Source organism: Hemiscyllium ocellatum, chromosome 9 (assembly GCF_020745735.1).
Source record: "Hemiscyllium ocellatum isolate sHemOce1 chromosome 9, sHemOce1.pat.X.cur, whole genome shotgun sequence".
Taxonomy (NCBI): domain Eukaryota; kingdom Metazoa; phylum Chordata; class Chondrichthyes; order Orectolobiformes; family Hemiscylliidae; genus Hemiscyllium; species Hemiscyllium ocellatum.
The window spans coordinates 13617165-13689253 of NC_083409.1; the positions used below are offsets into that span (position 1 = coordinate 13617165).

At 45.7% G+C, this 72089-nt stretch overlaps 1 gene segment (V, D, J or C); it reads left to right on the forward strand.

Moving 5' to 3' along the window:
• Positions 1–20556: 20556 nt before the first annotated feature.
• LOC132818592 (Ig kappa chain V region Mem5-like) lies at positions 20557–33614 on the forward strand (the record flags this gene model as incomplete). The annotated part of the segment is given in 5 exon segments: positions 20557–20605; positions 20792–21086; positions 21594–21628; positions 26937–26939; positions 33298–33614. Coding segments are annotated over 5 exon segments (699 nt in total), but the record flags the coding sequence as incomplete, so codon positions are not given.
• Positions 33615–72089: the final 38475 nt, after the last annotated feature.

The following is a 72089-nucleotide window of genomic DNA, read 5'->3' on the forward strand; positions in this document are numbered from 1 at the left end:
CAGAAAGATCCAGAATATGTTTATCTGTCATCTCTTTGTTCCAACTATAACATTATAACACTTGTGTGGAACTTCCTTGAATGTCATCTGGACGTCCATATAAACAACACATTCCCTTATGTCACACATTAGTGACCTCGTTAAAACATGTAACCAGGTTAATTAAAGATATCTGACCCTTTTTAAATCCATGCTGACTTACTCTGATCTGCTCATATTTGTCAGACATTCTGTCTCTAAAACCAGATTCAACTACTTCCCAACAATAGACATTCAATAGAGATGTTCATTGTGAGTGAGGTGAGTAAACAGTGAGCACTGACATGATGGGCTGAACAGCCTCCTCCTAGAGTCACAGAGTCAAAGAGATGTACAGCATGGAAACAGACCCTTCGGTCCAACTTGTCCATGCTGACCAGACATCCCAACCCAATCTAGTCCCACCTGCCAACTCCTGGCCCAGATTCCTCCAAACCCTTTCTATTCATATACCCATCCAGATGCCTTTTAAATGTTGCAATTGTACCAGCCTCCACCACTTCCTCTGGCAGCCCATTTCACACTCGCACCACCCTGTGTGTGAAAAAGTTGCTCTTCAAGTCCCTTTTATATCTTTCCCCTCTTACCCTAAACCCATGCCCTCTATTACTGGACTCCACCAGCCCAGGGAAAAGACTTGGTCTCTTTGCCCTATCCATGCCCCTCATAATTTTATAAACCTCTGTAAGGTCACTCCTCAGCCTCTGACACTCCAGGGAAAACATCCCCAGCCTATTTACCCTCTCCTTATAGCTTAAATCCTTCAACCCTGGTAACATCCTTGTCAATCTTTTCTGAACCTTTTCAAGTTTCACAATATCTTTCTGATAGGAAGGAGACCAGAATTGAATGCAATACTCCAAAAGTGTCCTCGGTGACCTCCCAATTCCTGTACACAATACTCTGACCATTAAAGGAAAGCATACCGAATGTCTTCTTCATTATCCTATCTACCTACAACTCTACTTTCAAGGAGCTATGAACCTGCACTCCAAAGTCTCTTTGTTCAGCAACACTCCCGAAAACCTTACCATTAAGTGTATAAGTCCTGCTAAGATTTGCTTTCCCAAATGCAGCACCTTGCACTTATCTAAATTAAACTCCATCTGCCATTCCTCAGCCCAATGGCCCATCGGATCAAGATCCTGTTGTAATCTGAGGCAACCTTCTTCGCTGTCCATTACACCTCCAATTTTGGTGTCATTTGCAAACTTACTAACTCTACTGCCTATGTTCATATCCAAATCATTTATGTAAATGACAAAAAGTAGTTGACCCAGGACCAATCCTTATGACACTCCACTGGTTACAGGCCTCCAGTCTAAAAAACATCCCTCCACCACCACCCTCTGTCTTCTACCTTTGAGCCAGTTCTGTATCCAAATGGCTAGTTCTCCTGTATTCCATGAGATCTAACCTTGCTAACCTGCCTCCCATGGGGAACCTTGTCGAATGCCTTACTGAAGTCCATTCAGATCCTGTCTAACGTTCTGCCTTCATCAATTCTTTCTGTTACTTCAAAAAACTCAATCAAGTTTGTGAGACATGATTTCCCATGCACAAAACCATGCTGACTATCCCTAATCAGTCTTTGCCTTTCCAAATATATGGACATTCTGTCCCTCAGGATTCCTTCCAACAACTTCCTCACAACCAACGTCTGGCTCACTGGTCTACAGTTCCCTGGCTTGTCCTCACCAACTTTCTTAAATAGTGGCACCAATTAGTGAACCTCCAGTCTTCTGGCACATCATCTGTGACTATTGAGGATACAAGTATCACAGTAAGAGGCCCAGCAATCACTTCCCTAGCTTCCCACAGAGTTCTAGGGTACACCTAATTAGGTCCTGGGATTTATCCACTTTTATGCATTTCAAGACATCGAGCACCTCCTCGTCTGTAATATGAACGTTTTTCAAGATATCACCATCTATTTCCCTGCATTCTATATCTTCAATATCCTTCTCCACAATTAAACTGAAGCAAAATACTCATTTGGTATCTGCCCCATCTCCTGCGGCTCCACACAAAGGTCGCCTTGCTGATTTTTGAGGGCCCTATTCTCTCCTTAGTTACCCTCTTGTCCTTAATGTATTCATAAAACCCCTCTGTATTCTCCTTAGCCCTATTTGCCAAAGCTATCTCATGTTGTTGCCCTCCTGATTTCCCTCTTAAGTATACTCCTACTGCCTTTGTATCCATCTAAGGATTCACTAAATCTATCCTGTCTATACCTGACATATGCTTCATTCTTTTTCTCAACCAAACCCTCAACTTCTCTCATCATCCAATAGTCCCTACACCTACCAGCCTTTCCTTTCACTGTAACTAGAATATACTATCTCTGGACTCAAATTATCTCATTTCTGAAGGCTTCCCATTTTCCAGATGTCCCTTTACCTGCGAGCAACTGCCCCCAATCAGCTTTTCAGAGTTCTTGCCTCATATTGGCAAAATTAGCCTTCCTCCAATTTAGAACTTCAACTTCTGGATCTGGTCTATACAGAAACCCACACAGACACAGGGAGAATGTGCAAACCCCACACAGACAGTTGCCTGAGGTGGGAATTGAACCCGGGTCTCTGGCACTGTGAGGCAGCAGTGCTAAACACTGTGCCACCGTGCCTGATACTGGCAAAATTAGCCTTCCTCCAATTTAGAACTTCAACTTCAGGATCTGGTCTATCCTTTTCCTTCACTATTTTAAAATGAATAGAATTATGGTCGCTGACCAAAAGTACTCCTCCACTGACACCTCAGTCACCTGCCCTGCCTTATTTCCAAGAGTAGGTCGAGCTTTGCACCTTCTCTAGTAGGTACAACCACATACTGAATCAGAAAATTGTCTTGTACACACTTAACAAATTCCTCTCCATCTAAACCCTAAACACTATGGCAGTCCCAGTCTATGTTCGGAAAGTTAAAATCCCCTACTATAACCACCCCATTATTCTTACTGATAACTGAAATCTCCTTACAAATTTGATTCTCAATTTCCCGCTGACTACTGGAGGGGGGCTATAATACAATCCCAACAAGGTGATCATCCCCTTCTTTTTTCTCAGTTCCATACAAATAACTTCCCTGGATGTATTTCTGGGAATATCCTCCCGAAGCACAGCTGTAATGCTATCCCTCATCAAAAATGCCACTCTCCCTCCTCTTGTGCCTCCCTTTCTGTCCTTCCTGTAGCATTTGTATCCTAGAACATTAAACAGCCAGTCCTGTCCATCCCTGAGCCATGTTTCTGTAATTGCTATGATATCCCAGTCCCATGTTCCTAACCACGGCCTATGTTCATCTTCCTTCCTTGTTAGGCCTCTTGCACTGAAATAAATGCAGTTTAATTTATCAGTCCTACCTTGTTCTCTGCTTTGTCCCCGCCTGCCCTGACTGTTTGACCTGCCTTTGTTCTCAACTTTACCAATCTCAGGTTGAAATCTTTCCTCACTATCTCCCTGGGTCCCACCCGCCCACCTTACTAGTTTAAATCCTCCCAAGCAGCTCTAGCAAATCTCCCTGCCAGTATATTAGTCCCCTTCCAATTCAGGTGCAATCTGTCCTTCTTGTACAGGTCACTTCTACCTCAAAACAGCTTCCAAAGATCCAAAAATGTGAATCCTTCTCCCATACACCAGCTCCTCAGCCATGCATTCATCTGCTCTATCCTCCTATTCCTGCCCTCACTAGCTCATAGCACCAGGAGTAATTCAGATATTACTACTCATGAGGACCTCCTTTTTAAATTCCTGCCTAACTCTCTGCAATCTCCCTTCAGAATCTCAACATTTTCCCTTCTATGTCGTTGGTTCCAAAGTGTACAATGAGCTCCTGCTGGTCCCTCTCCACCTTAAGAACATTCTGCACCCTCCCTGAGACATACTTGATCCTGGCACCAGGGAAGCAACACACCATTCTGGTTTTTCACTACTGGCCACAGAAACGTCTGTCTGAACCTCGGGCTAGAGAGTCCCTGAACACAGTCGATCATTTGGAACCCGACGTACCTCCCATTACATTAGAGCCAGTGCCAATACCAGAAACTTGGCTGCTCATGCTAATGCTAAGTACCCCTGAGTTTCCATCATCCCCTACATTTTCCAAAACAGCATACTTGTTTGAAATGGGAATAGCCACAGAAGACTCCTGCACTACTTGCCTACCTCTCTTGCCTTTCCTGGAGTAATGGTCAGAGCCCATGGGATCCAAGGCATTTTGGCAAATTGGATCCAAATATGAGGCAAAGAGTGATGGTGGAGGGTTGTCTTTGTGATTGGAAGCCTGTGACCAGTGGTGTAAGACAGGGACTGGGGCTGGGATCCTTGCTGTTTGTAATGTACATTAACAAATTGACTGTGATTGTATAATTAGAAAGTTTTCAGAGGCCACATAAATTGGTGGTGTTATTGATATTGATTTGATTTTTATTTTAGTTTATTGTCACATGTACTCGAGTGCAAAAGTATTGGAGTACAGTGAAAAGTATGTAACGTCACCTCACAAGGTGCCATCTTAGGTACAAGGACCTCAGTACAGAATCGTTAAGAACAAGGTAGAAAGAAAGAATAAAGTTCAAAGTTACATGTTGCAGATCTTTTTAGTTTTAAGTAGAAAATGAAGAAATAAAGCTGAAAGTTCAAGTATTAGAGCCTTTCTTAAGAACTCAGCAACCATGGGATCATACTTTAAGTAATCACCTCGAGACCAGAAGTCCACGCTGAGGCCTTCCCGGGTGGAGAGACAACCATATACAGAAAGGACCACTATGTGGGATGAGAGACACCCACTCTGGGCCACTCAGAGATCGCTACACTAAGCCGAGTGACCATCACGCTGGGCTGACAGTCTAGCATGCTGGGCTGAGAGGCCTCCACATCGAACTGAGAGGCCATCATGTTGGACCAAGAGTCTGCCTCATCGGGCTGGAAGGTCTCCCTGCCAGGCCAGGACACTGCCACACCAAGCCAAGAAGCCACATCATGAGGTCTGAACTAGGTCAGAGGCCTGGCGACTGAGGCTGGGAGTCCGTGCCCGCGAGAAGAAATAAGGGAGAAGGACAAAAGAAAAACACAAAAGAAAAGGATAAGAGAAGTGGAATAGAAAGAAGAAAAGGATACAGACAGAGCAGATGAACTCGGTCTGAAGTGTCCTACTCTGCTGCCATCTTGGATTACTGGGTCTCAGGCTACAGTCTGATATTGGTCAGTTGGTAAATTGGGCAGAGCAATGGCAGATGTAATTTAATCCTGATCTCTCTGAGGTGATCCTACTTGGGAGATCTAATAAGGGAAGGATATACACAATGAAAGGCATGTGCCTTGAGTGTCCTTATGCATGAATCACAGAGGGTTGGTCTACAGGTACAACAAGCAATTAGGAAGGCAAATGGAATTTTGTCCTTCATTGCTAAAGGGATTGAGTTTAAAAAGCGGGAAGGTTATGTTGCAGCTGTACAGGGTGTTGGTGAGACCACACCTTGGGTACTGCGTGCAGTAATGGTCTCCTCACTTGGAAAAGGCAATACTGGCACTAGAGGGGTGCAGAGAAAGTTCACTAGGCTGATACTGGGGTGGAGGGGGTTGGCTTATGAAGGGAGACTGCGTAGACTGGGATATATTCATTGGAACTTAGGAGAATGAGGGGAACCTTATAGAAACAAATAAAATTATAAAGAGAATAGACAAGACAGAAGTAGGGAGGATGTTCCCACTGGCAAGTGAAACTAAAACAAGGGGGTTCAGCCTCAAAATTAGGGGGAGCAGATTTAGGACTGAATTGAGAAGGAACTTCTTCACCCAGAGGGTCATAAAACTATGAAATTCCTTGCTCAATGAAGAAAATGATGCTACTTCAGTAAATGTTTTAAAGCTAAGACAGACCATCCCTGGAATGGTAAGCCTAATATATGATGAACGGCTGAGGATCGTGGGATTGTATTCATTCGACTTTCGAAGGGGAGATTTAATAGAAACTTACAAGATAATGCATGGCTTAGAACTGGTGGATGCTGGGAAATTGTTTCCATTAGGTGGGGGTACTAGGACCCGTGGGCACAGCCTTAGAGTTAGAGGGGGTCAGTTTAAAACAGAACTGAGGAGACATTTCTTCAGCTAGAGAGTGATGGGCCTTTGGAATTCATTGCCACAGAGCGCAGTGGCGGCTGAAATATTAAATGTCTTCAAGGCAGAGATTGATAAATTCTTAATCTTGCAATGAATCAAGGGCTACAGGGAGAGTGTGGGTAACTGTCGTTAAATGCCCATCACCCATGATTGAATGGCGGAGTGGACTCGATGGACCAAATGGCCTTACTTCCACTCCTTTGTCTTATGGTCTTATGTGGAGCTGAGTCCATGAAAAGATCAGCCATGATCTTATTGAATGGCAGAGCAGGGTTGAAGGGACAGATGGCCTACTCCTGCTCCTAGTTCTTATGTTCTTATGTTCCTTGGGAGTACTGAGGAACAAAGGGACCTTAGTGTACAAGTCCATCAATCCCGGAAGGTATCAGCACAGCTAGACAGGGTGGTGAAGAAGGCATATGGGATGCTTGCCATCATTAGAAAAAATAATACAGGCATGGACAATTTTCTAAACGGTGAGAAAATTCATAAAGTCAAAGTACAAAGTGATCAAGGAATGCTAGTTCCCGGATTCTCTAAAGGTTAACTTGCAGGTTGAATCCATGGTTAAGAAAGCAAATGTAGTGTTGTCATTTATCTCAAGATCTGAAAAAGAGCCATTCCTGAAGAAGGGCTTATGCCCGAAATGTCGAATTTCCTGTTCCTTGGATGCTGCCTGACCTGCTGCGCTTTTCCAGCAACACATTTTCAACTGCTTGCCATCATTAGCCAGGGTGTAGAATATAGGAAGTAGAAATTCTTGTTGTTACCTGACAGAGCACTGGTTAGGTCATGTCTGGAATATTGTGCACAGTTCTGGTCGTGACACTGTTGGAAGAACGTGATTGAACTGGAGAGGATGCAGAGGAGATTAACCAGAATATTCCCTGGGATGGAAAGTATTCGTTATGAGGAGAGACTGTGTTTCTCTCAGATAGACTGTATATGTTTTCTCTGGGGGAAATCTGATTGAGGTATACAAAAATATGAAAGGCATAGACAAAGTCAATTGTGAGAATCTTTTCCCCATGTCAGACATGTCTATGACCAGAGGGAATAAGCTTACCATGTGAAAAAATGGTTTAGAGGGGTTTTGAGGACTTTTTTCCCCAGAGGGTGGTAGAAATATGGAATGTGCAGCTTGAGAAGGTAGTGGAGGCAGCTCCTCTCACAACATTTAAGAAACATCCAGACGAGCACATAAAATGCCAGGGCTTGGAAGGCAATGGACCAAGTGCAGGTCAATGGAGTTTGGTGATGACTGGTTGGCATCGACATGTCGACAAACAGAAGGGCCTGTTTGTTTGCTGTATGACTCTATGACAATGAAGAGAAGGATGTGGAAGCATTTTTCATGTTGTTAGTGAAGATAGCAACACAAGCGAGATGGGAAAAACAAATTGGACCTTGTCCATGCAAAAATGAACTTGGGAAGCACAAGAGGTTTCTACATCCCTGTCAGAGGAATGTTCTCGGGATCATGAGGAGGTGAAAACGGCTATTCTAAGCACATATGAGTTGGCCCCAGAAACATACAGACAGATGTTTCAGAACTTACACAAACAGCCTGGACAAACCTGTACTGAGTTTAAGAGAGTTTAACAAAATAACGCTGACAGGTGGATAAGAACATTAACAGCTGAGAATACTTACAATGCTCTCAGAGAAGTTATCCTTTGAGAAGAATTTAAAACTTCCTTCACTTCTAGAATCAGAATTCATGTAGATGACCAAAGGGGAACGACAGTAAGACGAGAAGCAAGAATGGCTAATAATTATAGATCTTGTTAAAACCAAAACCCTGCAGATGCTGGAATCCAAAGTAGACAAACAGGAGGCGGGAAGAGCACAACAAGCCAAGCAGCATCAGGAGGTGGAGAAGTCACCTGATGGGAGACTGATCCAGAAACCTTTTTCCCATCAGGCCCAGAAATGGGAGAAAAATAAAAATTGGGAGAGTCTAAGGAAGGTAGATAGCCAGGGGAGAGAATGGGCAGGAGGGAACAGCCCGAAAACTCCTCCTCAGATTAAGAAGGAAATTGCTGAGAGTGGAAGTGATGATCAGAAGCTGAAATGTTTCTCTTGGAATAAGGTGGGCTATGTATGTTTGGAATGTTGGAAGTTGAGGCAAACCCATGGGATTTATGTGAGTTAGTAAAATGAGTCAGAGAAGGGAACACAGACAGATAATCCCACGGAGCAGGTTGTAGCTGTAACAATAACAAAAAGGCCGGAGGTGAATTCTGTCATTAGTAAAGGAAGTTGTCAGGTAGATGAGAGGTGGACAGGACTTTTATCAAAAGGAATGGTGACTCCTTTTTCTTCAGCTAAACCCAGAACCAAACTGAGAGATACAGGAGCAACACAGTCACTTTTACTGGAGAAATAATTGATTTTCCCTCCAGAGAGCTCGATGGGAGCTAAGGTATTAATCAGTGGGATTAGTGGAGAATATGTTCCACTTCCATTGTATACAGTACAACTGGAATGTGATTTGTTATCAGGAGAAGTAATTGTCGGAATGGGAAAACATTCCCTGTTGAGGGAGTCGATTTCCTTCTGGGGAATGGTTTGTCAGAACTAAAGGCAGTAGCTTCCCCGATAATTACAGAATGTCCAAAGGAGGGCCAAGAAACAGAACAATGACAGGAACAGGTTCCTGGTCTCTCTCCTTCGTGTGAGGTAACCAGGGCAATGGTTAAACAAAATCCATCAATAAGGGTTGATGTGACACCACAGCAAGTGAAAGGATCGCTGAAACGTTCTGAAAGGGTGAAGATAATCCAGGTGGAGTGGTTGGTATGATGTCACTAATTACAGCAGATCCAAAAAGCAGATCCTGAATGAAATAAATGAGCACAGTCAGCTCATACTGAGGTCGAGGCTGAAGGAGTTTCAGAGTGTTATTGTGTTCAGAATGGAGCGCTGATGAGGAAGTGGAGACCCCCTCATAGACCCCCAGAAGAATGGTCGGTTAGACATTGCCTAGTGGTCCCACCCAGCTATCATAGGGAGATAGTACAAGGGGCACATGAGACTCCCATGGCAGGTCACATGGGGATTTAGGAAACACAGGCATCCAGAAACAGGTACTTTACTGAGCAACAATTGGATAAAGATGTGGTGCAGTTTTATAAAACATGTCTTACTTGTCAAGTTATAGGTAAACCTCAATACAAAACCAGCATCCTTAATTCCTCTCCCAGTTTTTGAGGAACCATCCCGTCATGTACAGGTTCGTCAAGTAGTGAGTATAATGGATGACGGGATCAGAAAAAGCTTGAGATCAAAAAAGACCTGGGCACTTCCCAAAGGAAACTTCCTGTTATTAGATGAACAAATTCAGAGATATTTGAGACTTCAGACGCTGTATTTTTGAATCTGGAGAAAGATCAACAGGTAGATTTAGTGAGGCTGCTCAGACAATACAAAGATGCTTAAATGAGGAGTCGTTGAGGACTTTGGTTCTGTACTTGATGGAGTTTAGAAAGATGAGAGGGAATGTCATTGAAACTTACAGAATACAGGGTGGCCTGGATAGAGTGGACATGGAGGAGATGTTTCTAATAATAGGAGAGTTGGAGACCCGAGGGCACAGCCTCAGAGTGAAGAGACGATCTTTCGAACTGAGTTGAGAAGGAATTTCTTCAGCCAGAGTGTCATTAATCTGTGGAACTGCAGAGGGCCTTGGAGGCCAATTCATTGAGTGTATTTAAGAAAGAGATAGATTGGCTCTTGATTGGTCAAGGGATCAAGATTTACAGGGAAAAGGGAAGAGATTGGGGCTGAGAAACATTATCAACTGTAAATGACCAGACATGATGGGCCAAATGGCCCAATTCTGCTCCTTTATCTTGTGAACTTGTATTGATACACTTAGATCTATCACATGAATCAAATATAACATGAATTTGGTAATTCAGACAAAATAAAACAAAAACCAACCGAAACCGGCAATGGAACAGAGGGCTTCCATGTTGGAGAATCAGCTGATTGAACCATATCAGAGTAATTGGAGTTCTCCTGTAGTATTGGCTCCTGAACCAAACTGTTCAATTTAATTCTGTGTAGACTCGAGGAATGTGAGTCTCGTCACAAAACCAGATTCATTCCCTATTCCCAGCTGAGAAGGTTGAATAGAGAGGGTTTGTTGTATATCATTCTTGTATAAAATTGATTTGTTAAAAGGATGTTGACAAGAACTCACTGATAACTAGAACTAAGCGAGTTTCTGTATTTATCACACCTAATGGATTATACCCAATGGCAAGTTTTGCCATGTGGACTTAACAACTCTCCAGTCACATTTGAATGATTATTGTGAATGTGAACAAGGTCACACTCCCCCACATTACACTCCATCTGCCCAATATTTCTTCAAAGCCCAGCTGTATCTAATATTCAGCAGGATGGAGAAATAGCCATTTGTAACTAGAATAAAGATATCTCTGAGAATCACTTTAATAATTGTTTTTATTGAAGCTTTCATTAGTTCTGTGTTGATTGACACAATGCTCTGGTTTGGGCTTTGCTGTCTGTACAAACCATCTGTAATGTCTTTGCTGCAATGGTTCACATTTACATCATCAAACTCACACTCCAAATATCCCGTCATTATTCTCCATGGGATTCACTGGCATTGGCTCAGATCGAACTCCCAGCAGCTGAAATGGAGGGTGGGATACGGCTTAGAGAGCAAGAGATGGAGCACAGGGAGAGAGATAGAGAGAGAGAGAGAGAGAGAGAGAGAGAGAGAGAGAGAGAGAGATGGAACACTAAAAGAGAGGGGGATAGAGCTTGGACAGAGAAAGAGGGATGGAACTCAGAGTGAGATCTATGCAGCTGAGTTAGAGAGGGGTGGGGAGAGTGAGTGAGTGAGAGAGATGGAGTCAAGGAGTTCTATGTCAAAGATAAATTATACTCTGTTAAAGATTGCACTGGATGAATGCTGACTCTCTTACTCTGTGAACACTACCCACAAAGCTGTCTAACTTTGTGTCATTAGCAAACTAGAGTATCTGACTTTCTATGTCATTATCCAATGCATTAATAAATAATGTAAATAATTGAGGTGTGCGCACACATTCCTATTGGACACCACTGGTCACATCCTGCCAATTTCAGCGCTTATACATGATCCCTATTTTCTGTCACCTGTCACTCAACCAATTTCGGTATGGCAGTATTTTAGCCTCAATTCTGTGGATTTCTAACTGAGTTGACAGTTTCTTACATGGGATTTTATCAAATGCCTTCTGGAAGTCCCTATAAACAACATCCATTGACATTACTGTGTCCAGTAATTTTGTTTCCTCTTCAAAAATGTTCAATGAGATTTTTCACCATGACCAACTTGTCATGAATCCATGCTGATTCTCTCTGATTAACTGACCATTTTCAAGGTCTTCAGTTACCCCCATCCTTGATTATAGAGGACAACAATTTCCACACCACAAACGTTGGCTTAGTGACCTGTAATTCCCTGGCTTTTCTCTAACATCCTTGTTAAATGTGAAATGAAATTTGCAATTTTCCAGTTCAGAGGTACGACTCCTGAATCCAGGTAACTCTGAAAGATTATAGTCAGGGTGTCTGCAATGTGGTCTATTACTACTTTATCACCCTCAGGTCCTGAGGATTTGTCACTCTTTAGTTCCATTATTCTCCTTATTACACATGTTATATTGACATTAACTTTATTCAGGTGACACAGTAGTTAGCACTGCTGCCTCACAGCACCAGAGTCCCAGGTTCAATTCCAGCCTTGGGCAATTGCCTGTGTGGAGTTTGCACATTGTCTGCATGGGTTTCCTCCTACTATCCAAAGATGTGCAGGTCAGGTGAATTGGCCATACTAAATTGCCCATAGTGTTAATTGCATTAGTCAGAGGGAAAATGGGTCTGGGTGGGTTACTCTTCGGAGGGTCGGTGTGGACTGGTTGGGCCAAAAGGCATGTTTGCACACTGCAGGGAATCTAATCAGTCCCTGACACAGATCCTCTGTTAATTCCTTTGGGACTTCAGGCAAGTCCTCTTCCTTTTCTACTGCAAATCTTGAGGTAAAGTATTTATTTAACATGGCTGTCATTTCCCCATTGTCACTGACAATATCCCTCACTTTCAGTCTTTAATGGCCAACATTGCTCCTGACCTCCCAGCTTCCCTTTTATGGAACTGTAACATTTCTCCTTATTGATTTGGTTATCCCTTACATGTTTCCTTTCAGAATCCCTCTTAGAAGCTGATATGGGGCCCTTTTGTATCCTTCCCATTCAGCGGAATCTGTCCTTATTTTTTGCTATTCTGTGAGTCTTTTTTTAACATTTTATTCTTTCCCTTATCTCTTTAATTGACCATTGTTGTTTGTTCGCTTTTCCCTCTCAGGTATAAAGTAGCTTTGTTTTGTGTTGAATGTTCCTTTAAATATTCCCCACTGTTCTTCAGTTGTTTTACCCATGAGCAGATTTTCCCAGTTTATTGTGGACAGTTTCTGTCACATCTCGTTAAAGTCGACCCTTACCTTAATCTCAAATTCTAGCAGCTGATTCATGCTTTTTACTTTCAAATGCGACACTGAACTAGATCATGTTATGATCACTATTTGATAAATGTTCATGCACAAATAGTTACGAACTAAATCTGGCTCATTATTCATTACTAATTCCAATATTGCTTGTCCCCTTGTTGTATCCAGGACCTATTGCTGTTGGAAACTATTCTGGACACACAGCAGCAATTCACTACCTTTCTGACAGAGGGCTTGTCTGTCTCCCAATCTAAGTTAAAGTTAAACTTAAACTTCACCATTAAAATACACTGGCTTTGCTCCACACTTGTCTAATTTCTGTATATATACAATCCAGCACCTCAGAGCTGCTGTCAGGGGGGTCTGTATCCAACATCTATTACAGTTTTCGATCCTTTCCTGCTCCTCAGTCCCACTGAATGTTTTCTCCTCATTATGACCTCCCTCACCATTGAAGCCATTTTTTCCCTCATCAATGAAGCTGCTCCACCTCTTCTGCCATTTCCCCATATCCACCCTGTGAACCTTCTAACCCGATAGATATCGTTCCCAATCTGAATGATTCTGCAACTATGGCTCAGTAATTGATCCGATACCACAATCTTAAATTTGAATTTGTGCCTGCAGATTTGTTGTATTTATTCCTTACACTCCGTGCATTCATATATAGAACTCTTATTTGGTCCATTCACCTAAATCTGTTCCTCAGCACTGATGCTGTATTCACCTCTTTCTTATTTCTCTCCATCTGTTTAATCAATATCCTTCTGATAGCTTTCCTGATATTGCCCAAATAGGACCTTTTGCCGATTTTTGCTGATGTTGTTGGTCCCAACACATACAACAACAACTGGATCCTCAACCCCCACCCCTCCACCCCCCAAGTCTGTTATAATTAAAAGCCGGCTCAAGATGCCCTTACCTTGAAACCAGGCAGGCAACACACCATGTGGGGCTCTCAATCCTGCTCACAAAGGATGCTATCAGTTTCCCTCATTATCAAGACCCCTCTTTTCTTTGTGCTCCCCCAGTCTGAGTGGCCTCCTGGACCATGGTGCAGTGGTTTCCTTCGTTCATTCATAGGAAATGGACATCTCTGGCCAAGCCAGCAATGACTGCCCGTAGGAGTCATCGAATTATAGAATCCATACAGCGTGAAACAGGCCATTCAGACCAATGAGTCCACACCAACATTCTGAAGAGCATCCCACCCAGACTTGTCTCCCTACCTTATCCCTGTAAATCTGCATCTCCCATGGCTAATGCACCTAACCTACACATCCCTACATTTTCCCCAGTTTAGACATTATAATTTCTGCCCTATCTTTATCTTTTTATATAATGACTTTGAAACTTACAGAGTTATGGTCACTATCACCAAAATCCTCAAACGACATTTGCCCATTCTCCCGACAATCCTTTTCCTCATTGACACAGGGAGCATGTACCTCATTCCTGTTGGACAAGGAGCTGAGGCACCTGTAAGGCTAAATCCAGGCTGCATCGGCCTGTTCACTTTTGGTCACACCCTCCTGTCCCTGACCACTGGCCATAATTTGAAGTATTTAACCTACAAGGTGTGACTGTCTCCCCAAACACAGTGCCCAGGTAACTCCCCTCCCCCCCCCCCGCCTCCCGGTGTGTTGCAGTGTTTGAAGCTCAGATTCCAGCTCATCAACTCTGAGCTGGAGTGCCTTGAGCAACCAACACTTGCTGTAGATGTGGTCACTCTGAGCTACAATGGGCTCCACCACCTTCCCCATCGTACAATTACTACACATCGCCCGGCCCTGTATGTGGAAATTATTTGAGGAGTTTTTAATTTATATTTTAAAATTTGCTGCTGGTCTTTAGTTTTTAATCTGTAAAATATTTCCGTCCAGGAGACAGAGAATGTGCCAGCACAGGAGGAGGCTGTTCAGCCCCTCGTGTCAGTGCTAGCTGTTTACGAACCTCAATCACAATGAACATCTCCATTGAATGTCTGTTGTCAGGAAGTGATTGAGTCTGTTTTTAGAGACAGAATAACGGACAAATATGAACTGGTCCGAGAGAGTCAGCCTGGATTGACAAAGGTTCAGACATCTTTAACTAACCGGATTACACTTTGTTAGGAGCTCACTAATGTGGGATATAAGGGAATGTCGATGGCTATTGTCTATAGGGAATTCCAAAAGATATTTAAGAATGTTCCACAAAAGAAACATTGATTCAGATCTTACACTCCACAACCATCTGATGAAGGAGCAGCGCTCCAAACGCTGATGCTTCCAAACAAACCTGTTGCATTAGAATCTGGTGTTCTGTGATTTTTAACATTTACATAACAGTCCAACACCGGCATCTCCAAATCATGGAATTGGATGGAATTTGAGAAATGCATTTACGTTGGGTCAGGAATGAGTCTGTCTAGGAGACAGAGAGGAAGGATAATGTGCATGTGTTCCAATGAGCCAGATGTGAGTAGTGGTATTCCCAGGGATCTGTGCTGGGACCACAGCTTTTCACGATATTTCTCAGTGACTTGGATGAAGAAACAGAGAGCCGTATATCCAAGATTATTGATCACACTGAGTGAGGCAGCTTGGAGGAGGTCACAGAGATAGGGAGGGTGGAACAACAGGGAGCAGATTGAGAACAAGGATGGGAATTTGAAAATCGAGGTGTTGCTGGACCAGGAGCTGATGTCAGTCAGCTAGGATTGTGTCGGTTATAGTGGGGTGGGGAGGCATGGACAGGAGTATGGGGTGGACTTGGTGTGAGTTTGAACACAGACAGCAGAGTTTGGAATGAGTTGATGTTTACGGAAGTCAGTGGCTGTGATGTGGGCCTGGATAACATTGGAATGGTCTCAAAAACATGGTTGAGATTTTCAGTGGCTGATAATTGTGATGTGGAGGATTTGGGCCTCAAATCAGCCCCAAAGATGAGGCCAAAGTTGTAAAGAGTCTGGTAGAGCAGCAGACAGTGCTCAGGGAGAGGGATGGAGTTTGTACCGGGAGCTGAAGAGGATGGCTTTGATCTTCCCAATGTGTTTCCCAGTGAGCCTGGCTCCTCAGTCCTGACTGCTCTTAGCTGCTGTGATTGTCACTGATTGGACACTTATTATTAGAGATTCTGACCACAGCAGAAAGCCCCAGTGTAAAAAATAACTGCAAAGACTGTCAGAGTACAAGGTTGAAACTTCACCAAGAGAGGAAGTGAAAGAAGGAGCTCGGAGCAGTTGGGTGTTTGTTACTGAGATGGGAGAAAACTGTGAACCGTCTGCACTCCCTGGAATCTGACAGCACAGGAGGAGGCCATTCAGCCCATCATGCCTTTGAATGATCCAGTTAATCCCACTGCTCCCCCCTCTCTCCCCGTAACCCAGCAAATCTTTCCTTTACAGCTCAATCTCCAATTCCCTCTTATAGACCTCATGTCCACAGAGTGAGACTGCCCTGAACCTGGGCTTCAAATTGGCATCTCATTCATTCATTGGGAGACAAACTGCCTGGGCTGGGAAATGGAGTTCAGTACCCTGAACATTCCCTCTCCCCTCCTGAGGGACACTTCATTTGGTTTTGCATATTCACCTGTGGGAAGTGGGCTTCACCGGCTGGGCCAACATTTTTTACCCTGTCCCTAGTTGCCCTGGAGTAGGTGGTGGGAAGCTGCCATCTTGAATTGTTGTCGTCTACAAGCTGTAAGTTGACCCACAATGCCAGCATTTTAACCCAGCAAGGCTGAGGGATCAGCGACATATTTCCAAGTCCGGATGCTAAGCTTTTTCGAGGGGAACTTGCAGCTCAGTGTTCCCATGTATCTGCTGCTCTTGTTCTAAATGGAAGTGAACGTGGGTTGGAAGGGAAACCAAAAGAACTGCAGATGCTGTAAATCCGAGACAAAAATAGAAAGTGCTGGAAAAGCTCAGCAGGTCTGGCAGCATCTGTGAAGAGAAATCAGAGTTAATATTTCATGCTCAACCAGAAATGTCAATTCTGATTTCTCTCCAAGATGCTGCCAGACCTGCTGAGCTTTTCCTGCAATTTTTATTTTTGTCCATGGGTTTGGAAGGTGCTATCTGAAGATCGGTGATGAATTTCTGCAGTGCATCTTATCGATAATACACACTGCTGCTATGGAGCGTCAGTGACGGTGAGTTTGGATGCTTTGAGAATGCGATGCCAATCAAGGAGTTTGCTTTGCTCTGGATGGTATCAAGTTTTTTGAGTGGATAAGAAAGACATAGGATACAATCGACATAGATAGGAAAGGTTTCAAGGGATATGTGTGAAATGCAGGCAAATAAGATGAGTTCACTTCAGAAAACCTGGTCAGCATGTAGAAGTTTGGCTTAAGGGTTTGTTTCTGTGCTGTATGACTCTGTGACACTATCAATCTATGAATGTTGTTGGAGCTGCACCTGTCCAGGCAAGTGGGGAGTATTTGCTCACACTCCTGACTTGGTTGACAGGCTTTGGGGGAATCAGGAGGTGAGTTACTGGATGCAGTATTCCTAGCCTCTAACTTGCTCTTGTAACCACTGTGTTTCTTTGGTGAATCCAGTTGTGTTTCTGGTCAATGGCACCTCAAGAATGTTCATAGTGGGGATTCAGTGATGGTAATAGCATTGATTATCAAGAGGCTATGTTTAGATTGTCTCTTATTGGTGATGGTGATTGGCTGGCATTTGCATGGCACCAATGGGAAATGTCACTTCTCAGACAAAACCTGGATATTGTCCAGATATTGTTGCATTTGCACGTGGACTGCTTCAGTATCTGAGCAGTTGGGAAGAGTGCTGAGCATTGTGCAATACGAGTTTGCCTTGAGTTGCAATATCTGTTCGGGGTCTGTCCTATTTAGTACGGTGATAGTACCACACAACACAATGGAGGGGATTCTCAATGTGAAGGTCAGACTTTGTTTCCACAAGGACTGTGTGATGGTCACTCTTACCAATACTGTCAAGGACAGATGCATCTACAGCCACAAGATTGGTGAGGATGGGGTCAAGCATCTTTTTCCATCTTTTGGTTCCAGCTGCAGAGCCAGTCCCTCAGCTACATCCATGAGGAACCAACCAGCTCGATCAGTAATGCTGCTGCCGAGCCACTCTCAGTGGTAGACATTGAAACCCCCCATCCAGTGTACACTCTCTGCTGTCATCACCCTCAGTGCTTCCTCCAAATATTGTTCAACATCCAGGAGAGACTGATTCATCAGCCGAGGGAGCAAGATATCTTGTAATCACCAGGAGGTTTCCTCGCCCATGTTTAACCTGGTGTCATGAGTCTTTATAGGGTCCAGAGCCAACTTTGAGACTTCCCAGGGTAACTCCCTTCTGGCTGCAGACCACTGTGTCATCAGCTCTGCTGGGTCTGCCTTTCTGGTGGGACAGGACACATGCAGGGACAGTGATGGTGGTGTCTGGGACATTGTCTGTAAGGTGTGGTTCTGTGAGTATGGCTGTGTCAGGCTGTTGCTTGAGTCATCTGTAAGACAGCTCTCCTGAATTTGGCACTAGCTCCCAGATGTCAGTAAGGAGGACAGAGCAGGGTAGACAGGACTGTTTCTGTCATTGTCTTTTCGGTGTCTAGATCGATGCCTGTGGTCCGTCCGGTCTCATTTCTTTGTTGAAACATTGTCATAATTGATACAACTGAGAGCCTTGCTCGGCCATTTCAGAGGGCACTAGAGAGTCAACCACATTGCTAGAGGACAGTGCCGTGTACCTCGGCAGTACATTCCGACCTCCCCCACTTCCCCATTCTGTATATGGAAGGCGGAAGCCTGCCAGCAGGATATTCACCCGCAGGAGCTATCACAGCCCGTGTGCAATTCTGTCCCCACATCAAATCCACACAAATCCTGAATTCACATAACACCTTCAATGTCCAAACATTCCAAGAATGTTCACAAAGTTGCAGTAAGAGGGATGGGGGAGAGGGTGGAGGAACATAAGAACTAGGAGCAGGAGCAGGCAATTCAGCCCCTCGAGCCCACTCCACCATTTAATACAATCATGGCTGATCCCATCTCAGACTCAACTCCACTTTCCTGCTCACTCTCCATCATCCTTTAACCCATTACCCATTAAATATCTGTCCATCTCCTCCTTGGTGTGAGACAGGGAAGGGACCACTCCATTTCAGAAAAGACTGACCATGGAAGGGGAAGGAGAGGGGAAGGGATTGGAACATGTTGTGAATGGACAGGATGGGTCAGTGGTCAGAGCCTGTCCTGTGCCTCCAACTCACGCTGATGATCTGAGGATCTCCTCTCTCTGCTGGGCCTTCACGGAATGAGGTTTGTGTCCAAACCAGTCCCCAGTGAGAATAGGCCAACAGCACAGAACAGCACAGAACTGCCCTTCATTTGACCAGAATCTGTCCATCTTCCTGAGAGAGGCCAAACCCTGGTCAATGTGGAAATAGGGCCTTACTCCAGGAGAAGACGGGGTCAAGGGTTAACATCCATTAGTGGGACAGAGCAGTGGGAGATTTATCCTGCATTCACTGTCACCACCCAGGACACTGTCAGAAAGAGAGAGCAGTGAGGCAGAGAGAGAGATGGAGGGAAAAATAGTGTGTGTGTGTGAGAGAGAGAGAGAGAGAGAGAGAAAGAAAGAAAGAAAGAATGAGAGAGAGAGATAGAGGGACGAGCATCTGATACGGTGTAAGATATGTGAGCGGACCAAGACAGAGGTAGAAGGAGGTAAAAATGGCGAGGTTGAGGGATAGAGAGAGAAACAAGATGTGACACAGTGTGACTGAGAGGGATGGAGAGAGACAAAAAGACAAGGAGAGAGAGAAAAAGAGACAGGATGGGTGTGAGACTAAGCATGAAGAGAGTTGAGAGGGAGGGTAGGGTTGAGTGTGAGAGAGAAAGAGAGATGAGTATGGGTAGATTTATAATGACAGAGAGAGAGGGAAAGAGACTGCAAATTGGGTTTGAGAGAGGGAAGGAGAGAGAAAGAGGGAGGAATAGAGAGTGACAGATAACAATTGGAGGCTTTTAATTGAAGTGAGAGAGGGAGCGAGTAACAGAGACAGTGAGAGATGGAGAAACAGATGATAAGATGGAGTAAGAAAGCATCAGTGAGTTGGAGAGAGTGGCTATGAGACAGAGTGTGTGTGTGTGAGAGAGGGAGAGAACATGAAAGAGATTAACAGTGGGAGAGAGAGATAGAGGTAGAGAGAAAGAAATGGTAGATGTGAGTCAGAGAGAGAGAGGGACAAGTCCTGGTCACCACACTCTGGGAAGAATGTGATTGTACCTGAGAGGGTACAGGGGAGATTTCCCAGGATGCTGCCTGAATGTGAGCTTTGGGCACACCTCCTCCCTGCCCAGCCCTGTTAGAATTTTATATGTTTCAATCAGATCCCCTCTCATCGTTCTGAACACGAGTGAGTCCATGGCCAGGCGAGTTGGAGAGTGAAAGGAGAGTTGAGAAGAAATGTTTTCACCCAGAGGGTGGTGGGAGTCTGGAACTCACTGCCTTAAAGGCTGGTTGAGTCACAAACTCTCGTGACATTGGAGCAGTGTTTAGATATTCCCTTGTGTTGCTGTAACCCCCAGGGTAATGGGCCAAGAGCTGGAGGATGGGATTAGTGTCATCAGATCTTTGTTTACCAGCACAGACACAATGGACCAAATGGCCTCATTCAGTGCTGTTCACATCAATGACTCTGAGACAGAGAGAGTGACAGAGAGAGAGAGAGAGAGAAGAGGAAGTGTGAGGGGCTGACGTGGCTCTCTCTGCCTGATGCCATTTACATACTGAGGAACACCCAGTCAGACTCTCACAGGCTGCAGCTTTATAAAGCAGAGCCCAGGGAAGGGAGAGTTTATCAGGAACCAGGCACAGGGACAGGAGCACACACCATGATTTCACACATCCAGCTGATCTGGCCCCTGGCATTCTGTATCGCAGGTACAAATCTCTCTCCTTCCACCTTGAATCTTTCGCTGCTCTCCATTTCACTCCAATTCCACTGACTTGTGATTGAAGGGAAAATGCTGAAACCAGAGGAATGCTCAGTGTCTCCAACAATCTCTCATTTGACCGGCTCTTTCTGTGACAGTTCTGACTTCACTGTGTTTCTCTCTGACCCCTCAGGTATCAGTGGGGACATCACCATGACCCAGTCTCCCCCGGTGCTGTCAGTGGAACTGGGCCAGACTGCAACCATCACCTGTAAGGCCAGTCAAAGCATTAGCAGCTACCTTGCTTGGTACCAGCAGCGAGAAGGTCAGAAACCCTCTCTCCTGATCTATTATGCAGCAACTCGATTCACAGGAGTCTCAGAGCGATTCACCGGCAGTGGATCAGGGACCAGTTTCACCCTGACAATCAGCAACGTTCAGAATGAGGATGTGGCTGACTATTACTGTCAGCAAGGTGACAGCTGGCCTTCACAGTGATACAGAACTGAACAAAAACCTCAATACATAAAGCACTACCTCCTGTCCTGACACATCCCACAGTTACATAAAATGTATAATAATGGACACACAGTCCCACCGCCTGAACTGATATATCCACAGTTAGATCTAAACGAAATTGATCAAATTACCCCAAACTAGGATTGGCACTGTCCACGACACACTCCAATCCCTGTGGTGTCTCAACGGTCACTGAAAGCCTCAAGTTTCCCTCTTACATTCCATGGCCACATGTGAAGAGCAGCTGCAAGATTTAACATCGAAAAATAAATTTCACAAACCTCCCGAGCCCAGCTGGAAACAACCCAGAGAGACAGAGAGAGAAAGACACATGAATGAGGGAGAGACAGAGAGGGGCAGGGAGAGGGTGAGAGTGAGTGAGAGACAGATAGAGACAGGGAGAGGTTGACAGTGATAAGTGGGAAGCAGAGAGCTGAGGTTTTTGTACAGCCTCTGCACTGGGAGCTCTCACTGTGGTACACGTTCGGTAAAGGAACCAAGCTCAGACTGAGTAAGTAAACCTCAATCCTCTGTTATTAACCCTGTCAATACTGAAACACACTTTCTAAAATACAGTTGCTGATTTGTTGAAGGTGTTAGTGGGAAGCTGCAGTGAATGAAATGGTTGATTGAGGAGCACTGTGTCTAACAGGGTGTCCATCTGTATTTCTTTACATTCATACCCTCTTTAAAAAAAGCAAGATATAAGTCAGTCAGTTTTACTCACTGTGTGGAGGAGCTCTGTCCATTTACAGCCTGTGGTCCCATTCCTGCAGCATGGAGTGAAATCAGTGAGTAGCCTCCTGCCAGTCTCAGTGTGACGGACACGGGGCAGAGTTTGATTTTAGCTCTGGCTCCCTGTCCCAGTCTCTGATCTCACTGACCTCAGCAGCAGCAGCAGCAGCAGCAGCAGCAGCAGCACAGTGAGACACCGAGCTCCCACCTCCCCCAGCTTTAACTCTGCTCAATCACACAATCACAGAACTGTTACAGTGCACAAGGAGGCCATTCCATCCATCCTGTCTGGACTAGCTCTCCGAATGAGCAATTCACTGAGTGTCATTCTCCTGCCTTCTCCCTGTCACCCTGCACGTTGTTCCTTTTCAGATAACAGTCTCATTCCCTTCGGAATGTTTCAATTGAAGCTGCCTCCACCACACTCTCAGGCAGTGCATTCCACACCTTAACCACCCACTGGCTGAAAATGTTTTCCCTCATCTCACTTTTCTTACTTTTCCAATTACTTTCAATCTGTGGCCTCTCGGTCTCAATCCTTTCACAAGTGGAATCATTTTCTCCCTATTTACTCTGTTCCAGGCCCCCTCCTGATTTTGAATTTCTGGAACAATTCTCCTCGCTGCCTTCTCCAAAGACTTGAAGGTGCCGGTGTTGGACTGGGGTGGACAAAGTTAAAAATCACACAACACCAGGTTATAGTCCAACAGGGGGTTTATTTGGAAGCACCAGCTTTCGGAGCGCCCCTCCTTCATCAAATGGTTGTCAGCGGTGCTCCGAAAGCTAGTGCTTCCACATTAACCTGTTGGACTATAACCTGATGTTGTGTGATCTGTAACTTTCTCCAAAGAAGACAGTCCCAGATTCTCCAATCTATCTTCATACTGATATTCCTCATCCCTGGAATGATCTTTGTGCATATGTTTGCCAGCTCTACAAAACATTCACCTCCTTCCTGCATTATTCACATTATTTATGTCCCTCATGATTTTATAAACCTCTGTAAGGTCACTCCTCAGCCTCCGGCACTTCAGGGTAAAAGATCTCAGCTTTTCCAGCCTCTAATGGTCACGGAGTCATACAGCGTGGAAACAGATCTTTCAGTCTAACTTCTCCATGCTAACTAGATATCCAAAACTGACTTCAGCCCATTTGCCAGCATTTAGCCCACATCCCTCTAAACCCTTCCTATTCATGTACCCATCCAAACATCTTTTAAATGCTATAATTGTATCCGTCTCCAGCACTTTCTCTGACAGCTCGATCCATACACACACCACCCTCTGTGTGACAAGTTACCCCTCAGGTCCCTTTTGGATCTTTTGCCTCTCATCTTAAACCTATACCCTCTAGTTTTGGATTCCCTTTCCCAAGGCAAAGACCTGTGATGTACACCCTGTCCATGCCCGTCATGATTTTATAAACATCTATAAGGCCACCCCTCAGTCTCCGATCCTGCAGGAAAAATAACCCGTCTATTGAGCCTCTTCCGACAGCTCAAACCCTCCAGTTCCAGGCAACATCCATGTCAATCTTTTCTGCTGAATTTTAAGTTTAACAGCATCCTTCCTATCACAGGATGATCAGAATTGTTCACGTTATTCCCAAAGTAGCCTCACCAATTTCCTGTACAGCTGCAAATGATGTCCCAACTCTGATACTTAGTGCAGTGACCAATAAAGGCAAGTGTACCCAACACCTTCTTCATCTCCCTGTCTCCCTGTGACTCCACTGTCAAGGAATAATGCCCCTGCACCTGCCCCTGCACCTGACCCAGCCCCTGCCCCTGCCCCTGCCCCTGCCCCTGCCCCTGCCCCTGCATCTGCCCCTGCCCCTGCCCCTGCCCCTGCCCCTGCCACTGCCACTGCCCCTGCCCCTGCATCTGCCCCTGCCCCTGCCCCTGCCCCTGCCCCTGCCCCTGCCCCTGCCCCTGCACCGGCCCCTGCCCCTGCACCCTGAGGTCACTTTGTTGAGCAACACCCCACAGGGCCCCACCATTAACAGTATAACTCCTGCCCTGGTTTGATTTTCCAAAATGCAACATCTCACATTTATCTAAATTGAACTCCATTTGTCACACGTTTAGATCAGAGCGGTGCTGGAAAAGCACAGCAGGTCAGGCAACATCCAAAGAGCAGGAAAATCGACATTTCGGGCAAAAGCCCTTCATCAGGATTCCTCTAGCCGAAACATCAATTTTTCTGCTCCTCGGATGCTGCCTGACATGCTGTGCTTTTCCAGCACCACTCTGATCTAAACTCTGGTTTCCAGCATCTGCAGTCTGCACTTTTGTCCATTTGCCACACCTCTGCCCATCTCCCCAAATGATCAAGGTCCCACTGTACTCTCAGATAACCTTCTTCACTATCCACTGTACCACCAATTTTGGTGTCATTTACAAACTCGCCATAATTTCTATATTCACATCCAAATCATTTATTTAAATGATGAAAAGCCATGGACCCAGCACCAATCCTTGTGGCACACAGCTGACATCTGATCTCCAGTCTCAAAAGCAACCCCTTACCACCACTCTCTGTCTCCTATCTTGAAGCCATTTTTTTACCCAAATGGCTAGCTCCCCCTGAATCCCATGTGGCCTAACCTTCCTAATCAGTCTATCATGTGGAACCTTGTCAAATGCTGAAGTCTATATAGACAGTGTCTACTGTTCTGCCTACCCCAATCTTCTCTTCAAACAACCTCAATCACATTAGTGAGACACGATTACCATGCACAAAACTGCATTGATTGTCCAAATGCATGTAAATCCTGTTCCTCAGAATTCACTCCAATAATTTACCCAGCAATGACATCAGTCCCACTGGTTTATAGTTCCCTGGCTTTTCCTTAAACAATGGCTAACATTAGCCAACCTCTCTGGTTCTCCAGAACCTCACTCGTGGCTGTCAATCAGAAACATACCTCAGCAAGGGGTCCAGCAATCTCTTTCCTAGCTTTCCACAATGTCCTGGGATACACCTGGAGATTTATCTACCATCTTGCACTTTAAGAAATCCTCTTCTGTAATGTCTTTCTCCATGATAAATACTGACCTGGAATATTCATTTAAGACCTAAACCATTTCCTGTGGATCCACCCAGAGGTACATTGTTCATCTTCATGGGGCCCTATTCTCTCTCTAGTTACTCTTTTGCCCTTTTCTTATTTACCATAATTCTACCACTTTTGCCCTTGAGTAAGTTCAGGAATTGTTTGCCCTCCTTCAAATGTATCTCGACTATACCTGGTCCACATCCTCTACTATTCTTTTCAGGATTTTCCTGCCAACCTTTGATCCCACTTTATTCAGATCCGTTACATCCATATCCTACAGAAGCTGGCATTTTCCCCAGTGAAGATGTTTGACCCTGAAAAGGCCTTTGTTCTTTTCTACCGTCACCCTCAACTCTGTGATACAATGATCACTCTTCCTTAAGTGTCCTCTCACTGACACTTGATCCACTTGGGCCTCCTCATTCCCAAGATCCAGATCTAGCAGAACCTCCTTTCTCATTGGACTGGAAACCTGCGGCTGGAGAAAATTCACATGAACACACTCTCACGACCCTGGCCCCTCTCTGTCCTTCACACTGCTACTACCCCAGTCTATATTCAGAAATTAAAGACATTCCCCCCCCCCCCCCCCCCACCCCATTTATAATGACTATTACATTTGCAGGTCTCTGTAAATTCCTTGCAAATGTATCCCTCTAAATCTCTCCCACTGGCTGGTGACTTATTGACTGCACTGATGATTCTGTGGACCTTGGTGTTCCTCTCTGACAGTCCCTCCTGACTCCCACAGCCCTGTCAAGTTAGTTTAAACCCTCTCCAACAGAACGAGTAGATCACCTCAAAGGAGCTCAGTGTCAGCTCTGTTCAGGAGCAACGCTGTCTGGTCTATCCAGGTCCCATCTCCCCCAGACCCAGTCCCGATGTCACAAGAATCTAAAACCCTCCCTCCTGGATCCTCTTCCCAGCCCCACAGTCACTTGTGTTATCCTCCTGCTCCTCTTCTCACTTGCCTGGGGCACTGGGAGTAATCTGAAGATTCCTAATTTTGAGTTCCTGATGTTAATTCCCTTCTGAGCTCCCTAAATTCTGACAGCAGGACTACATCCCTTTCCTCCCTCTGTCATTGGGACCGATGTGGACCACGACTGCTGCCTGTTCCCCCTCTCCCCTCAGGGTGCTCTGCAGTCGCTCAGTGACATCCTTCACCCTGGCACCAGGGAGACAACACACCATCCTGGATTCTCATCTGCAGCTGCAGAAATACCTATCGATGCCCTCACTCTCGAATCTCCTCTCACTATCACTCTTCCAGTCTTCCTAATACCCCCCTCCCCCCAATACAGCTGAGCCACCAGTGGTGCCATGGGTTTGGCTCTGGATGCACTCCCCAGATGAACCATCATTCTCATCAGGATTCCAAACTGAATCCTGTTTGGAGAGTGGGATACACTCAGGGGATTCCTGAACTAGCTGCCTGGTCCTTTTGGACTGTCTGCTGCTCCCCCATTCCCTCTCTCCCTGCATACTCTGAAGCTGCAGAGTGACCACATCTAGAAACGTGCTCTCCACAGAGCTCTCAGCCTCACGGACGCTCCGCACTGACACCAGCTGCTGCTCAAGCTCCGAAATCCGGAGCTCCAACTGCTGTCACTGACCACACTTCCTGCACTCATGGTATTCCAGGAACTGGGAAGCATTCTGAAATTCCCACATGGATGCACACTTTCTCCACTCTTTGGTTGTCTCTGGGCAAAGTTCTAATGACAAACAGCTCCAGCAGGGCTCACAGTCCAGTGGGTTCAAGTGTTCCAGGGTTTTGGGAAAACTCTCCAGAAGTCTTTAAGAAATAGGAGCAGAAATCAGCCAATCAGCCCATTGAATCTGCTCTGCCATTTGATCTTGGCAGATATGCTTCTCACCCCCATTCTCCTGCCTACTCCACAGGAACGTTCCATCCCCTCAACAATCATGAACCTATCTATCTCTGTCTTAAATACACTCAGTGACTTGGCCTCCCCTGCCCTCTGTAACAATGATTCCACAGATTCCCCACCCTCTGGCTGAAGAAAGTCCTCCTCATCTCAGCTCGAAAGGGTCGGCCCTTCATTCTGAGGCTGTGCCTTGGTTACCGAATCTCTCCTGTTTTTGGAAACATCTTCTCTGCATCCACTCTACGCATGTCTATCAGTATTCTGTAAATTTCAATAAAGTCCCTCATCCTTCTAAACTCCAGTAAGTACAGACCCAGAGTCCTCAACCACGCCTCATATGACAAGCCTTTCATCCCCAGGATCATTCTTGTAAACCCCTTCAATGCCAGCACATTGTTTCTTAGAATATGGGTCCCAAATCTGCTCACAATATTCCAAATGCAGTCTGACCAGAGCTTTATACAGCCTCAGCAGTACATCTCTGCCCTTGTATTCTGGCCCCATTGAAATGAATGCGAACATTTCATTTGCCTTCCCAAGCACAAACTGGACCTGCCTGTTAAACTGAAGGGAAACCTGAATGTGGTTTGTGCTTTAGATTTCCAAAGGCTTTTCTCATTTAGAAAACAGTCTTTGCATCTGTTCTTCCTCCCAAAGTGCATACCCTCACACTGTCACACATTGTATTCTATCTGCCAACTCTTTGCCCACTCTCCGAGCCTATCCAGGAGCTTTTACAGCCTTCCCACTTCCTCAACACTACCTGTCCCTCCACCTATCTCATGTCACCTGCAAACTTAGCAACAATGTCTTCACTTCCTTCATCCAGATTGATCATGTATAACGTGAATAGTTATGGTCCTAACATTGACACCTGCAGAACTCTACTCGTCACCAGCGGCCATTGTTCCTCATGCTCTGCTTTATGCCAACCTGCCAGTCCTCAATCCATGCCAGTACATTGCCCCTAACACTGTGGGCGCTTATCTTATGTCAAATGCCTTCTGGAAATCCAAAAAGATTACTTCCTCGGAGTCTCTTTTGTCTGATTGGTTCATTGCCTCCTCAAAGAATTCTAATAGATTTGCCAGGCATGACGTCTCCTTGATGAAGCCATTGCACTTCCAAGTCCTCTGCAATTTCATCCTTAAATTGAAGTCTAAAACCTTACCAACAACTGAGTCCTGGCTAACTGGCCTACAATGTCCCATCTTCTACCTCCCTCCATTCTTAAACAGGGGTGGTATGTGAGCCATTTTCCTGTCCCTTGCCCCTACCAAATCCGTCCCCACCCCACCTCCACACCCTGACTCCATTGATTCCTGAAAGATCATCACCAATGCCTCCACAATCTCCTCAGTGATCTCCTTCAGAACACACTGGTGTAGTTCATCCAGTCTGGGTGAGTTATCCACATTCAGACCTTCCAGCTTCCCCAGTACCGCCTCCTTAGTGATGGCCACTGCACTCCCCTCCAACCCCTGACAGTCTTGAATTACTGGTACACTGCTGGTGTTTTCCATGGTGCAGACTGATGCAAAGTATCTATTCAATTCCTCTGCTATTCCTAATTTTCCTGTTATTCTTTCTCCAGCCTCACTTTCCAGTGATCCATAATCTATTTTTGACTCCCTCTTCCTTTTTATACACCTGATAAAACTCCTGCAATCTTCTTTTATATGACTGGCTAGATAACTCCCACATTTCACATTCTCCACCCTTAATGCTTTTTCAGTTATCCCCTGCAGGTTTTTAAAGGCTTCCTAATCCTCCGGCTTCCCACTATTCTCCACCATATTGTATGCCTTTTCTTTTGCTTCTATGCTGTCCTTGACCTCCCCCATCAGCCATGGTTGCCTTGTCCTCCCCTTGGTATGTTTCTTCTTTTTTGGGATGAGTTCCTGCTCTGCTTCCTGAATTACCCCCAGAAACTCTGCTGTTTGCTGCCCCACCATCTTACCTGCTCGGCTCCCCTTCCAACCAACTCTGGCCAGCTCCTTCCTCATGTCTTTGGAGTTACCTTTACTCAACTGAAATACTGTTCCATCTGATTGCAGCTTCTCCCTCTCTCAAACTACAGGGGGAATTCGATCATATTATGGTCATTTATCCACAGGGATACTTTTATCTTAAACTCACTCATCATGTTTGCCTCAATATACATCACTGAATCCAGACCTGCCTGTTCCATCATGGCTCAACCACAAGCTGCTCCAAAATCCATCTCATAGATATTCCATGAAACCTTTCCTTGAGATACACTACCCAGTCCACATATCCATTGAAGTCTGCCCTGATATTTTCTGTCTCCTGACTGATTTCCTTCCCCACACCCTGATTACTGCTTGGAGATCTGGACATAACTTGCATCAGATTCTTTATTTATTGCAGTTCCTCAGCTCTACCCACACAGATACTACACCTTCTAACTCTACATCACTTCTTGCTATTGATTTAATTTCATTTCTCACTAACAAGGCAACTCTTCCCCCTCTGCCTGTCTGCCCGTCCTTTTGATAGGACATGTATCCTTGGATATTTAGTTCCCAGCCCGGATCCCCTTACAGCCATGTCTCTGTGATACCCACAACATCGTACCTGCCAGTTTCAATCTGCACTACAAGCTCATTGTGTATCCTGTGTGCATTTAAGTACAACACCCTCAGTCCTGCATTGACTGCCCTCATTCCCATCATTGTCCCCTTATCTGCTGTGCTTTACGTTCAATTCCGGATCCTTTCTGTACTCACTGTCCTTTTACATCTTCTAGAAACTTGAATAACCTTTCCTGAGCCCTCCTCCACTTTAACTAGCTTAAATTCCTTAGAAACTCAATTTACCTCAATGTGTGGCATCACTATTACTCCCTTACTCGGAATGCTTTGTGCATTTAGATACAACCTCTTTAAGTTTGTACTATTATTGATTTTCCCTGCACTTTCATGGTTCCTTTGATGATCAAAACTTCCATCCCTTTTATTTTCTGGTAACAATCAATCCCATCACTAACCAGCAATCCTACCTTCTCCTTTACCTTCCATTTTCTCATTTTCCATCCAACTGAACCAAATTCCTTTCTCTTTAGGTTGAGTTCAGGACAATATTTATCGTTGAGCCAACATCATTATTGCTCTTTAAGCTCATTGCTTCTAGTGGGATCTTGCTGTGCAGAAACTGGCTGCTACGTTACTGACATTGCAACAGTGACTGCTTGTCAAACAAAACTGTCTGTAAATGTTTTTGAGAGAGCCTGAAGTGTTAAGGGCTGGATTGAAATAAAATTAGAGTCAGAGAAATGGACAGCACAGAAACAGACCCTTTGGTCCAACTCGTTCATGCTGACCAAATATCCAAAATTAATCCAGTCCCATTTGCCAGCATTTGACCCATATCCCTCTAAACTCTTCCTATTAATATACCCATGCCTTTTAAATGTTGTAATTGTCCCAACCTTCACCACCTCCTCTGGCAGCTCATTCCATACATTTAACACCCTCTGAATGAAAACGTTGTTCCTTAGGTCCCTTTTAAATCTTTCCCCTGTCACCTTCAGCCTATGCCCTCCAGTTCTGGACTCCCCCACTCTGGAGAAAAAATCTTCTCTATTCACCCTATCTATGCCGCTGATGATTTTATAAACCTCTATACGGTCACCCATCAACCTGCAATGATCCAGGGAAAACAGCCTCAGCCTATTCAGCCTCTCCCTTTTGCTCAAACCCTCCGACCTTGGCAACATCATTGTAAATCTTTTCTGAACCATTTTAAGATTCACAACATTTTTCCTGTAGCAGGGAGACCAGAATTGCACACAGTATTCCAAAAGTGCCCTAACCAATGTCCTGTACAGCCGCAACAGCTCCCAACTCCAATAACCATTGCACTGACCAATAAAGGAAAGCAAACCAAATGACTTTGTCACTACCCTACCTACCTGCAACTTCATCTTCAAGGAACTATTCTTCATTTTTTGAATGAACTGAGAGTCTTTCAGTTGTGAAAGATGCCATTCCATGGCACTATTGGATGAAGAGCAGGCAGTTTCCCCTGGTGTCCCTGGTCAATATTTATCCCCCAGTCAAAATCACTCAGAATGTATTTCTCTGCTAATTATCACATGGGGTTTGGGATCTCGCTGTGCACAATCTGCTGGAAAGATCCATTGGAACATCCTGAGCTGGGGGCAGGTGCTACACAAATGCAAGTCTTTCTTTAAGGGTTGGAGTCTCCTGATCCGGATCCTCATCCATTGTCTGCGCACTCTCACCTTCCGGGGTCATGAGGTCATTAGGAGCAGTGACCCTGTCTGACCCTAGGACACTGAGACTATTTGCAGCCTCACTCTTGACCTCAGCCCAATAGTGTGCAGCAAGGTTTGAAATATAATCTAGAACCTTCATCACAGACACCCCAACGTGACTCTTTCCCGAAGTGTGTGGATCCGAGTCTGCTCCAATGTTCTCGGACAAAGTTCTCCTGATCTGTGGGTGATCGGAGGTTTGTTAAAGAGATATCGAGCTCCATCCCACTTTCCAGCTCTTGCTCCATAGCTCTGGAGGTTTCGCTGTTTCAAGTGAATATCTAAGTGTTTTTTCAATGTGATGAGGGTTTCTGCCTCTCCCACTCTTTCAGACAGTGAGTCCCACATCCCACCAACCTCTGGGTGAAAACAAATACCCTCAACTCCCCTCTAATCCTGCCCCCAACTGATTTCAATCTCTCCCCATGGTTATTGCCCTCTGTGCTGGTGGAAATCAGTCCTTCCTACACACTCTATCCAAGTCCCTCATCATGTTACACACCACCATCAAATCTTCCCTCAGCCTCCTGCGATCCAATGAAAACATTCCCAGCCAATCCAATCATTCCTCAAAGCTCAAAGTCCCCATTCCAGATAAACTCTTCCTCTGTCCTGTAATGTGGTGACTAGAACCGTACACAGTTCTCTCACTGTGCTCTAACTGGGGTTTTATACAGTTCCAGAATAAACAAACACCTTGCTTTCACAGTCAACCAAAAATGAGATAAGGGAGGTGATGGTCTAATGGTGTTATTGCTGAGCTGTTAATCCAGAGATCCAGGTAATGTTCTGGGGACCAGGGTTAGAATCCAGCAGATGGTGGCATTCAAATTCAATCAAGAAAATCTGCAATTAAGAGAGTAATGATGACCATGAAACCATTGTTGATTGTCAGGAAAAAGCATCTGATTCCCTAATGTCCTTTAGGGAAGGAAACTACCATCCTTACCATGTGACCCCAGACCCACAGCAATGTGGGTGACTCTAAACTGCCCTCTGGGTGATTAGAGATGGGAAATAGATGCTGCCGATCCAGCAATGCCCTCATTCCATCAAGGGAAAAGGAAAAACAGTTTCTCCCATGTGTCTTCTGAACCACCTCACTGACCTGCATTCATTAATCACCATGGCCACATCTTCCACCTCCACACACATCTGACTTCCAGCTTCAAACTGACGAGAGACATTCCTTCATTATCTGAGAAACAGATCGAAAAATCAAACACAGGAGCAGCAGTAGGCCATTCGGCCCTTCAGGCCTGCTCCACCATTCAGTATGATCATGGCTGATCATCCAACACAGTCCCCTGTTATGCTTTCTCCCCACATTCTTTGATCCCTTTAATCCTAAGAACTATATCTAATTCCTTCTTTAATACACATTGCATCTAATTCCCTTTTGCTGGAAAAATGGATGACAATTATTGGGTTGTTGTCTGTTGACCAGTATGGACGCAATTGGCTGATGAGCCTTTTCGGTCTCTATGAATCTTTGACCCTATTATTATATATTATGAATAACTGGGTACCAAGGACTGACCCCTGTGACACCCTAAGTTGTAATTACCTGCCATTCAGAAAAAGACTCCTTCTTTCTGTGCTGTCGGCCAACCAGTACCCAATCCATGTCAGGACATGGCCCCAATCCTCTTGTTCATTTGGTCTAGATCTGGAAGTCCCACCTTTACTCTTTGTAGGAACAGATTCTGAATGATCTCTGACTCGTCCATCGAGGGCTCCCACTGCCCTGACACTGATTTCCCATCATGTCACTGCTTCCAGTCCACTTTTACCAAAGCACCACACAGTTTAGTTAAATGAAAACTTTTACACTTACTGCACTTCCATCCATAGTCTCATTCTCACTGAGTTTTGAGCACTGTCGCTGAAATGCTCCCCCAGTGATAACCCTTCCAGTTGCTCACAGTCATTCCATAAACAATGGTCTAAAACTGTCCCTTTTTCTCAGCTGCTTCACCATCACCTTCTCAGGGGCAATTAGGGATGGGCAATAAATGCTGGCCCTGCCAGTGACCCTCACATTCCCAAGAGACAATTTGAACAATGCCTGTTCATTTGTCAGGTTTATTCTGTATTGACCAAAAATGTTCAAAAAGATTGTATTGCCAGTGAATATTGTGAAGGTTGAATTCCCTTCGAATGACAGGGATTAAAATTGCTCCTCTTATCTTTCAGGCCGTGACAACTCTCAGCCCAAGCTGACCCTGCTGCCTCCCTCCCTGGAGCAGGTCAATGCCAAGGGCACTGCCACCCTGGTGTGCCTTGCCAATCACTTCTATCCCGATGAGCTGGAGGTGCAGTGGAAGAAGGACGGTGCAGTCATTTCGGACGGGGTTCAGACCAGCAACTACCTGCGAGCTTCGGACAGCACCTACAGTGTCAGCAGCCTGCTGACCCTCTCTGGGTCTGACTGGGAGTCCAACGCTCGCTTCTCCTGTGCCCTCACCCACGTGACCCTCCCCTCTCCCCTCAGCAAGAGCATCAGGAGATCAGAATGTGTGTAGAGTGTTGGAGACAGTCCACAGAGGAGACACAACTTTAAATAGAACAGGGCTGAGCTGGCAGGACAAAGGTCATTGTCAGCACTGAATTTCAACTCTCTTCCTTCTCAGGACTGCTCAGGGAACCTTCTGAGGTTTGGATGTTAAAGCAGGTCATTGTGACAGTGTCAAGAGAGCTTTACGCTGTGTCAAACTCCATGCTGTACCTTGTCCTGGGAGTGTTTGATGGGGACATGGTTGACTTGTGATGCCAAGTAAAATCTCTTGAAGTTGCTGAAGACTGTCAGCTGTACAAAACAATGTGAACCTCAGAATTCTCTGCTTCAGTAAACCAGATCTTCTTCCTGCTCAGCCGCCAGTTCCAATTTAAGGTTTGGTCACTGTTTAAAGGGACAGGATTATCGTGTTATTGAGAAAATCTCCACAAGTGTTTTTCTCAAGCTCCAATGTGGCTGTGAATTTGTGCAGCTTCCTCTATCTGGGCTGTTAATTGCAGTTGTTTTTTTTCTGTCAATGTAAATCTGGAAAAGGGAATAAAGGTGAAGATTCAGTCTCTGTCTGGTGTATGCTTTGGAAATAGATGACCTCCCCCACACCTCAGTTGATTGGCTGCATTTCAGCAGGTCATTGTCAAGATTGGCTGGTTGGCCTGTCAATCAATTACAATCATCAATCATTAATCATTCCAAAAAGAACAGAAACTGAAAGCTGTTAGGACTCAATAAGTACAATCTGATGCATTCCCTCTTCACTTTGTTGGTCCAGGCCCAGCTGATGGGATCGTACTGTGCAATCTCTGCTACATGTTGGTAAGCTGCTGAAACAATCTCCTGCCATTCACCAACATTGTCGGCCTTATGTGTCTCTCTGAGCGTGATTGTTTAATTTAATGTTGCCTGTAGGTCTCTGAGTGTGGGTGTGTTACTCAGTGAGACACCCACAGACAGCACTGAGCAACAACACCCACATTCGGAGACTCCTGCAGGCAGCATGGAGTGTGAGCAGTGCTGCTCTCTCTCAGTGTGAGTGCGTTACTTAGTGCAGCCTGTAGGTGTCTCTCTCAGTGTGAGTGTGTTACTTAGTGCTGCCTGTAGGTGTCTCTCTCAGTGTGAGTGTGTTACTCTGTGCTGCCTGTAGGTGTCTCTCCGAGGTCTGTGTCTCCGAGCGATAGATTGAGAATGGGCTTTGTGCTGGGGATTGAAGATTAGGCTTTAATTTTCTCAAATCATGAATGAAAAACAGTTCAGGTTTGTGCCCGAAACATCGAATTTCCTGTTCCTTGGATGCTGCCTGACCTGCTGCGCTTTAACCAGCCACACATTTACTACAAAGTCACAGATTTCCATATCTAACTGGACCACACCTCCTCCCATTCAGTATCCTGCAAGAACTCCATCCCATTCTTCCAATTCCTCTGCCTCCGCCCCATCTGCTCAGATGAGGAGACCTTCCACTGACCATAGATGTCCACCTATTACGAACAACGTGCTTTTCCTCCTTCTGTCATCCAACGCACTCCTCCCTTTCCCACTCCACTGCTCTTAATCCAGCCCCCTCCAAACACAATTAAAACAGAGTCCCCACTGTCCTCACCTATGAGCCCACCAATCTCCGTATCCAAAACATCATCCTTAAACACTTCTGCTAACTCCAACTAGACCACACCACCAAATACATCTTCCTCTCCCCACCACTGAATGCCTTCCATAAGGACCATTCTCTTTGACAATTCTTGGTTTGCGTCACTCTCCCACCTACCCTCCCGAATCCCAGGTACCTTCCCTGCTACTCAAAACGATGCAAAGCCTGCTGGTACTCTAATCCCTCACCTCCATCCAGGGCCCCAAGCAGTCCTTCCAGGTGAGACAGAGATTCACCTGCCTCTCCTCCAACCTAATTCACTGCACCAGGTGCTCCCGATGTAGTCTTCTCTACATCGGGAAGACCAAACATAAACTTAGGGAATGGTTCACCGAGCATCTTAGCTGGGACCGGAGGGGCTGACTTGACCTCCCAGTCACTATCTATTTTAATTCCCCTTCCCACTCCCTTTCTGAAATGACCATCCTTGGCCTCCTCCATTGGCACAACAAACCAAACTGCAAATTGGAGGAACAACACCCCATATTACGCCTGGGCGGCTGACAGCCCAGAGGACTCAACATTGAGTTCTTCAATTTCATATAACCACCCTTCCCACTCCCCTGTCTCCCTTCCAAATCTCTCTCCCTCCCTTCCACTCCTTCCTGCCAGCTACCGCATTCATTCCTCCCATTGACCAACCAGGTCATAACCTCTACCTGTCATCACCAATCCCCACTTCATCATCCTGTCCCTGCCACCCCCTTTATCTTAGCTCTCCCTACACCCCCCCCGCCCCCCATTCTTGAAAAAGAGTTACACACCGAAATGTCAACTAAGGCGGCACGGTGGCTCAGTGGTTAGCACTGCTGCCTCACAGCACCAGGCACCTGGGTTCAATTCCCGCCAGTCTATGTGGAGTTTGCACATTCTCCCTGTATCTGCATGGGTTTCCTCCGAGTGCTCCAGTTTCCTCCCATAATCCAAAAATGTGCAGGTCAGGTGAATTGGCTGTGCTAAACTGCCCACAGTGTTAGTCAGGGGTAAATATTGGGTAGAGGAATGGGTTTGGGTGGGTTGCTCTTCGGAGAGGTGGTGGAGACTTGTTGGGCTGAAGGGCCTGTTTCCACACTGTAGAGAAGGGGGCAGCATGGTGGCTCAGTGGTTAGCACTGCTGCCTCACAGCACCAGGGGCCCAGGTTTGATTCCAGCCTTAGACGACTGGCTGTGTGGATTTTGCACATTCTCACTGTGTCTGCATGGGTTTTCTCCGGGTGCTCTGGTTTCCTCCCACAGTCCAAAGATGTGCAGATCAGGTGAATTGGCCATGATAAATTGCCCATCGTGTTAGGTGCATTATCCAGAGGGGAAATGGGTCTGTGTGGGTTACTCTTTGGGGTAAGTGTGGACTGGTTGGGCTGAAGGGCCTGTTTCCATACTGTCGGGAATCTAATCTAATCTACTCCGCTGCCTGGCTTGCTGTGTTCCTCCAGCCTCCTCCCTGTCTACATTGAATGTAAACAGCAGGAAAGGGCTGAACAATCAAGTATCAGGGCCATAAACAAATGGGACATGAAACAGATAGATGCATTGAGGTGGTCATTCACAAAGAGAAAACCAAACTGGAAATGAAACATTCAGACACAGTGGACCGAATTTAATAACAGAAAATGTGAGACCATGCACTTTGGTCAGAATAATCTAAAGGCTGACAATTATTTAAATTGTGAGAGATTCCAACAAAGTACAGTACAGAGTGATCTGGGTGTTCTTGTGCATGGGACACTGAAAGTTAGTGCAGGTACAGCAAGGAATTGAGAAGGCAAATGGAATTTTCACCTTTATTGCTGGGGGTTGGAATTTAAAAGTAGAGAAGTCTTGTTAAAACTGTACAGTGTGTTAGTGAGCCTGCATTTGGATTATTGTGTGCAATTATGGTCCCTGTATTTAAGAAAAGATGGACAGCCATTGGAGTCTCCCTCCTGCTCCTATTTCTCATGTCCTTGTGTGCTCCAGTGTCCTTCCCTCACAGCAGTGCTGGTTGGAGCCTGCCTGCAGTAACAGCCTCCAGTCTCTGGGTGGTGCTGCCAAATGATCTGCCTTGCCCAGGCTGTCACAGTTCCCATGTTACAACAATATCAGAAGTATTCCATTGGCTGCAAAACATTTTCAAACATCTAATGTTCAAGGACGGTATAACAGAAATATAATTCTCTCTCTTTTTATATTTTCTCTCCATGCCTGCCCACCTATTACCTAACAACATTCTACACTTGTGTCAAGTCCAGAATTAATCATGAATCTCTGGGAGAGCTTAATCTATGACAACACTGGGATTAATGACCACCTCCTTAGTGGACTTTGTGGGTGAAGGTCAATAGCAGTCTCATTGTAACTTGATCTGAGTTGGTCTGAGTCAGTCAGTGTTATTGTTCAGGGTAGAGACAGTACTGACCAACCTCAGACCCTGTGATCTGATTGAGATGAAGGGTTATCTGTGCAGGGCTTTCACACCTGGCTCACACACACAGTGAAGCAGGGATTCTCCATTTTGCGAGAGTAAATGGAACTAACAAACTGGGTGGGCGTGACAACCCCACCCTGTCCCCAAGAGAGTGGGGACAGGAACAGTAATGTTCTCAGAGAGAAAGGATAGTAAAAATGGGACAACAAGAGAGAGAGAGGACAGGAAGCATGAAACTCCCCAGAGACAGACAAACAGTATCTGTCTGCTCCCCACTTTCTTGTTGTGCCATATGAAATTGGGAAATTGGTTTGGTTTATATTTTCTCAATTGTATTTAGGTTTGATGAGGTGATTTGGTAACAATGATTCCAATTCCATATTTTGTTTGGCAGCAGATCTACTGAAGGACATGTTTTCATTTGGAGGTTGCCCAGGTTTCTGTCCAGGCTGATGCAGCATGGTCTACAGTGCTGCTCCTATTGGGCTAATCCATCACACACGAGGGAATCTGACAGACACCTTCTCGTTGTGCTGGCAAAGGAAGACATTTGTTTATACTGTAATTGCGGCCAAAGAAATTAGTTAGTGAATGTAATTCCAGCTGAATATAATGTTCTGATGTTCATGATGGGATTGATCACGACAGTTCCCACTTGCCTTTACACTGATGGTGGAACAGGAAGTCACCACGCAGTGGTCTCCTGGCTCATACTGAGAAACCAAGTTGATGATATAACTGCAGAGAGCAAGAAATGGCTTGGACTCACTGAACAACCAGAGGCTTCAGCCAACAACTGGGTCACAGACAAATGGAGTGTTGTGTAAACTCTCAGTATCTCAGGGAACAAACACAACTACTGAGCTACAAAACTGAACAGGACTTTTTATGAAAATTGGCATTCCAAAAATAAATTCCAAACACAATATGTGTAAAAATTGAGTGCAATCTCATTACAAAAACTACATCATTTTCATTGAAAGCTGGACGATAATGAGATGAGAATTCAAACAACCACCCACTCCATCACACAGTGTTCTCATCATAACACATTTGCAAGCCTCTTAAAACATGGAAGGAGAGGGAAACATTACAAACTATATTACCATGAGTGAGGATCCATTAAAAACTAGGACCATGATGTTAAATGCTCCCAGCCATAAACAACACAGATGCATTCACATCATTAGTTTGTTAAATGATGTTAAAAAGTCTGCCAACCACTTTCATGAAGAAGGAATATTTAAATCTCAAGAGGCATTGATGACTTTTTTTCAGGACTATAGCAAGGAAGCAGCAGCTGACATATGAACTTCAACAAACTAATGATAACATGGACTGAATACAGAGCAGGCCCCTGAGAGGGAGAGAAAAATTAACAGCAGAGATCTGTCCAGTGCTGGGAGCATTTTAGACAAGACACCTTGTTGCCAGCAAGTTACTGCAGCTTGAAATTTCCAGTAGGGTCAGAAAGAGAAAAAGGACAATGTACAGATTGTTGAACAGGCCCCTACACCTGGGCCTGAGGCAGGAGCCCAAGCTCCAACACACTGGCCTCACTTCACACCAACCTTCACACAGTGCGGGGTCATGAACTCTGGCCATCAATCCCTCTGGGACCGGGATGGAGTGAGGGAAAAGGGACAATTGTAGAAGAGTCAATAAGGAGTAAAGCAAGATGGAGAGGGTGTGTTGGAAAGGGGTTAGAGGAGGAAATATACTTTGTGCCACTCAGTACAGACATCATCTACGTGTATCACAGAATGAACAAACAAAAGTCACACCGAAGTACTTTTCTTATCATAGGGGACATTTTCCTTGTAAGTACCCTGCTTCTGAAGCTGTACACTCTCTCTATGGGTCTCTCCAGATTGAGCCTGATCGCTCCAAGCAAGGCCCCAGTTTATTTTTCCTGATCAGGGACAGTGAAGCAGCTGCCCTCTAGTGGCGAGAGAGCGCTTGCACGGCTGCTGAGGATTATGGGTAAAGTCCCCTTCCATTCGCGCCCACACAAACCAGCAGCCACTTCAGCTGCTTTATTGAAAACCACAAGCTTTCAAGGCGCTGTTCTTTCAACGGTGGAACTGGACGCACGGTCATACGAATTAGGGACAAATGAAGGAGATTCATCCTCTTCAGCCTGCTCCCCATGGCTGACCTGATTATTCACCTTCTTACCTTACTCTGACAGATTTTTGATCAGCAATGACTGTCTACTTCTTCACTACAAGCATTCAGACGTTTCAATTTCAATTCCAAAGACCTATGACCTTTGTCAGAAATCAAAACCCTGCTCATCTAGGTCTTAAATGAGGGAACTTATTTTAGTTTTATATTCTCCCTGAAAAGGAAGCATTCTTTTCACATCCACGCTGTATTCTATGCTCTTGTTGATATGACATCTGCTTTAATCAGCTGCTCTCCCATGAGAACAGCTGCCCATCCTGCCACCTTCAATGACTGATGCACAGAAACATCCAGGTCCTACTGCCCCTACACCCATCCATACTTGTACCCTTTAGTTTGTTTTGTCTCTCCACCTTTTCCTTCCAAAATGAATCAGTGACATCTCTTTCTATTAAATTCTACCTGCGACCATTTGTTCATTCCATTATCTATACCCTTTTTGAAGTTCCACACTATCTTTTTCATGAGTCGCAGTAGATCCAACTTTCATACCATCAGCAAATTTTGAAACCATGCCTTGTGCACTCAGATTTAAGTATTTTAAATAATTTTTAGAATGAACTATTTTATAAACTATTTTAAATCAAGCCTCAAATTTATTGCCCATCTCCAGTTGCTCGGACTGAGTTCTGAGCCAGATCATGGGGCCGTTAAGAATGAATCGCGTCACTGTGTGGGACTGGAGTCACAGACCGGGTGATGACTGGGTCCCCTTGTCCAAACTACATTCATGAACATGACATTGAGTTTCTTGGGTTTTTTTGTTCAGACCCCAGCGCCTTCCTTCCCAGATGTTAGACGGCTCACCAATGCCCTCTCCAGGACAATTAGGGAAGTGCAACAAATAGCAGCCATTTTTGTGCCCGCCCATCCCAGGAGAAATCAAAATAAATGAGATACACTTCAAATGATCAAACTGGTGAGGCTTGAATTCATCTCTTTGAAAAACTGGAGCCTCGGCGAGAAATACAGCCATGACATGGGTGAACCTGGTTTGTCAGACTGAAAGGTGGAGTGTCCTTTGGATTGAAACTGGGATCAGACACAAAATGAATTACACTCAAATAGCGAATAAACATCTATCAAAGCGGGTCACCAAAGTGCAAAGAGCAGCAATTTATCTGGGAGACCTCAACAGGTATCAGTGGGTGTAAGTGCTTTCGGCAGGCAAGTGTCAGATATTGTAGAACACACCAGAAACACAGTCACACAGAAAGGGAAGCTATTGGGATAGAGCAGGGAAACAGGAATAACTGAATTTCTCCACTGAGAGCTGGAAGAGGTTTTCTCGGTTGTAACTCCTCTGAGAATGATAAAGCTTGAAGGGCTGTTTATTTTATAGACAATACTGCAGCGCGCAAGAAAGGATGGGGAGTGACAGATCTCCTCTAAATTGGAAACAATATCAGAAATAAAGGTCAATGTGATTTTGGATTGAATATTGAGAGTAAGGAGATGGAGGGGAGAGTGACCATGGCAGCTGTCCTGAAGAATGGTTTGGTCATGGCTAGAATGGTGCACAGTTAGAGGCTGCTTTGAGGGACAATACATAGTGGGACATGGACAGGGGATCTAGGGTCACCAGAGATGTGCAGGATAGCAAATGGAAAATGCCATGGAAAATGCAGGATTACAGGGATAGGTCGGGTAGGTGTGGGTCGGAGTGGGGTGACCTTCAAAGGGTCTGTATGAGCTTGCTGGACTGTGTGGCCTGCTTCCACTCTGTAGGAATTCCTCGATTCTGTGATTCTATGAAGGCCAGAACAGGATCTCAACAGTGGAGGGAGGGTATTCTGATGTTCAAAAATTCTCAAACAAATAAACACAGTAAATGTAGATTTATCGTCACTGCAGACAAACTGAAAGGCAAAATGACTTATTCTCCAGTCATGTACTAGGTACAGAAAATAGATCAGGAAAAATATTTTGATGCAATTATTGGAACTTAATGATGAATAATGATAAACAAAGTGCTCCATTCAAAAAAAGACAGAATTGCTTTTTAGAATTTCAACAGGCCTGAAGCAAAAGAGGAAATCAGGATCAAAGTCATTTGAGAATATAATACTTGAGTGAGACAAAGCTCTTCTTGTGAAAGCATTTCATTTTGCCTTGCTTTCTCTCCATGGATGCTGCCTGACCCGCTGGGATCTCCAGAGTTTTGCTGTGCGATTTCTTACAAAATGTCTTGTTGTGTGAAAGACAAAAGCTTTGACAAAATGTCTCTTTTTTTCAGCAACACTTGAATTTGGATCAGTTTGGAGAGAAAGCAGGGCCATGAAATCATCTTTCCCTGCAGGGAGGGAGGGAGTGTGTGTGGAATCTCCCATGGGCAGGGTTCTCCTGGCTGCCACCACATCAGGAAGGCTGGAGCTTGATGATCGAGCTGAATGGACAGGGCTCACTCTCACAGTCCTCAGGGCCATGGAGTCTCTTGTGATGGGGGCATCTGCTTGGTGTCGAGGGCAGACAATGACATTGCAGTGGGATTGGAAATGGGACAACTCGACAATGGATGCTGCACAATGGCTGCACTGACTCTTCCTCTCTGCCTGATCCTTCCCCACACAAAGGAGAAGTTGCATTAGGAACCTGTTCTAAAGGGCTACAACCCACTGCAGCACTCCCGAACTGCAAAGAGAAGAACACTTCTACAAAGACTTTGCCAAGAACAGATATTCCCGCAACTTCATCCACAGATGCATAACAGACAAACAACGCGATGAGGGTATGCCACGACCTAACTCACTAGCCACACTACCTTATATAAAAACATCACAGTACTCCAACCACTCATAAACTGCCCAGAAACTGACAGCGACGCTCAGACAACCCACGAGAACAAAAGGCCCATACCTACCGTGTGAAAGACAGATGTAATTTACAAGAATCCATGCAACGTTTGCACAAAACACCTCGGACAAACAGGCAGACAACTAGCCATGCACGTCCATGAACACCAATGAGCCACTAAACCCCATGAGCAGCTGTCCCGAGTAGCTATACACACAGATGACAAGGACCACAAATTCAACTGGACCAACACTATGATCATAGGACAAGCTCAACAGAGGACAGCCAGAGAATTTCTAGAGGCATGACACTTATCCATGGGATCCATCAATAAACACATTGACCTAGACCCAGTATACCAACCACTGCAACGAACATCAGGAACCAATAACTGTAAACAGCAGGAATGGAACCAAATAAGTTCCAGAAGACACAGCACAACAGCACTTCACAGGAAGCTCCAAAGCTCTGAAGATGTCACCGAGACAGGGGACAAAATGTTTACAAATCAACTTCCCAGCTCGGTGAGCATACCCACATCTACAGCAAGGGGGGGGGGGGGGGGGGGGCGGTTTTCCTGTCCTACAGTGCGCTCCAAATCCTTACCTACCCTCCTCATTGTCATACCCTCCTGCCCCTTCCTACACATGGAATGGGACAGCCTGGTCCTGAGGATTATAACATCCTTCTGGGACAAGGTCTCCAGGTATCTCTGCACGTCCCTGACGTGTCACCAATACTTTCAACTCAACCTCCAGTCCAAACACTCTGTGTGGGAGTTGTTGTAGATTTATACATTCACTACAGATGTATTTAACCTGAGTCACTTTAACTCAATAAAGAAATGTTGATCCCATTTACAAATGAAAGATACCCATTCCTCTATTAAACCAGTAATTGTCTTCAGTATCTGAATTAAAGTTTTAGTGCTTTCCATTTATTGACCTTCCCGAATGGGGGTGTCCCGAAGCAGTACAAGACGACATGAGGATATAGACGGGCTGGGAGGGTCAGATGGGCTGATCAGTAACAAGTGGAATTCATTCAGATAAATGTGAGTCAGTGGACTGAGCTCCCCCTGACCATGTGAGTGAGGTGAGGGCAGAGTGACAGCACTTGACATCAAGGCCTGAGCAATGCAGCAGTTTTTCACCTGCTATTCCAAGGAAGGGATCAACATCGGGATCCCTCCAAGCAACTCCTGGGAGTTCTGTCATCCCAAAGGGACACGTCCTCCTCTTCAGTTCCCACAACCAGCAGCAAGTCAGCCACACACTGTGCAAACTGTTTGGGGGAGCTGACCTGAACTCTCACAGCCCTGTGCCATGCTCTGCTGGAAGATGGAGGGACTATTGGGGAGTCCTTGGGGCAGACAGCTCCATCAATATTGTTGGTCTTTAAACAAGATGGTGAACCTGTCCTGGTCCTCAGCCCTCCCTGACCCGATATGGACCAGAACATGTTCAAAATGACCAACTGTGTAATGACCCACTGCCAGTCAGACAGCAATGAGCCAATCTGCTCTGAACACTCCCTGAGTGAGCTCACTCCATTATGTTCAGATACACTGCTATTGAGTGCCCAGGGAGCCCACCCTTCCACTCTCTGGTTTTGATAACCCTCCCATCACAGAGTCCCCCCGTGAACCCCTTCAGTTCGTTCTCCACTGGAGGGGGCTGGTCTCAGTGGTTTTGATGGATGCATCTGTGGGTGAGATATAATGATATATAACTCAATATGTTCCCTATTCCCCACCCACACACGTATGGACACAGGCTCTTCTCCATTCATCGTACACCATCAGACACAGGTATTCAGGATGGGTACTGCCCCTTCAGAGCACCACCATGGTGGATGGAGGGTTATGGAGAGAAAGGTTCCCTCCCCACTCTGGGTTTGGACCTTCCCCATCGACACTCTGAGTTCAGCTCACTCTCAACATGATTCTTCAATCTTTCTGAACTCCTACACACCTTCCTTCTTTCCTCCATTTATTGGGGATGATTTTCTCAGGGCCCTGCATTCCTGCTGAAAGTGCCCCTTCTGTCCCTAACTGTAGTATTGCCCTCCTGCTCCCGGGACCCCATTGCCCTCTCTATTCTCCCCCTCGTGTTCCGTACCTTGAGGGTGGAGGTTAACACACCCTTTCCCTGAGGCTTCAGCTCAGGCCATTTCCAAAGCACACACGAGACAGAGACTGAATCTTCTTCATATTTATTCCCTTTTCCAGATTGACATTGACAGAAAACAGTCAGCAATTAACAGCCCAGACAGAGGAAGCTGCACAAATTCACAGCCACAATGGAGCTTGAGGAAAACACTTGTGGAGATTTTCTCTATAACCTGAGAATCCTGTCCCTTCAAACAGTGACAGAACCTTAAATTGGAACTGGTGGCTGAGCAGGATGAAGATCTGGTTTACTGAAGCAGAGACTTCTGAGGTTCACATTGTTTTTATACAGCTCACAGTTTTCAATCTTTGAAAGGTTATGCTTGTTATTACAACTTAACACTGTCCCCAACAAACAGTCTCCTGGACAGGGACAGAATAGGGTTAGATACAGAGTAAAGCTCTTTCCATACTGTTCCCACCAAAGACACCCAGGACAGGGACAGGATAAGAAACAGAATAAAGCTGTCTCCACACTGTCCTCGTCAAACACTCCCAGGACAGGGACAGCACTGGTTGGGAACAGAGTGAAGCTCTCTCTACAGTGTCACAGTAACCTGCCTTAACCCCTGAACCTCAGAGTCTCCCAGAGGCCAGTCTCAAGAAGGAAGAGAGTTGAAATTCAGTGCTGACAATGACCTTTGTCCTGCCAGCTCAGCCCTGTTCTATTTAAAGTTGTGTCTCCTCTGTGGACTGTCTCAAACACACTACACACATTCTGATCTCCTGATGCTCTTGCGAGGGGAGAGGAGAAGGTCACATGGGTGAGGACACAGGAGAAATGAGTGTTGGACTGGCAAAAGTATTATTTTGAACATTTGTATCCAATACCCAACAAACCCGATGTTTTTTAAATTCCTTTTTGATTGTGGACATTGAAGCCCCCCACCCAGAGTACATTCTGTGCCCTCACCACCCTCAGAGCTTCCATTAAGTGCTATTCAACATGGAGGAGAGACTGACTCATCAGTCGAGGGCGGACAGAACATGGTCATCAGCCGGAGGTTTCACAGAATCAGAGAATCATACAGTGTAGAAGAGGTCCCTCATCTGATCATGTCTGTCCCACCAAGGCAAAACTAAAGCTACTCTCCATCAGCTTTCCAGAACTGGGTCCAAAGCATTGAATGTTCGGATATTTCAGGTTCCCATCCAGGTATTTTCTAAAAGGTATATTTGTTAAATATTGACCAGGACACCATGGGGATCTGCTCTGCTCTTCTAATAGTGGCATGGCATCTTCTACTGCCCCCTGAGAGGGCAGACATCAGAACATCCCATCTGAAAGATAGTCTCTGAGCACTGAACCTCTGACAGTGTTGCGCTCCCTCAGTATTGACACACCAGCAGTGCAGCACTCCCTCAGCATGAACTATCTGATAGTGCAGCACTCCCACGGTATTGACTTTCTGACAGTGCGGAATTCCCTCAGTACGAACCCTCTGACAGTGTGGCACTGTCTCATTACTGACCTTCTGACAGTGCAGCACTCCCTCAGTACTGACCCATCATTAGGGCAACACTCCCTCAGTACTGACCCTCCAATAGTGTGGCACTCCCTCAGTACTGTCGTTCTGACGTGCTGCATTCCCTCAGTACTGACCCTCTGACAGTGCTGCACTCCCTCAGCGCTGCACTGCACTCTCGGCCTTGATAATTTGCTTCAGTGATAGAATCACGTAATGACGGAATCTGTACAATGTTGAAGCAGGCCATTCACTCCAATGAGTTCACACCAATCCTCCGAAGAGCATCCCACCCAGATCCAAACCAATGCACTATCCCTGCAACCTGCATTTCCCAATGGCTCATCCACCCAGTCTGCTACATTGTGAGTGGGAGGGGATAGTGCTCTCCATTGACACCAGGCTGACACCTCTCGGTCCAATAGCTTGCCTTGCTTCCCCATCCCAGCCCAAACTTGGAGGAATGAGACCACCTGGGGAGGCTCGAGATGTTTCCCAGCCAGAGATAGTGCCTTCAGGAGAGAGATGGTGAACAGATGATAGGGGCAGGGGGCTGGGGGGTCTGTTGTCTTGAGGTGGGGTGTAGGACACATTGAAGCAGGCGATGGCAGGTGCTGAACCCTTTCCCCAGAAAGAGTTTGTAAGTTGATGGGTGAAAGTAGCGGGGGGGGGGGGGGGGGGGGGCACTAGAGTAATCTTTTGTTGCTGCTGAAACTCTTGCTGCCTGCTCAGTCACGTCTGAGACACACACAGACACAACAGACACACAGGAGGCAGCTTTCTGTGGATGTTCTCCTGAGGCAGGTCTCATCAATCACGGAGCTATGGTCAGTAACAGTGTAAGCTGTGTAGCCCTGAAAGCCTGAGTCTGCAACTCAGCTCAGAAGGACATCAGCTCATTCGTCAAACCTGGTTCTGTCCCTCTGCAGCCTAGCCGGTCTGCCTGTGCCTTTTCACCACTCCCAGGTTTTCCCTTGTGTTACAGCTCATTCTCCTGAGGGACAGCTGTACTAAGGCCCAGTGGAGTGGACTCGATGGGCCGAATGGCCTTCCTTCCACTCCAAGTCTCATGATCTTGTTACTCTGTCAGATCCTCAGCAAGAAACTCATGGCTAACCATCGCCCTCTCCAGGATAGTTAGGGAAGGACAATAAATAGCAGACACGTCAATGCTCTCCCCATTCCAGGAGTAATCAACATAACTGATGGACAATTCAAACAATCAAACTGATGGAAGGTGGTTCAATCATTCCAGTGATTAAACTTCACCTGGTAATTCCTGTACTAAGTTCAAGGTGAAACTATCCTGGTCTCTGCTGAATTTAGATCAATTTTCATTGTTAACTTAATACATTTCCATCTTCATTCTTTCTCTCCAAACTGATCCTCATTTGAATGTTGCGAAAAACAAAACATTTTGTTGAAGTTTTTTGTCTTGTACGCATCAGGAGAATTTACAAGAAATGCCACAGCAAAGGGAAACAATATTTAAACTGGTGTGTTCATAGTGACAACATCTCAACCTATCAGCTCTTTCCTCATATGCAATATCAATGTCATGTTTTTCTCCTTTGATTGGTACTTTTACAATTATCCTGATGAAGGCAAAATGAAAAGCTGCCAAACACTGGGCATTTTTCAGGCCAGTTCAATATTCTCAAATGACTATTTGATCCTAATTTGCTCTTTTGCTTCAGACCTGTTCAAATTCCAAGAAGTAATTCTGTCCCATTTTGAATGGAGGACCCAGTTTACCAGAACTTACGAAATTCCAATCTCTGCATCAAAATATTTTTCCTGATCTCCTTCCTGTACCTGGTGAATGACCAGAGAATGTGTCATTTTGCCTTTCTGTTTGTCAGTATTGACAGTAAATCTACATTTACTGTGTCGATTTCATAAAGAAGTTTTGTTATCAGAATACCATCCCTCCCCACCTCGAGATCCTATTCTGGTGTTTCCCTGTAACCTGGATCCCCTGTCCCTGTCCCTGGACCATTCTGCAATGCCCCTCAATGAAGCTCCTAACTGTACACCATATCCCAGATGTGACCTAACCATTCTTCAGTACAGCTGTCCTGGCCACTCTCTCCTTCCTCTTGATATTCATTCCAAAATCCCACTGGCTTCACCCATTTCTTTTTTTCTGATTTTCTTTCCCAATTTTAAGCATGTATGTTGCTCAACATCCTTTCTTGCCCACTGCAGTACATTGTTTACAATATGAGCTACACTTCATCCTTTAACGTTCTGAGTCATTACAACCAGGAAAGCTGTCAACAGAAAAAATCAATTAATCCCATTGCCCTGCTCTATCCCAACAGCTTCAATGTATTTATGGTGCATTCAATGGCATCTGACACTTGTCTGTCTTACACTCTTACACCCACTAATGGCTTTCTCTTGTGTTCTTCCTGACAAATTGCTGTTTATTGCAGTTTGGTGACACACTTTGGTAGCCGTTTGTTCGGTCTTTGAGTGTAACTCATTTTGTGCCTGATCCGTAGGGGACTCCACCTTGCAATTTAAAAATGCAGACTCACCCATATCATGGCCGATGCTCCAGTCTTTAAAAGCGATGAGTTCAAGCCTCACCAGTTTAATCATTTGAATTGTACGTCATTTATTTTCATTTCTCCTGGGACAGGGCAAGCTTTGATGTGTCTGCTATTTGTTGTCCTTCCCTAATTGTCCGGGAGAGGGCAGTGGTGAGCAATGTCAAATCTGGAACATAAAACATTACAGCGCAGTACAGGCCCTTTAACCCTCTGTGTTGCACCGACCTGGGGAACTATTCTCTTCTTCTGCCTGGGAACCCTCCAACCACAAGGGATGAACTCAGATTTCTCCAGTTTCCTCATTTCCCCTCCCCCCACCTTGTCTCAGTCGATTCCCTCGAACTCAGCACCACCCTCCTAACCTGCAATCTTCTTCCTGACCTCTCCGTCCCCACCCCACTCCGGCCTATCACCCTCACCGTGACCTCCTTCCACCTATCACATCTCCATCGCCCGTCCCCCAAGTCCCTCCTCCCTACCTTTTATCTTAGCCTGCCTGGCACACTCTCCTCATTCCTGGTGAAGGGCTCTGGCCCGAAACGTCGAATTTCCTGTTCCTTGGATGCTGCCTAGCCTGCTGTGCTTTAACCAGCAACACATTTTCAGAACTATTCTGAAGCCCATCTATCCTACACTATTCCATTTTCATCCATATGTTTATCCCGTGACCATTTAATTGCCTTTAGTGTTGGCGAGTCTGCTACTGTTGCAGGCTGTGCATTCCATGCCCCTACTAGTCTCTGAGTAAAGAAACTACTTCTGACATCTCTCCTATATCTATCACCCCTCAATTTAAACCTATGTCCTCTCAGCATCTGAGGAAAAAGGCTCTCACTGTCCACCCTATATAACCTTGTGATTATCTTAGTGTATCGCAATTAAGGCAACTCTCAACCTTCTTCTCTCTAACAAAAACAGCCACAAGTCCCCCATCCTTTCCTCATAACGCCTTCCCTCCATGCCAGGCAACATCCTATTATATTTCCTCTGAATTCTTAAATTCCCACATCCTTTTTTTAATGTGGTGACAACAACTGAATGAAATACTCCAATTGTGGCCACACCAGAGTTTTGTACAGCTGCAACATGATCTCATGGCTCCTAAATCCAATCTCTCTACCAATAAAAGTTAACCCACCATAAGCCTTCTTAACCACCCTATCAAACTGGATGGCAACTTTCAAGGATCTGTGTACATGGACACTGAGATCTCTCTGCTCATCTACACTACTAAGCACCTTACCATTAGCCCAGTGCTCTTTATTCCTATTGCTCCTTTCAAAGTGAATCACCTCACATTTTTCTGCATTAAACTCTGCATTTCCCACCTCTCAACCCAGCTCTGCAGCTTATCCATGTCTCTGTGTAACCTGCAATATCCTTCAGCACTATCCACAACTCCACAAACCTCAGAGTCATCCGCAAATTTATTCACCCATCCTTCTATGCCCTCATTCAGGTAATTTATAAAAATGACAAACAGCAGTGGTCCCAAAAGAAATGTTTGCGTTACACCACTAGTAACTAAACTCCAGGATGAACATTATCCATCAATAACCATGTTCTGTCTTCTTTCAGCTAGCCAACTTCTGATAAAACCGCTAAATCACCCTCAATCCCATGCCTCTGTATTTTGTGCAATAGTCTATCGTGGGGAACCTTATCCAATGCCTTACTGAAGTGCATATCCACCACATCAACCACTTTACCCTCATGCACCTGTTTGGTCACCTTCTCAAAGAACTCAATAAGGTTTGTGAGACCCGATCTACCGTGTTGACTATCCCTAATCAATTTATTCCTTTCTAGATGACTATAAATCCTATCTCTACTAACCTTTTCCAACATTTTACCCACAACTGAAGTAAGGCTCACTGGTCTATAATTACCAGGGTTGTCTCTACTCCACTTCTTAAACAAGGGGACAACATTTGCTATCCTCCAGTCTTCTGGCACTATTCCTATAGACAATGACAACATAAAGATCAAAGGTAAGGTCTCTGTAACCTCCTGGCTTCCCAGAGAATCCCAGGATAAATCCCACCCAGCCCAGGGGACTTATCTATTTTCACACTTTCCAGAATTGCTAGTACCTCCTCCTTGTCAATGTCAATCCTGTCAGTCTAGTAACCTGTATCCCAGTATTCTCCTTGATAACGTTGTCTTTTTCCAGTGTGAATACTGAAGAAAAATATTCATTAGCACTTCCCCATCTCTTTGCACTCCACGTACAACTTTCTACTACTCTCTTTGATTGGCCCTAATCTTTCTCCAGTCATTCTTTTATTCCTGATATACCTATACAAAGCTTTCGCATTATCCTTAATCCTATCCACCAACAACATCTCATGTCCCTTCCTGGCTTCCTAGCTCTCTCTTTTGGTCTTTCCTGGCTAACTTGTAACTCTCAAGCACCCAAACTGAGCCTTCAGGTCTCATCCTAACATAACCTCCTTCTTCCTCTTGACAAAAGATTCAACTTCTTTCGTAAACCACAGCTCCCTCGCTCGGCCACTTGCTTCCTGCTTGACAGGTGCATACTTGTTCCGTGAATAAGCTCCACATTTCAGTTGGGCCCATCCCCTGCAGTTTCCTTCCCCGATCCTATTCATCCTAAATCTTGCCTAATCGCATCATAGTAGCCTGTCCTCCACCAATAACCTTTGCCCTGCAGTATATATCTATCTCTTTCCATTGGTCTGGTAAACAAAACCAAATTGTGGTCACTATCATCAAAGTGCTCACCTACCTCCAAATCTAATAACTGGCCAGTTTCATTAACCAGCACCAAACCCAACGTGGCCTTCCCAGTCTGGGAAGGAAGGTGCTGGGATGGGTACAAACAAAAACCATGAAACTCAATGTCATGTTCACAAATGTTCTTTAGGCAAGGGATCCCAGTCATCACCCGGTCTGTGACCCCAGTCCCACAGTGACATGATTCATTCTTAACGGCCCTATGACTATCCTCAGTAAAGAACTCAGTCCGAGCAGCTGGAGATGGCAATAAACATGAGGCTTGTCAATTACATTAATGCCCCGAGAAGGAATAATGCAGCTCTTTGCTGTCTGCCTTTGAGCCTCTGGTCCACCACACTCTCGCTGTCATGGGTCTCTAATCCTCTCACATTAATTCATTAGATGATGGCAATATGTGGGCGGCACGGTGGCACAGTATTCAATTCCCACCTCAGGCTACTCTCTGTGTGGAGTTTGCACATTCTCCCCGTGTCTGCGTGGGTTTACTCCGGGTGCTCTGGTTTCCTCCCACAATCCAAAAATGTGCAGGTTAGGTGAATTGGCCACGCTAAATTGCCCATAGTGTTAGGCGTGGATTTGTTGGGCCGAAGGGCCTGTTTCCACACTGTAAGTAATCTAAAAAAAAATGCGTTGAGCTTTTACTTTGAATTGTCAGGTCTCTTTTCCCATGCCTCTCTCCTCCCACCTCCTTCCAAGCCTTTCACCAGATGTTTCCTGTGACAGCCTTGCTGTGCAGAGTGAAAGCTCTCTGTGTTCTCTGAGCCCTCGCTCTGTCTTGTGTCTGTCTACTCTCGAATTTTCATTTACTCAGGAAGGTAAGTGTTACAGAATTAAGTGGGAATATGTTCCAGGTCAGCCATGGCCTGACTGACTGACTGGGGAACCAGGCCGAAACAACTGATAATTCATTCCCACTGGAATCCACCGGAATGGCTGCTGTTTCGTTCAGATGCTCATAGCCCAGGACTTGACGCGTGGTTCTCAGCAGCGGTACCAGCACTCTATAGCCACTAGAGGGCAGCTGTTTCACTGACCCTGAACAGAACAAATGAACTGGGGCCCTGCTCGGGTCGAACCGGTTCAATCTGGAGAAATGAGGAGAGAGAGAGAGGGGGTGGGGGGGAAAGCTTCTGAACCAGGATATTTATCACACCCAAATGAAATGTCCTCTGTGATTTGTTTGTCTTCAAAGTGTGTTTTTTTATTCATTCTCTGATACACATAGACAATGTCAGTACTGAGTGGGACAAAGTATATTTCCTCCTCTAACCCCTTTCCAAAACACCCTCTCCATCTTGTTTTACTCCTTATTGCCTCTTCTACAATTGTCCCTGTTCCCTCACTCCGTCCCGGTCCCTGAGGGATTGGTGGTCGGAGTTCATGACCCCACACTGTGTGAAGGTTGGTGTGAAGTGAGGCCAGTGTGTTGGAGCTTGGGCTCCTGCCTCAGGCCCAGGTGTAGGGGCCTGTTCAATAATGTGCACAATGTTTTGGTTTTTCTTTCTGATCACAGACATTTTAATATTGCTTAACAAACTAAAGATGGAAATATGTCAGTGCCGGGATCATTTAACATCTTGGTCCTAGTTGTTCATGGACCCTCACGCGTGATAACACAGTTTTCAATGTTTCTCTCCCCTTACGTGTTATGAAGATCTTTGCAAACATGTTTTGATGAGGACAGTGTGTCTTCAACACCATGTAACGGAGTGGGTGGGTTTATGAATTTGTATCCCACTACGTCCACTTTCAAGGAAAACTACCTCCACTGACCCATTTCTTTGGCCGCCATTTGCAGCAAAAGCAAATCCCTCCCTTTGCCAGCACAAAGAGAAGGTGCCTGTCAGATTCCCTCGTGTGTGATGGTTTAGCCCAATAGGAGCAGCACTGGTAGACCATGCTGTATCAGCCTGGACAGACACCTGGGCAACCTCCAAATGAAAGGATGACCTTCAGTAGATCTACTGCCACATGAAATATAGAATTGGAATCCTTGTTCCCGAATCACCTCATCAAAGCCAAATACAACTGAGAAAATATAAACCAAACCAACTTCCCAAGGTCATTCATCAGAACATAACAAGAAATTGGTTAACAGACAGTTACTGTCTCCTTTCTCTGGAGAGTGTCACTGTAACTGTCCCCTCTCTCTCAGGGGAGTGTAGTTGTTCCTCTCCCCTCCCTCTTTGGGGCCATGCCATTTTGAGCATCCTTTCTGTCTGAGGATGTGACTGTTCCTGTCCCCCAACTCTCTCAGCATCAGGGAGGGGCTTGACAGCACCTGGTTTGTTAATTCCATTTACTTTCTTGTGAAATGGGTAATCCCTGCTTCACTATACTGACCTGTGTGTCAATACCCGGTACAGCTCACCCTCCATCTCAATCAGATCACAGGGTCTAAGGTTGGTCAGTACTGTCTGGCCCCAGAACAATAACACTGACTGACTGGAGACAACCCAGATCAAGTCCCAATAAGAGTGTTATTGACCTTCACACTCAAAGCCCACCGAGAAGGTGGTCATCAGTCTCAAATGTTGTCGCAGTGTAATGTTTCCCAGAGAAGTAGGAGCCAGTCTAGATTTTAAACAAGGGAGGGATGTTGTGCGGAGACAGATGGGAAGGCATGGAGAGGAAACAAAAAGGAGAGAGAATTGTATTTCTGTTACACCATTCATGAGCTCATGATGTTCAATGCTGCTTACAGTCAATGGGATACTTCTGATGTGGAGACAATGTTGTAATGTGGGGAATGCATCAGCCCATTTACTCTCAGCAGGCTCCCACAATAACAGTGAGCTATTGACCAAGACATTGGGGCTAGAGAATGGAAGAGGCTGGAAAATAAAACCCAAGCAGTCAGTGAGGCCTGAGTATTGGCTGGGTAGGAGGGAGATGGCAAAGCAAAGGGGCTTCTTAAAATTCATTCATGAGATGTGGGCATCACTGGTTTTGCTGGCATTTTATACCCATCTCTAGCTGCCCTGTGAAGGTGGTGGTGCACTGCCTTCTTGAACTGCTGCAGTCCATGTACTGTAGAAAGACCCACAATGCTCTTTGGGAGGGAATTCCAGATTTTTTTTCCCAGTGACAGTGAAGGAATAATGATATATTTCCAAGTCAGGGTGGTGAGTGAACGGAAGGGGCTGTTTCAGGGTGTGGTGTCCTTATATGTCTGTTGCCCCTATTCTTTGAGATGGAACTATTGGTGGGTTTGGAAGGTGCTATCTCAAGGAAGCTTGGTGAGCTGGTGGTGATGGTACAGCTGACTGAAAATGATCACCTCTCCAAAGCCAGTGGTCACTCCCTTTCCTTTTATATCAGTGAAACCTGTCAATAAATGACTTCTAGTCAGTAATAGCAACAATAACAATTTGTATTGACATAACATCTTTAATGTAGGAACCAACCAAAAGTTGGGCACATACAGTGTTTTTGCTTATGACCAAAAGAAGACAAAGAGCTCATTTGAAGAAGTGAGAGGGGTTTGTAGTGGAAATCCCCGTGCTGAGGGCCTGGGAGACTGAAGGCACAGCTGCCAGTCATGAGGTGGAAGGCCAGACTGGAGAGTTTGGGAAATGGGGGAGGGATTGAGGATAACTGAGTGGTCCATTATATCACCGCCCCACCTGCTGCAGCAGGAGACTGGGGAGAGGAATTGGGAGGAGAAAGTGAGGTCTGCAGATGCTGGAGATCAGAGCTGAAAATGTGTTGCTGAAAAAGCGCAGCAGGTCAGGCAGCATCCAAGGAACAGGAGATTCGACATTTCGGGCATAAGCCCTTCCTCAGGAAGAAGGGCTTATGCCCGAAATGTCGAATCTCCTGTTCCTTGGATACAGAGAGGAATCAGGAGGCTGGGCAAGGCACCACCCAGAGGCTGGAGGCTGCTACTGCAGGCAGTCTCCAAACCAGTTCTCTCTGAGGGAATGGCACTGGAGCACACAAGACCATGGGAAATAGGAGCAGGAGGAGGACTGCAATGCCAGTCCATGCTTTCGTAAGTACAGGGACCAAAACTGCACACAGTACTCCACGTGCAGACTCACGAACACCTTGTACAGTTATAACAAGGTTTCTCTACTTTAACATTCCAAGCCAAGCAATAAAGGCCTCAATTCCATTCACCTTCTCAATGACTTGCTGCACCTGCACTAACTTTTTGTGTTTCTTGCAGAAAAACACCCAGATCCCTCTGCACTGCACTTTGTTGGAATCTCTCTCCATTTAAATAATAATCTGTATTTTGATTATGCGTACTGAAGTGCATGACCTTCCACTTTCTGTCTTTATACTCCACCTACTGTGTATTAGTGTCTCATTTCTAGTTTGGTCTTCTCTATGTGATTGTCCATCTCTGTGCATCTGCCCGTACCATGTCCCATTCCCATTTGCTTACGGCCCAGAGACTTGGGTGTCCAGCCCTTTCCTGCTGGTTCCATTCAATATTGAACAGCTCCCTCCAGACAACGTAGCCCAGCATGACATCCCCTCCTTCAACTGGGATTTTCCTTGCTGTCCTGTGGTGGCACATTCAAGGCTCGGAGAGTTACTTCATGACTCGGTCCCAGACTCTGTGACGGGGGAGGGGGTAGGAACAGAGGGAGATCCAGGCTGCATGACTGGGGAGTAAGGGGGAGACCCAGGGTCCAGACTCCGTGACTGCAGAGTGAGGTGGAGACTCAGGCCCAGGCTCCGTGACTGGGGAGTGAGGGGAGACCCAGGGCCCATGCTCCATGACTGGGGAGTGAGGGGGAGACCCAGGGCCCAGGCTCCATGACTGGGGAGTGAGGTGGAGACCCAGGGCCCAGGCTCCGTGACTGGGGAGTGAGGTGGAGACTGCTAGATGATGGTGGGCTGTGAGAAACAAATGACAGTCGACAACTGGAGGCCTTCACTGCTTTTCAAAATTAGTCCCAAGGCAAGTTTTCCACTCATCTCAGAGGGCTGGTGTTTCGACAGGGTTAATGGCTTATCCAAAAGTCTGTCCGTGTGAGAAAGCAGGATTCCCCTTCCTGAGTACATCACAATGTTAAAGCACAACACCATTCCCAAATCTCTGGCACAGTCCTTGAACCTACATCATTCTGGTTGGAAGCAGAGAGCACAGGCTGGTCATGCTGTGTACCCCATCAGAAAGACCTGTGTGTGATCAGTTATACTGTATGGTATGCTCACAGACTGGGTGGCTAGGAGCTGGGCAATTGAATACAGCTCCATCTCCTGAGCAGGATGTGCTCCCCCTCCCCTCCACCATCTCCAGCTGGCTGAGATTGGGAAAGAGGATCCGAGTGTCCGATTGTACTGTCCGCAAGCTTGTATGTCAGCCAAGTGGATCTAACAGAATATGAATTCCCTGATTGGAGTGGATAATCTGATCCATTCAGGGAGATATGGCTGACAGAAATAAACAGAGCCACACATCAAATGACACCAGATTATAGTCCAACAGATTTTTTTTTTGAAATTCTTCACATGACTAAGGAGCAGCAACCTGATTTCAAATAAACTTGGTGAACTATAACCTGGTGTTGTGTGAATTCTGACTTGTCCACCGCAGTCCGACACCACATCAGAAAGAAACAGGAGTGTCAGACATCCTGTTTGCTCTGAGAGCTGCCTCTGAAGGAGCTGGGTCAGTGTCAAGGACCCTCCACATGACGGGCTACTGGCCTCTATGCAGTTGTTACAGTAACAGTGGGACCCACACTGACAGACACACACCTACAGACAGCATTGAATGACAGTCACACCCACACTGACCAACATACCAACAGACAGTTTTGGGTAAATGTCACACCCATAAGGGGCGTGTATGTCATGAGATCCTGACTGATGCTCTCTCTGAACGAAGACCTCACTCAGTTCAGTTTTGAGCTGTCGCTGTGAGGAACAGGGTCAGGTGGGAGAAGTGAACGTCACGACTGCAGCGTCCAGCATCTGTGACTGGCCTAAGTTCGTTTCAGGTGTTACCCAGCAGCAGAGAGGGCACAGTGCGATCACACCGGCTGAGTCTGGACCAACAGTTTGAAGAGGGAATGTCTCAGACTGTAATGATTCAGCCCCAGCAGCTTTCAGTTTCTGTTTTGTTTGGAATCTAGTAAACTCAACAGATTCCCAAACAAAGGGATCACTTGGAAATGATTGATGATTGGCTGTCAGTCCAAATTTCAGCCAATGTGTCATTCATTGACAGGTCAAGCAGCCAATCATGACAATCATTTGCTGACACTCTGCCAATCACCTGAGGGGGCGGTGGGACATTTCCAAAGCACTCACAAGACAGAGACTGAATCTTCATGTTTATTCCCTTTCCCAAGTTGTCATCAACAGAAAAAACTGTAATAAACAGCCCAGACAGAGGAAGTTGTACACGTTCATAGTCACAATGGAGGCTGAGGAAAACACTTGCGGAGATTTTCTCAATAACATGAGAATCCTGTCCCTTTAAACAGTGACAAAACCTTAAATTGGAACTGGCGGCTGAGCAGGAAGGAGATCTGGTTTACTGAAACAGAGACTTCTGAGGTTCACATTGTTTTGTACAACTGACAGTCTTCAGCAACTTCAAATGATTTTACGTGGCATCACATGTCATCCCTGTTCTCATCAAACACTCACTGGTCAAGGACAGCGACGTTTTGATTCAGATTAAAGCTCCTTCTCCACTGTCCCAATGAACTGGCGTGAGCCCTGAACCTCAGAAGTGTCTCTGAGCCAGTCCTGAGAAGAAAGAGAGTTGAAATTCAGTGCTGACAATGACCTTTGTCCTGCCAGCTCAGCCCTGTTCTATTTAAAGTTGTGTCTCCTCTGTGGACTGTCCCCAACACTCTGATGCTCTTGCTGAGGGGAGAGGGGAGGGTCACGTGGGTGAGGGCACAGGAGAAGTGAGCGTTGGCCTCCCAGTCAGACGCAGAGAGGGTCAGCAGGCTGCTGACACTGTAGGTGCTGTCCGCAGCTCGCAGGTAGTTGCTGGTCTGAACCCCGTCCGAAATGACTGCACCGTCCTTCTTCCACTGCACCTCCAGCTCATCGGGATAGAAGTGATTGGCAAGGCACACCAGGGTGGCAGTGCCCTTGGCATTGACCTGCTCTGGGGAGGGGGGCAGCAGGGTCACCTTGAGCTGAGAGTTCTCATGGCTGAAAGACAAAAGAACCAATTTTAGTCCCTGCCATTTGGCAGGATTTTCAACTCTCCAAACATTAACTAGCAGAACTAGTAGTTTGAACATTTGTATCCAATACAGAACAAACCTAACAAAAGAATGGCCGTTTGTTAAAATTCCTTTTTGCTGGTGCAGTTTGAAGTCCCCCACCCAGTGTACACTCTGTGTTCAACGTGGCCGAGAGACTGATTCATCAGCCGAGGGAGAACAGTACATGGTAATCAGCGGGAGAATTCATAGAATCATACAGAATAGAAGAGGCCCTTCGCCCCATCAGGTCTATGTCACCAACGCAACACTAAATCAACACAACACCCACATTCCAGAAGTGGGCCCATAATCCTAAATGTTCAGTCATTTCAGGTGCTCATCCAAGTACTTTGTGGAGGTTGTGAGGTTTCCCACCTCAACTCTCCTCCCAGGCATTCCCGACCCCCACCCTCTGTGAAAAAGCGTTTCCTCAAATCCCCTCTAAAGCTGCTGCCTTTCACATTGAATGTGAGCCAACTTGTTCTTGACCCTCCCGGTCAGGGGTACAGCTATTTACTATCACCCTGTCTATTCCCCTCATAACCTTGTCCCCTCCATCAGGATCCCCCCCACTCCCCAAACCTTCTCTGCTCCAAAGAAAACAACAGGAGCTTATTCATCCTCTTCACATCTGAAATGTTCCATCCCTGGGAACATTCTGGTGAATCTCCTCTGCACCCCCTCTAGTGTAATCACATCCCTCCTGCAGTGCGGAGACTACAACTGCACACAATGCTCCAGCTATGGCCTAACTACTGTTCTGTATTGCTCTAACATATCCTCCATGCTCTTTTAATCTGCACCTAAAATGATTAAGGCAAGTACCCCCCGATCGCCTTCATAACTGCCCTGTTAGCATTTTACATCTTCAAAAGTGCATCACCTCACATTTATCTGGTTTAAATTCCATCTGCCTCAGATCTGCCCATCTGACCAATCTGGTTATATCCTGCTGTAACTGAAAACCTTCTTCTTCACTGTCAACCACCTGACCAATCTTCACATCAAGCACAAACCCAGTTATTATCCACCTCCACATTCCCTTCGCCATTGTTCCTGTATATCACGAGCAATGTGGGACCCAACACTGATCCCTGTGATATCCCACTGCACCCTCGACCCAGTCACACAAACAGCCTTCTAGCATCACCTTCTGTCACCTGTCACAAAGCCAAGTTTGGATCCAACTTGCCAAGTTACCCTGGGTCCCATAGCCTTGTATATCTCCTTTATCAGTCTCCCAAGTACAACCTTGTCAAAGGCCTTACTGAAATTCATATAAACCTCCTGCACCTCCCTCATCCACACAACTGGTCACCTTCTCGACAAAATTCCAAAAGATTTGTTGGGCATGACTCCCTCTGACAAAGCTGCGTTGACTACCCCAATATGGAGATTCATTCGACCTTCAGAATTTTCTCCAATTGTATCCCTACCGCTGATGAGACACCCACTGGTTTCCTTGTCCATATCTGGCCTGATGCCATGTGACTTCATCAGGCCTGGAGTCAATGTTGAGGATTTCCAGGGGTCACTCCCTCCTGGCTCTATATCACTGTGTCATCGTCTCTGCTGAGTCTTTCCTGCTGGTGGGACAGGACCTACACAAGGGATGGTGAAGGTGGTGCCTAGGACACTGTTCGGTATAATTATGTGAATATGACTGTGTCAGGCTGTTGCTTGTCAGTCTAGTCTGTGAGACAGCTCTCCTGAATTTGACACTAGCCCGCAGATATTAGTAAGGAGGATGCAACAGGGTCAACAGGGCTGTGTTTGATGTTGTTTCCGGTGCCAAGGTCGAGGCCAGGTGGCCCATCAGGTTTCATTCTGTTTCTGAGACTTCCCAGCGATTGTTAGAATGGAGGGCCTTGCTCGGCCATTACAGAAGGTGGTTAACAGTTAATCTCATTGCTGTGGGTCTGGAGTCACGTGTAGACCAGACAAGGTAAGGGTGGCAGATTTCCTTCCCGAAAGGACATCGGTCCTTCGTCTCAATATCTCTTTAACATAACCCTGATCACTCACAGATCAGAACTACTTTATCCGAGAACATTCAATCAACGCACTTCAGGAAGGAGTCACGTTGGAAGAGCAACAAACAAGAATGGAGATGGAGACGTGGAGCTTCAAATACTGATCTTTGTACTTTGATGGCACGCTTTGATGGCTGTTTGTTAGATCTTTCCGTATAATTTTTTTTTGCTGATCCCACTGCTAATCCGAAGGACACTCCACCCTTCAGTCTGACAAACCAGATTCACCACCTTGCAGTCTGACAAACCAGGTTCACCCATTTCAAGGCTCTGGTTCTGGCCGAGACTCCAGTCTTTCAAAGAGATGAATTCAAGCCTCACCAGTTTGATCATTTGAATTGTATGCCATTTATTTTGATTTCTCCTGGGATGGTGTGGGCGTTGACGTGTCGGTTATTTGTTGCTCTTCTCAAATTGTCCTGGAGATGGCGATGGTGAACCATGTAATATCTGGGAAGCAGTTGACAGGTCATTCCCACTGGAATCCACTTGAATGACTGCAGGTTTGTTTGTGGCTAATGGAAGGAGGCATTACCCATAATCCTCAGCAGCAGTGCAAGTACTCTATAGTTACTGGAAGACAGCTGCTTCATTGTGCCCACACAATTCAAAGTCAGAAGTCACACAACACCAGGCTCTAGCTCAACAGGTTAATTTGAAATCACAAGTTTTTGAAGCGCTGCTCCTTCGTCAGGTGCACCCCAGTCCACCATCGGTACCCCCACATTACTGAATAGTACAAATAAACTGGGGGTCTGCAGGGATCCAACTGGCTCAATCTGAGAGAGTACAGCTCTTGAATCAGGATGCCACAATGAAAATGCCCTGCATGCTGTGATATATCAAAAAGAAATACATTGATGTGACTTTAGATTGTCTTCAGATTGTGCTTTTTTTTCATTCGATGATACACGTAGACAATGTCAGTATTGTCGGTATCACAAAGAATGTTTCCTCCATTAAACACTTTCCAACACACTCTCTCCATCTTGCTTTACTCCTTATTGACACTTTGACATTGTCCCTGTTCCCTCACTCCGTCCCAGTCCCAGAGGGATTGATGGCCGGAGTTCATGACCCCGCACTGTGTGAAGGTTGGTGTGAAGTGAGGCCAGTGTGTTGGAGCTTGGGCTCCTGCCTCAGGCCCAGGTGTAGGGGCCTGTTCAACAATCTGCACATTGTCCTTTGTCTCTTTCTGAATGAACTGGATCAAGTTGCAGTAACGATCTGGCAACAAGGTGTCTTGTCTAAAATGTTCCCAGCACTGGGCACAGAACTTGGTGAGTCACAGGAGACAAAGGGTAACGCTGGAAGAACGGTTTTCAGAATGGAGGGCTGTGACTAGTGATGTTCCACAGGGATCAGTGGTGGCAACTCTCCTGTTCATGATCTCCATAAATGATTTGAAGCAAAGCGTAGCTGGTCCAATGAGTAAGTTTACGGTTGATACAAAGATTGGTAGAGTTGCAGATAATGAGAAGGATTGTCGGAAGATACAGCAGAATATTATATCAGTTGGATGCATGGACAGAAAAATGGCAGATGTAGTTTAATGCAGCCAAATGAGAGGTGATGCACTTTGAAAGGTGATGGACAGGTGGGAATTATACAGTGAATGGTAGAATCCTTTGGAGTATTGATATGCAGAGGGATCTGGGTGTGTATGTTCACAGGTCACTGAAGGTGGCAGCATGGGGAGGTAAGGCAGTAAAAAAGGCTTATGGCCTGCTTGCCTTCATTGGAAGGGGCATTGATTATAAGGATAGACAAGTTATGCTGCAGCTTTATCGAACATTAGTTAGGCCACACTTGGAATATTGCATACAGTTCTGGTCACCACACTACCAGAAGGATGTGGATGTTTTGAAGATGGTTCAGAAAATGTTTACCAGGATATTGTCTGGTATGGCGGATAGCAGTCCTGAAGAAAGGTTGTTTAGACAAGGTTTGTTTTCACTGGAATGCGGAAAAATGAGGTGTGTCCTGATAGAAGTTTATAAAGTTGTGAATGGGATATGTAGAGTGGAGAATATGAGGCTTTTTTCCCCAGGGTGGAGGGGTCACTTATTGGGAACAGAGGTTCAAAGGGTGAGGGAATTAAAAAGAGATGTGCGAGGCAAGTATTTCACACAAAGGGAGTTGAATACCTGGAACACACTGCCAGAGGAAGGGGTGGAAGCAGACATAATAGAAATATTCAAGAAATACCTGCACAAATGCATGAATAGGAAGGGAATATAGGGATATGAATCCTGTAGGTGAAGACAGTTTCAGTGAGGAAGGGCACAATGTGTCAGCACAGGCTTGGAGGGCCGAAGGGCCTGTTCCTGTGCTGTATTGCTCCTTGTTCTTTGATCCCTGCTGTTGAATTGGATTCTCAGGAGCCAGCTCCATATGAAGATCCTGTTCTCATTCTTTTGTTGGAGTTCATGGGGCTGCTGCTGCTTCCTTGCTACGTCACTGATCAAACCAACAATGGGGAAAGCCTCTTGATATTTTAAATACACTGTCTGCAGGAAAATGTTTGACCGAGGTTAATAATATTGTTTAATAAGATAATGACGTCAATACATCAGTGTTGTTTACGGCTGGGAACATTTAACATCATAGTCTTTGTTTCAAATGGACTCTCACTCGTGATAATACAGTTTTCAATGTTTCTCTCCCCGACGTGTTGTGAAGAAGTTTTTAAACGTGTTTTGCTGAGGACAGTGCATCTTAGCACCGTGTGATAGAGTGGGTGTCTGTTTGAATTCTCACTTGTGATAATACAGTTTTAAATGTGTCAGTGTTACTTTCCCCACTCTCTGGGGGGAGTCGTTGTCACTGTCTCCACTCACCCTTCACTCTCGGGGTGATACCATTTTTAGCATCCTTTCTGTCTGAGAATGTCCCTGTTCTTGTCCCCCTCTCTCAGGGATGGGGTGGGTGTTTCACATGCACCTGGTATGTTAATTCCATTTACTCTCTTGTGAAATGGATAATTCCTGTTTTACTCTGGTAACAGTGAGTTAAAGCCCAGCACAGTCCACCCTTCATCTCCATCATATCTCAGGGCCTAAGGTTGGTCAGTCCTGTCTGGGCCCAGAACAATCCCACCACTTCCCGCAGTTTTCCTTCTTTCCTATCTTTACTGAACACTTTGTATCCAGGAGTCCCCAGTCCCGCCCGAACTCTGTTAGAGCCACAGCATCTGATTCCCACTTGGCAATCTGTGTCTGTAACTCCCCAACACTGTATTATTGACCCATTTCAGTCTGTTTCCCATCAGTCAGGGTCCTTAATTGGCAAAGGTTGCATTTAACGAATCTCAATGATTGTGGAGACCTGGTGAGGTTGGGAAAAATCAGAAGGATCAGTTGCCCCATTTGTATTATGTACAGGGTCCGGGACGCAACAAGCGGTACCCGGGACTCCAGTGGGCCCGTTGTGCTCGGGTCTGGGACTGGGGAGCAAGAGCGGGGCCTGTAATCTCTGGTCTCTGTCCCTGATTTGTGGGTCCTCTCTGATGGAGACCATTGTCAAATCCATTGTCAAGATCGCCACCTCCTGGCTTGGAGAAGCAAGAACATGCAGTGCTCGTAGTCATAGCCTGAATGTGATCAGAGGACAAGGTAAAAAATCATACGACGCCAGATTTATTAGAACAGCAGGTTTATTAGAAAACATAATCTTTCAGAGCCTCGCCCCTTATTCAGGTGGTCAGAGGAGCAAGCAAGGTGAATTTAATCAAGAGGAAAACAAACTCTGCTGTTCATTTCCTTCTCGGTTGACTCCGTTCTCCTCAATGACATGAACAAGAGACAAGGCAGGAATAAAGAATATCAGGACACCACCAGTGACCTCCTGAAATTCATAAGAAACCTCACCCAGCACTTTGATGAAAAGTAGGAGTATGTGAACAATACTTAGTGACAATATTTTCCTGCTTTTTCAGTTTTTAGCATCGATTCAAAGCAGAAAGAGTCTTTCTTTCTCCTTCCCTCCTTCAAACTGTTACTGAGATGATCAAACCCAGCCACAGTTCATGTGACGGGCTGAGGGATTATCTAATGGTTGAGAGAGGGGACTGGGTCAGGATTCCCTAGAATTCAGAAGGCTGGGATGAGATTTCACTGAAACATTTCAAATTCTCCAGGGCCCTGACAGGGTAGATTTTGAAAGGATGAACCCCTACCTGGGGATTCTAAAGCAGAGTCCCAGTCTGGGAATAAGGGGTTACACATTTTGATCAGAGATGAGGAATGGGTGGCACAGTGGCTGGCGTCACTACCTCACAGCGCCAGGGTCCTGGGTTTGATCCCACCTTCAGACAACTGTCTGTGTTGAATGTGTATGTTCTCCCTGTGTCTGAATGGGTTTCCTCCGGGTGCCTCATTTTCCTCTCTCAGTCCAGAGATGAGCAGGTTAGTTGGATTGGCCATGGAAGTGTAGGGTTCGGAGAGGGGGCTGGTTCTGGGTGAGATGCTGCTTGTACTTGATGGGCTGAATGGCCTTCTTCCACACAGTAGGGATTCTATGATTCTACATTGCTGTGGATCTGGAGTCATATGTCAGTCAGGATGGGCAAGGACAGCAATCTGATGGATATTAGTGGGCCCGATGGGGTTCTCCCCCAACAATGGTCATCATTAGACTCTTAACTCCAGAGTCTTTTTGGATTTAAAATTCCACTCCATACATTGCTAGGATTTAGATTAGATTCCCTGCAGTATGTAAACAGGCCCTTCCGTCGAACAAGTCCACCCCGACCCTCCGAAGAGTAACCCACCCAGACTCATTCCCCATATTCACCCCTGACTATGGGCAATTTAGCGTGACCAATTCACCTAACCTGCACATCTTTGGACTGTGGGGGAGACCGGAACACCCGGAGGAAACCCATGCAGACACAGGGAGAATGTGCAAACTCCATAAAAGGCAGTCACCCGAGGCTAAAGTCGAACCTGGGATTCTGGTGCTATGAGGCAGCAGTGCTAACCACTGTACCACCATGCTGCCCCAGATCCCAGATCCCAGATCTCCCAGAACCTTACTTGGCTCTTGTGATTAAGAATCTAGTGATGATACCATTAATTCATTGCCTCCCCACATGTGTATTATCTCTATCTTGAATTTATTCAAATGCCTAAGTATCGATGAGTATCCCAAAGATTCAAAACCCTCTGAGTGAAGAAATTCATAGAATCCCTACAATGTGGAAATAGGCCAATCAACCCAAACCGCTTCTCCAAAGAACATCTCACCCAGACCCACTCCCCTTGCATTTCCCATGACCATTCCACCCAACCCGCATGTTTGTGGACTGTGGGAGGAAACCAGATCACCGGGAGGGAACCCAAGCAGACACATGGAGAACGTGCACAGGGAGAACAGTCAGTTGCCTGAGGATGGAATTAAACATTGGTCCCAGTGCTGTACCACCCCACTTGATTCTGGGCAAGAAATGCTGACATAGCAAGTGATGCCCAATTCAGTAAATGAATTAACAAAAGATCAGTTAAGTTCTGGATAGGACTGTGATGGGTTACTCCCCACTTGCCTGGATGGATGCAGCTCCAAAAACAATCAAGAAGCTTGATATCTTCCAGTACAAAGCAGCCTGCTTGATTGGCACCACATCGATAAACATCCATTCCCTCCACCACTGATGCTCATTAACAGCCGTGTGCACCATCTACAAGATGCACTGCGGGAATTCACATCAAGTCTCTTGAGACAGCACCTTCCAAACCCACAATCATTTCCATGTAGAAGGACACAGAACACGACCAAAAACAGGTTCCCCTCCAATCCACATAGAATCTTGATTTGAAAATATATTACTGTTCCTCCAGTGTCACTGGATGAAAATCCTGAAATTCCCTCCCGAAGAGCATTGTGGGTTTATCTACAGCACGTGGACTGCAGTGGTTCAAGAAGGCAGCTCACCACCACCTTGCAAAGGGCAGAATTCTGGGTCAGTGGTTTGTGCTGCTACCTCACAGCACCAGGGACCTGGGTTCAAATCCACGCTGGGACAACTGTCTGCGTGGAGGTTGCACATTTTCACCATGTCTGTGTGGGCTTCTTCCACACAGTCCATAGATATGTTGGTTAGGTGGATTAGCCATGCTAAATTGCACATAGTGTTGAGGGATGTGTTGGCTGGGTGAGTTGGCCATAGGAAATGCTGCAGTACAGGAATGGAGTCAGTCCAGATGGGATGCTGTTTTGTGGGTTGGTGTGGATTTGATGGGCTGAATGACCAACTTCTACACTGTATGATGATTCCATGATTCACAAGTACAACACAGAATGTGTAATAAACGCTGGCCCAGATAGCAACACCCATGTCCTCAGAGTGAGTTTTAAACAAAAAGACCATCTGCACTGCTTACTATTCCATCAGTCTTTGTGTCAATGTGGAACTATGATTCTCATTCATACATACAGTAAGTAGTTAAGGCCTCACCACAGAATCCTTGTGGAACACCACATGTCACTTTCTTTCCCTGTTGTCTGTCACTAAACCCGCCTCCAAACCAAGTCAAACATTCATCTTCAATCCCATGGCTTTTGACTTTGATCAGCAGACTGTTTTGTGGGAAATTATCGAGTACTTCTGAACTTGCTGCCCTATCGACTATTTAGTTTATGCGTTTGGTACATTAGTCAGAACCTACCCATCACAAATCTATGTGGGCTATTTCCAATTCTCTACATGTTCATTCTCTCGGCGGTTAATTATAGATTCCAATGAAACCCTCAAAAGAGATGTTAGATTGACCAAAATGTAATTTCCACAGTTCCCGTTCTCATCTTTCTTGAACCTGTGGAGTTACAGCAGGATATTATCCAAACTAAAGGAGTGGTTGCTGCTTTGGAACCTGATGGGAAAAGCCTCTGAAACTTCTCCCCCCTCCCCCTCCCTTTAAATTCCTGAGGTCCTGAAGATCTGTCAGCCTATAGAGCTGCTCGCTTTCCAATGCTGTTTTCTGGCATGTATCAAGTTTTGCAAATTCCAGTCTTCAATTGTGGCAGGACCTCCCTGGAATATAAGCTGCATTATGTCATTGGTTGACTTTGAAGACTGACACAACTAATTATTGTACATATCAGCCATTCCCTTAGGCTCATTCATGGAATTCCCAGTTTGTTTTTAAAGGACTCACATTGCACTGGAGCCCCTTTGGTTTTCTAATTTTCGAGTAAAACATTTGTATTATTCTTGTGACCCCTTGCAGGTCTCTTTCTCCATCACTTTTCTGTAATTCGCTTCCTTTTTGACTTCCTTTGCAGTTCTTCATGTCTTCTTTCAGTTGCCTGAATTTTCACTGATATTCCCACATGTGAGTGTTCTCACCTTTCATTTTCTGTTTTCTCTCACTTATTTTGTCAACAATGATGTGTAAACAAGTGGGGATCTGTTCCGTACTGAGCTGAATACATCTTAAACCATCTCCCCATCTCATTGGGAGTCTGATCTGACAATTTTGGCTGACACCAATCTCTGTTGCATTCTGTTTTCTGGGAGGTGGGTGTCACTGGCATAGATCAGCATTTGTTACCCAAGACTAATTGCCCTTGAACTGCTGGCCTTGCTGTGGCCTCCCAGAAGGCACCTTAGAGTTAACCAGATTGCTGTGGGGCTGGAGTCACATGAAGTCCAGACTGGGTAAGGCTGAGGCTGGACAGCATTCAGGGATCATTATTGTGGTCACCATTAATGAGGATTGCTTTGTGATTTGAATTCAAATTCCAGCACTTGTCACTGGGGAAGATAGTACAGTTGGATATATTGTGGCAGGACCTCTGTTTTGTATCTCACCTGAAAGACAACAGCTCCCTCAGTTTTGCAGTGTCAGCCTTGACTGTGTGTTCAACATCGGAATTAGGAGCGGGAGGAGGCAATTCAGCCCTTCGAGCCCGCTCCGCCATTTAACATGACTGTGGCTGATCTTATCCTGGTCTCAACTCCACTCTCCTGCCTGCTCCCCATCGCTCTTTATCTCACTTTTCATCAGAAACACATCTTTCTTGAACCTGTTGATTGATTCTGTCTCCAGTGCACTCTGAGGCGTTGAGTTTCACAGATTCACAACCCTCTGGGAGAAGTAGTTTCTCCTCGTCTCAGTTTTGAACTGACCTCCTCTCACTCCATGTCGATGACCTCTTGTTCCAGACTGTCCCACAAGGGGAGCATCTATTCAACGTCCTCCTTATCAATCCCCTTTCACATTTTCTATCCCTCAATCAGATCCCTCCTCATTCTTTTGAACTCCAGTGAGTACAAGCCCAAGCTCTTTAACTGCTCCTCATGGGACAGCACTTTCATCCCTGGGATCAGTCTGGGGAATATCCTCTGAACAGCCTCCAGTGCTGAAGGACTCGATGATCAAAACAGACTCCCCAAAGCTTCTGAGACGGAGGTGACAGTGCTCCCACTGACCAGGTTCCAGTTTGTACAGGGCCCCGCTCTCAGCTGGATGGTTGGGAGTTGGAGCTGATTTTAAGCTGTATATTGGAGAGGAGTAAGCAACCTTTCTGATCAAAGCCTCCAGAAATGTGAAGGTGCAATTTATGAGCAATTCAGAGCAATGATCTACTCAGTTATTTTGACTCCTGGGGCCTGCTGAGTACTAAAACTCAGCATTTAGGGATTGCTGAGAAATATCTTCATTGACTTGGACATTAATTGTACTTTTCAGGTTCCACAGTTTAATGAAGAGTCCAGGAGATTATATCTTTGGGTTATTTCCCGATCTCATTGTTGCTGTCTACAAGGCTGTGAAGGACACAGAGTGGAAAAAGTACTTTCCAAAAGAATAGAGGCTGCTCCTGTCTTCAAAGGGTTGCCATCTCTTGAGTGGGTATGAGACAGAACCACATGCTTCAGGGCTAGAATGGAAAGAAGGAACTTACATTTGTATGACAGAATCCCTATAGTGTTGAAATAGGCCATTCAGCCCATTGAGTCCACACTGCCCCTCTGAAGGTCATTCCACCTCGACCCCTATCCTATCTCTGTATTTTTCAATTGCTACTCCACCGAGCCTGCACATCCCTGTACACTCTGGGCAATTTAGCATGGCTAATTTACCAGCCTGCAGATCTTTGGACTGTGGGAGGAAACCAGTGCACGCGGGGGAAGCCCACACAGACACAGGGAGAATGTGCAGACTCCACACAGACCTGCCTGATGTGAGTCCCTGGCGCTGTGAGGCAGTTGTGTTAATTACTGAGGCTTTGTGTTGCCCATTATTGCTTGCTGTAATGTTTGTTTCATGACTTGTAATGTGTTTTATTGTTTTAAGTAAACCAACTCAGAGAGTTAATGGATTGATTATAGGACCAGTATCTTTAACATGTCACGGTGGAAGGCTGGAGGAAACACTGTGCAGATGAGGCCGATTACACAAGCAGCTTAATCTGCAGGTAGAAAATATAAACGACAATCTCCGATTGTGTGAAGGTGTATGAGGCACACATGGGCAAAGAAAAAAAGTAGGCCATTCGGCCCTTTGAACCTGCTCCCCCATTCAATAAGATTGTGGTTGATCTGATTTTAACCTCAACTCTACATTCTCCGATAATGTTCCATCCCTTCAGTCATCAAGGATCTATCCACCTCGGCCTTAAAAATATCTAAAGATTCTGCATGCCTTTTAAGGAAGGGAATTCCAAAGACTGACAACTCTAAGAGGAAAAACATGTTTCTGAATCTCTGTTTTGAATGGACTCTCCCTTAATTTTAAACTGTGATCTCTAGTTCTGGATTCTCCCACAAGAGGAAACATCCTTTCCACATCCACCCGGTCAAGGCCCCTCAGGATCTTGCATGTTGCAATAAAGCCTTGCATTCAGTTTCCCCTCACAATACACCATAACGTTCTATGAGCTTTCCTGATGACTTGCTGTACCTACACACTAACCTTCTGTGATTAATGCACAGAGACCCAAATGAAGTTCCAGGGACCCAGGTTCAAATCCCACCGTGGCAGATGGGGGAATTTAAATTCAAGAACAAAAAAAAATCTGCAATTAAAAGTCCAATGATGACCATGAATCAATGTCGATTGTCAAAAAAACCCATCTGGTTCACTAACGTCCTTTAGGGAAGGAACTGCCATCCTTCCCTGGTCTGGCCTACATGGGAATCCAATCCCACAGCAATGTGGATGACTGTTAACTGCCCTCTGGACAATTAGGGGTGGGTAATAAATGCTGTCCTGGTCAGTGATGTCCTCATCCCGTGAATGAATTAAAAAGAAAAATCTGACTATAAATAATTGACATGATGATTAATTGTAATTATTCCTTTGTAATTAATGAGCAGCCTTTGTTCCTGACCCTTATTATCTCCTGATTTATTCTCTTTCCCACCATAAAGCTACTGTTAGGAAGCATGGAGACTATTCCCACCAGATCTTGGATCTCTTCCCTATTTGTGCTGCTTTCCAGAACACAAGCATCTTCCTGCTCCAGCCTCCATTCCTCACCCCCACACTGTTCTCCCTCTCTCCACTCCTGACCTCTCACACTGTTCTGCAGCCTCCGCTCCTCACCCAGACCTGTTTAAGACCAGGGGTCATAAGATTAAGGTGAAAGTATGTTTTGCCCCAGCTTGTGGTAGCTATGTGGAACATGCTGCCTGAGAGGGTGGCGCAGGCTAAAAATCTCACAACCTTTAAAATACATTTGGATGAGCATTTTAATTCCAGGAGACAGTAGGCTCCAGACAACTGCGGGTAAATGGGATTAGTGTAGTTTAGTGTGTGGTGGTTGGCATAGACTTGGTGGGCCGAAGGGCCTATTTCTGGGCTGTATGACTGTCGAATCTGGTTCCCTGGCTCTGTGAGGCAGCAGTGCTGTGTCGCCCATATTGAGGGAGGCACACAACAAAATCAGCACAAGGGGCGATAAGAATGCAGCGCTTCCTGTTTTTGAAAGCCCCGCCACCACATCACCCAGTTAGCAAATTAAAACAAACGATGGGTTATAAGCACAGCTCCCTGCTGGGGTGGTGAAGGGGAGGCGTGGTCACTGGTCAGATAACAAAGACAGAGGAAGAGAGGGAGTGGACCCAATTAAAATGGAAGGGGAATGGTGTGGGGGGTATCTGTGAATGGATACTTACCCATCTGACAGAGTGCCCTCCACCTGGCAATCTATTTTACGCAATGTAGAAACATAGAGGATAGGAGCAGGAGTAGGCAATCGGCCCCTCCAGCCTGCTCTGCCACTCAATATGATTGTGGCTGATCATGGAGCACATTACTGTA